We start from the raw sequence: 61869 nt of genomic DNA, 5'->3' as shown, positions 1-61869 counted from the left end.
TGATATAATAAATTAAAGCTCTTTTGTAGGATGAAGAGAAAACAAGTTGGAAAGTTTGTTTTTATAAGAGGTCTAAATCTTTCTCTTTCATAATAAGAAGGCAATAAACTATCTAAAAAGGGAAAGATAAAAAAAATCAGTATAAGTACATTCTATAGAAATGTGAAAGTAAATACTAGAAGAAACAACTAAAATTACTGAAAGTAGTTGCTTTAGTAGTACAAACTGGAAGTTTGGAGAGATGTAGGGTTCTGCTCTTTTTATTTAGAAGTCTTATTAATCTATTTAACTTTTAAACTATACATATGCATTACTTTCAAACATTAATAGGGAGCATTTGAGATCTTCCTTCCTGGCAATGACATCAATTTGGCTCAAATAAACTCATAAAAATTCTCTCCAAATTTGGATATTTCTTATATTGACATTTACTTAGCATTGCTGGTGGAATTTTGAAGAAGCCCAGTCAGGACCACCCCATGGACACAGACCCAGTGCTAGATACTAGCATGAGCCCATTGTGCTCCACTGGCTTCCGGCTTCAAATCAGATGAACTTGGAAAGGACATCAAATAAAGACACTCTCCAACCTTGTTGGAAGGGATCTTATCAGGCACCTAACCATGAATGGGAACCTACTCTTGCCTCCTCCTACAAGGGGCATCAAAAATTCCTCTAGGATGAGAAGCCACTGACATCAGAGATACACAGCTATCTCAAGACATTGACAAAGCCTCTATACCTATGTATTAAAAATATTTTGTTTAATTGTCTTTACCTGTCTGCTAACAATATTAGCCATAATAATAGTTACATTTGCTATTTGGGCTTTTCTATATAGTCCAACTGTTTATAATTACTGAACATGTATAAGATAACTGTTAATACCCTTTATGGCTTATGTAAATGTTATATAGGGTATCCCCAAAATGTAGACACACACTTTGAATAATCATAAAGGCAGTGTTTATTAAAATACATTTCATTTTCAAAATTGATCTATCAGCTCTTAAAGTGTGCATACATTTTTGGGGTCACCCTGTATTAGATGCAAAATACAGAAAAAAGTACAATAGCTAGGAGGACCATCAGGATTAAGCACCATTTTTTTTTCCAAACTAAAGGAGACCTATACATGTTTAAAAGCAGAGAGGGAAGGATTATGTAGAAAGGAGAAGCTAAAGATTTTATTTTATTTTTTAAATTCTCACTTGAGCATCTGTTTCTATTGATGAGAGAGAGAGAGAGAGAGAGAGAGAGAGAGAGAGAGAGAGAGAGAGAGAGAGAGAAACATCAATGTGAGAGAGAAACCTTGATTGGTTGCCTCCTGCTCATGCCCCAACCGGGGATTGAACCCAGGTATGTGCCCTGATGGAGAACTGAACCCACAACCTTTTTGGTGTATGGGATGATGCTCCAACCAACTGAGCCACCAAGCCATGCTGCAAGAAGCTAAATATTTTAGAAAAAGAAGATAATTGAGGAAGCTGGGTGTGAAATGAAGCAAGAGGGGATGGACTGGAGAAAATGAGGCTCAGGTTTGAGAGGGGATGAGGGAACCTTCTTCCTCTAAGACAGGAAAGAAGGTTGAGAAGAGAGAGAGGGGTTCAAATGGTGTTAGAGAAAAGATGCACAGGAGTGAGCAGTCTCTATCTTTTGAGCAGAGCTTAAATTTTTTGTGAGAAAGATCTATTGGGGAAGATGATGGATCTTTGTAAGGAATCAAAGAATTGAACTTGAAGTTCAAATCTAAAATTAACAAATTTGGGGGTATTCAACAGTCTTATATCCACCACTTTCTACTATTTAAAATAATAGCATACTGCACTATCGTCCATTCTCCTTGATCAATTAATTCATATTTATCTCTCAGGCCAACATTTAAATACTTAGGCTCAGGTAAGATGCCATCAAAATCCATTAAAAATGGTTCTCTTCCCAGCAGTGATAGTGATACAAATTCCCCTTAACTACTGTGTCTTTTATTTTTAAGTCATATAGTTCTTAGTGCCTCACTTTCTAGCATTTTTTACTTCCATCTGGCATTATTCAGCAAGTATTCAGTCTTCCCTGCTTGAAAAAGTATTTGCAATTTTGGTTTCATTTATCACCTGTCACAGGATATAACTAGAATACATAAACATGCACAAAATAGAACAAACACACGATCTTCTTGAGGCCAAAGACCATGCCTTATTTATCTTTATTCCTATTTCCCAGGGAAAAGTGTGATACACTGATGAAGCTCAAGAAATGTTTACAAAAAAATGAATGATTATCTATGTGCTCTTATGGGGAGAGCCCTAAACTAAGATCCAGGAGATGTCAGTTCTGGCTGAAATCTAGAGTTCCCTTTGGACCAATCACATACATTCTCTGGACATGGGAAATTGAGGAGATTGGATAACTTATTAAATACTTCTGAACTTTATGCCATTTTTAAGCAGATAAAATTTCAGGTTTCCATGTAACAATATATAGCTTGCTATTAGAAATTTATTCTAAGTCCCTGGCCAACCCAATGGTCACTGCCTGTGAATCAGAGTAGATCTGTATCTTAGGCCATCTGTAATCAGCACAACTGACAACCAGATATACTACTCAAAGTTCTGTCCACTGGAAATATTTCCCTTCCCCAGTGTCTTTTTTTTTAGCACCCTGTGGTGGTGGTGTAGTGCTGCAGTCATCTACTTTCAGATGGTGCCATCTTAACTATGCAAAATTATGTGTAAACTTGGCTCATGTATTTCTTTTTTATCTTAAGACATTTAGTTATTGCTAATTTACCATGAGACCACAGGTATGAATTGATGGAGGGGCAGCAGTATGGCAGGAGGAGGTGCTGGGAGTCTGGGCCACCTGCTTAATAAACTAACTTATGCCTTCAGAGTCTTATCATGCTCTGTGGAATACTTCTGGCCAGATACATTGGATGGGAAACCTATGACTTTATCTTCACTTGGCCAGGCATTCAATCTCCACCAGAAATCACCAGCATACCAGGAGTTTCTTCTTAAATGGAGAGCTCCCAGAAAAAAGCAGGCAAACAATTGAGGTGAGCAAGATAGACATCTCCTAGACCTTCTCAAATTCCCATGCCCCCTACCTTTTCCAAGCCCCTGCCTCAAGAGCCCAGGCTCTTCTGCAATCCATCCTTCTGAATAGATGAATGAGATCTGATAAACCTCTACAATCGAAGAATTGGGGAACTTTTATAAATGTTTAGATGTTTATAAAGAACCACAGGGAATGAGCAATGCTGAACCAAAGTAATGAGTTCATGGTAATGGGATTTAATATCAGTAAGTAAACTATTTGGGTGTCTAGGGAGGGTTCACTCACCTACTGCCTCTCAAATCACCTTGTAACTGCCAGCTACTCTTCCCAATAACTTATGCTTGACAATTTTAGGGAGGACCAAGTTTACTCTCTCTCCCAGTCTGCCTACCTTTAAATATTCAACATCTCTTCCTTACTTCATCCTCCTTACAACATACCACCATACCTGTGGTTTATGAAAATCATCCTAGTCAATCCTTGGTTTAACAGAGAATACCAAACAACAACAAAACAAGAAAACAAAAAAGCTAAAACCATCAAATTAACTTACACTATACATTTCATTAACATTCAGAGTAAAACTACTTCCTCTTCTTTGTATATACATACTTATATGTTGTCCAGAATCACCCAGGCAACAAGATAGAATATGGATTTTAAAGAAACAATGGTCTTGTCATTCTTCACAAGAAGTTAGTTAGCTCATCTCCTGCAAAACAGTACTAAGACTGTGATTGTCAATCTCTTCCACCACTGTTCAACTCTAAGTCATAATTAATAATTAGGCTATTTCTCTGGTATCTCTTGTACTAGTACTGTAACTACTGGACAATCTCCTAGTTAATGCTGTTTTACTTTACCATAGGGCAGGAATGTTTCCAATGATCCACAGACTTCCACAGAAGTTTTAGCCAGATTTGATCACTATGAGTCTCCAGCAAACCTACTCCCCTCCTCATCCCAACACTGTTATATAAATGAACTTAGGTTAAAGGAATAGAAAAGTCACGAAGGGTGGAGTAGAATTTATAGAAAAATTATGTAGATATTTGACAGACAACTGTTTCTTTTAAAGCATTCACTAGATCCGTGGTCGGCAAACTGAGGCTCGCGAGCCACATGCTGCTCTTTGGCCCCTTGAGTGTGGCTCTTTCACAAAATAACATGGCCTGGGCGAGTCTATTTTGAAGAATTGGCGTTAGAAGGAGTTTAGGTTTAAAAAATTTGGCTCTCAAAAGAAATTTCAATCGTTGTACTGTTTATATTTGGCTCTGTTGACTAATGAGCTTGCCGACCACTGGCCTAGATCATTTCCTTCCTTATCTCCTTTGGGCTGCCACCCTCAGTTATTTCTCACTCTACCAGATATTTGGTGTTCTGTAAAGCCCAGGACTCTTGAGCGTTGCCCTGATTCACTCACTTTAGGAATGATGCTTTCTGGGTGGTGTACTTATTTGTAATATGTTCAGAGTTCATGATATCAACAATTTGAATTTAATGGAGAGATTTGAGACCACTTGACTTTTCATCAGTCTGCAAAGTACCATATTAATATTAGTTGTTATTCATTATTATTATTTAGTAGGAAAAGTCAGTATCTTCTTTGGCTAAAACCACGGCTTCCTTGGGAATATATGGTAATTTCCTTAATCAGCTATTGTTTTTGTCTCAGATCATAAACAATATTCATGATCACAAATGTACAAAGAATTTATTTATAGCCTTGACATACTTTTCATGAATTATTAAAATGTCAGCATAATCCAAATGAAGCCTACCAGGAAAATAATTGATTCATATTAATTTCAATTGGTGACCTACTATAGAAAAAAATTAAGGATTGCATAAATATAAAGAACAGATAGGAACAGGCAAAAGTTCAGCAAAATGCTGTTAGTTGATAAAATTATGTATATTTTGAACTTTTCTGTGTACCTCCTGTTTCCATAATGGTAGTTCTACAATGACCTTTGGAACCTTTTAGAGGAAGACATATGCTTATTTAAATTTCTTCCTCAACTGCAGGAGTGGCAAATATATGGCACATATGTTGCCACTTCCCCCTATCACACTCATAGCAGACAGTGCTAATCAATCTTGGCACTCTTGTCATGAATTTGGAAGTAATCTCATAATATTTTACAATCAAATCCTCTACACAGTTATGAGAATAGATCAGAGTAGTCACTTGAAATGAAAGCCATTTGTCATTCTTGTTCTAACTTAAGAGATCATACCATGTCTTAATCAAGAATCAGTGGTGGCAAGGAGTAGAAACTCAGTCAAGCTATCTTGAGAAAGGGAAATTTATTATAAGAATACAGCAGACATTATTACAGATATTTGGGCTATGAAATACAGGCAGGCCACAGAGTGATTGAAACTATAATAGGTGATCTTGAAGAAGAACAGGTCAGGAAGACACACTCTAGGGTTGATGCTAGGATTCATGCCAGTTAATTTTACTAGAATGAGTTGGGAATGCTCTGAGTGAGCCATTGTAGAGGAAGCGTACACCCCATGCAGCAAGAGTGGCACTGCCATGCTCATTCCTGGGGAAATAAAACAGCATCCCAGCTTCAAGCCACCAGAGCACTGATCTGTGTCTCAATGTATGAGAGATCCTATTACTCCACATCCTCATCAGCATGTGATGTTCTCAGTGTTCCAGATTTTGGCCATGCTCATAGAGTTTGCTGCAACCAACAGTGTGCTGGAACTGGCTCATATCAATTTGCAAGGGTGGGTGGTTACATTTTTGGACACACAGAGAAATTAGCAGTCTGCAACGTGGAAGAGGAATCATCAGGAACATACCATACTGGCACTGTCATCCTGAATATCCAGCTTTCAGAACTCAACTGTACAACAGCTTTCACAATGTGGTCAGGGTTAAGCTCCTCAACAAGCCAGTCTGAGGGGTGATCCCACCTACAAATGGGACAACAATTAAGACCCTATTACAACAGGAGAGCCCAAATAACCCACACAAGACACATTCCCAGAGCACCCACCTCAGGAGATCAAAGAGACTGCACCACTGGCTCCCACAGGACACTTACTACATAAGGCCACTGCATGAAGACTAGGAGTCATAACAGTTCCATCTAATACATTGAAAACAACAACAACAGACAGCTAAAATAAAGAGAAAAAGAAACAACCCCCAAATGAAAGAAAAGGAGGAATCCCCAGAAAAAGCTAAATGAAATGTAGGCTAGCAATTTATCAGATGTAGAGTTCAGAGAAATGGTTATAGGGATGTTCAAATAACTTAGTGAACACTACAAGGAACTTAGTGGAAGATACATCAGCATGAGAAAGGACATGGAAACCATAAATAAGAACCAGTCAGAAATGAAGAATACCATATCTGACATCAAGGATACACCAGGAGGAATTCAAAGTAGGCTGTATGGAAGCCCCGTAAGTGTGGCTTGGTGGTTGAGCACCGACCTATGAACCAGGAGGCCATAGTTTGGTTGCCAGTCAGGGCATATGCCAAGGTTGAGGGCTCAATTTCCAGTGGGGGGCATAAGGGAGGCAGCTGATGGATGATTCCCTCTAATCATTGATGTTTCTATCTCTCTCTTCCTTTCTCTCTGTCCACCTGCTTACTGGATGAAGTATATAATGAAATCAGCAATTTGGAATACAATGTAGAGAAAAATACCCAATCAGAGCAACAAAAATAATTTTTTTAATGTTTATTTTTTAAAATATATTTTTATTGATTTCAGAGAGGAAGGGAGAGGGGAGAGAGAGATAGAAGCATCAATGATGGAGGGGAAACCAAGATGACGGCATAGGTAAACACCTAAACTGCTGCCTCGCACAACAATTTCAAAACTACAACTAAAAGACAAAACGTCTATCACCCAGAACCACGGGAAAGCTGGCTGAGTGGAAGTTCTACAACTAGAAGGAAAGAGAAAAGAGCATTGAGATGTGCACAATCGCTGAAAAGCTGAGGTACGGAGGCGCGCGAATCAGGCTGGCAGCGGGCAACTGGGTGCGCTGCTTTTTTCAACCCGAAGGGAGACAAGCTCTCGATTACTCTGAACTACAGTTTCTGGGGAGATGCTGGGGACCCAAACTCCTACGGGGAGAAGCTGGCCTGTCTGCCATCGGGTCGGAAAGTGAGAGTGGCTTTCTTGCAGAGGTGCGTGCAGCAATCATTGTTTACTACGCTGGGGCACGAGACACAGAGACGGGAAAACTCAGAGACACAGAGACGGCTGACTGGCAGCCATTGCTGTTTGCCACGCCCTAGCTTAGTGACTCCCTGAGACCCAGCCCCACACAATCTACAAACCCACCCAAGCTCCACGCAGCAGCTTTTGCATATAAATGGTCTGCCCTATCGCTGATTAACCTAACAAACCGCAGCTCTGGGCAGACAGCTCCAAAACCTCCAAACCCCAAGCAAAGAGGAGAAAACTGTAGTTCTCGCTATAGCTCCTGCTGGGTGGCCTCTGACAGTAGCTGACCAGCACCCAATTGGAGATCAAAAAGCTAGTGTATCTACTGGTCAGTGTGAGACGACACCAGATTTCAACTCCTTACATCCATAAGTGACACATTCAAGAGGCAGACTCAGTGAGCACCAAAGCCCCACTGAAACAAGTCCTGCCCCATAAGCATGTCTCCAGCACAGCAGTTCTTACATTATAAACACAGTGGGTCCTCACAGCCAATTTGCCTGGAGGTCAATTCCTCCCAGTGTACCAACAGCAATCAAGGCTTAACTACACTAAGACTTTGCACTCAGCCCACAAAGGGGTGCACCAAGAGTGTCCACCTCAGGTGATAGGGGAGGCTGAACCACTGAGCCCTATAGGTCACCTACCACAGAAAACCACTCCATCAACACAGGGAAGCAGCAAAATGCAGAGACAAAGAAACATGTCACGAATGAAAGAAATGGAGGAAAGCAAACTACTGGACATAGAGTTCAAAACCACATTTATAAGGTTACTCAAGAATCTTCTAAAAACCGCCGAGAAACTTGATGAGACCTCTGAGGAGCTTAGTGAGACCTTCAAGGACCTTAATGAGAATGCCAAAAAAATGGAAAAGGACCAGTCAGAAATTAAGCATACACTGACTGAAATAAAGAATATACAGAAATTCAACTGTAGATCAAACGACCCCAAGAATCAAACCAAAGATCTTAAATATGAGGAAACAAAAAACACCCAACCAGAAAAGCAAAAAGAAAAAAGAATCCAAAAATATGAAGATAGTGTAAGGAGCCTCTGAGACAACTTTAAGCATACCAACATCTGAATTATTGGGGTGCCAGAAGAAGAGAGAAAGCAAAATATTGAAAACCCATTAGAAGAAATAATGACGGAAAACTTTTCCTACCTGGTGAAAGAAATAGACTTACAAGTCCAGGGAGCACAGAGAACCCCAAACAAAAGGAATCCAAAGAGGACCACACCAAGACACATCATAATTAAAATGCCAAGGGCAAAAGACAAAGAGAGAATCTTAAAAGCAGCAAGAGAAAAACAGTTAGTTACCTACAAGGGAGTACCCATACGACTGTCAGCTGATTTCTCAACAGAAACTATGCAGGCCAGAAGGGAGTGGCAAGAAATATTCAAAGTGATGAATAGCAAGAACCTACAACCAAGATTACTCTACCCAGCAAAGCTATCATTCAGAATTGAAGGTCAGATAAAGAGCTTCACAGATAAGAAAAAGCTAAAGGAGTTCATCACCACCAAACCAGGATTATATGAAATGCTGAAGGGTATTCTTTAAGAAGAGGAAGAAGAAGAAAACGGTAAAGATAAAAATTATGAACAACAAATACATATCTATTAACAAGTGAATCTAAAAATCAAGTTAATAAAAAATCTGATGAACAGAATGGACTGATGAATATAATAGAATCAGGGACATAGAAAGGGAGTGGACTAACAATTCTCAGGGGGAAGAGGGTGTGAGGGGTGCGGTGTCGGAGACCTGCTCAGACAGAGAACAGGGTAATCCTGAAAGTAGGAGACGGTGACGAGGAAAAAGAAAGAGAGAGAAGCAAAAGCGGGGGTCAGGAGGACCAACAACAGGGTTGCTGTTGAAGGCAAGTTTATTCACAGAGACCAGTACATTTATATCCCAAATTTTGGCTCCCCTCCCGAACTCCCGGGCGTCGTGCTATAGGTCTGGGCAGCGAGCCACACGCACCTCCTTGTGGAGACAAAGCAATCCTTGAGTCATGGACTCTCAATCCAATCTTCCTTGAGCAAAGTTCACTCCAAGAACACTTAACCTCTATATCTGTTACTATTACAGTTTGCTTAAATAACATTCATGTGACCCCTTTCCAAGGACAGGCAATCACGCAGCTGCCTTGGAATAAGAACACCAGTTAGAGACAGACCCTTTTCAAGGCCCGTCTATCCAGTGCCCTTATAGGGAGGCCCCATGAATTTTCCCACAGTGCGGGAAGAGATTGGACAAAAATCTTACACCTATGGATGAAGACAGTGGCGGGGGGGTAAGGGCATGGGGTGGGGTGGGGAATCAGGTGGAGGGGATCTATGGGGGGGGGGAAAGGAGGAACACCTGTAATAATCTGAACAATAAAGATTTATTTGAAAAATAAAAAAAGAAGTATCAATGATGAGAATTATTGATTGGCTGCCTCTTGCATGCCCCCTTCTGGGGATCGAGCCCGCAACCTGGGCATGTGCCCTTGACCAGAATCAAACCCGGGACCCTTTAGTCTGCAGGCTGATGCTCTATCTGCTGAGCCAAACCAGCTAGGGTGAAAAAAAATATTTTAAAGTGAGAATAGCCAAGCCAGTGTTGCTCAGAGGTTAGTGTCGACCTATGAACCAGGAGGTCACAGTTTGACTCCTGGTTGGGGCACATGCCTGAGTTGCAGACTCCATCCACAGTGTGGGCCATGCAGGAGGCAGCCAATCAATGATTCTCTCTCATCATTGATGTTTCATTCTCTCTCTCTCCCTTTTCCTTCTCTAAAATCAATTAAAAAAAACCTATTTTTAATGAGAATAGTTTAAGGGAATTTTGGGACAACATGAGAAGTAACAATATCCACATCATCTGTATAGCTGAAGAAGAAAGTGAGCAAGGGATAGAAAACTTGTTTGAAGAAATAATGAGAAAACTTCCCTAACCTGGTGAAGGAAAAAGTCACATAAGTTCAGGAAGCACAGAGAGTCCCAATCAAGATGAGCCTAAAGAGACCCATACCAAGACGCATCATATTAAAATGGCAAAGGTTAAAGTCAAAGAGAGAATCTTTTAAAAATATACATTTTTTTATTGATTTTAGAGAGGAAGGGAGAGGGAGATAGAAACATCAATGATGAAAATCATTTATTTGTCATCCCTGTACGCCCCCCACTAAGGATCAATTCCGCAATCTAGCACATGCTCTGACCAGGAATTGAACTGTGATCTCCTGGTTCATAGGTCGATGCTCAACCACTGAGCCACCCTGAACAGGCCAAAGAGAAAAATAGTAAAGGCAGCAAGAGAGAAAGTTACTTACCTACAAGAGAGTTTCCATAGGCTGTCAGCTGGTTTTCCAACAGAAACACTTCAAGCCAGAAGGCATTTTCATGAAGTATTCAAAGTACTAAAAGTCAAGTACCTGAAACCTGGACTACTTTATACAGCAAGGCTATCATTTAAAAGTAAAGGTGAAATAAAGAGCTCCTAAGAAAAAAAAGTTAAAGGAGTTCACTACCACCAAACCATATAGCAAGAATGCTAAAGGGACTGCTTTAAGAAGAAGAAGAAATATATAGAGAGAAAGGAACATAAGTATAACATAAAATAGCAATAAATAAGTACCTATCAATAATAACATTAAATGTAAATGGACTAAATGCTCCAATCAAAAGACATCAGGTAGCTGAATGGATAAGAAAACATTACCCATATATATGCTGTCTATAAGAGACCCACATCAGAACAAAATATTCAAACAGACTGAAAATGAAGGGATGAAAAAATATTACATGCAAATAGAAACTGAAAAAAATTGGGGGCCCGGCCAGTGTGGTTCAGTGGTTGAGCATCTACCCATGCACCAGGAGGTCACTGGTTTGATACCCAGTCAGGGCACATGCCTGGGTTGTGGGCTCAATACCCAGTAGGGGGCTTACAAGAGGCAGCCAATTGATGTTTCTATCATCAATGTTTCTATCACTCTCTCTCTCCCTTCCTATCTCTGAAGTCAATATATACATGTTTTTAAAAGAGCTAGGGTAGCAATACTCATATCTGACAAAATAGATTTCAAAACAAAGGCCAGAATATAAGACAAAGAAGGTCACTACATAATACTAAAGGGATTTATCAAAAAAGAGGATATGACTCTTGTAAACATACATGCAACCAAAAGAGGAGCACCTAAGTGTGTGTGTGTATAAAACTCTTGGTGGACTTTAAGGGAAAGATCGATTGGCAGCAATACAGTCATATTAGGGGTCTTTAACACCCCATTATCATAACTGGATACATCTTCCAGACAAAAAATCAACAAGAAAAGAGCAACCTTAAATGACACATTGGATCAGATGGATTTAATTGATATTTACAGATCATTTCATCCCAAAGCAGCAAAATACACATTCCTCTCAAATAGTACTAGTACACATGGAACATTCTCAGAGATAGACACGTTAGGTCACAAAATGAGTCTTAACAAATTTAAGAAGATTAAAATACCAAGCATGTTCTTGGGTCAAATGGCATGAAACTAGATATCAACTACAAATTAAAAAGCTCTCAAAAAACCCTCAAACACATGGAGGCTAAATAGCATGTTATTAAACAATGAATGTGTTATCAAGGTGATCAAGGAAGAAATACAAAATTTCCTGAAAATAAAAAACCTTGTGGAGAAACCAAGATGGCGGCATAGGTTAAACACCTAACCTACAGCCTGGCACAACAATTTCAAAAACACAACTAAAAGTCAAAACGGACATCATCCAGAACCACAGGAAAGCTGGCTGACTGAAATGCCCACAACTAGAAGGAAAGAGAAAACCACAAGGAAAATCAGAGAAGCTGTAAAAGCTTGTGGTATGGAGACACGGGCGGAGACACGAGCCCGGGCACGTGCGGGGAAGACGGAGCCGGAGAGGAAGGGGCGGCTGACGGCCTGGCTGGCGTTCTCGGGCGGGAAGGAGATAAAAGCGCCAGATTGTGCTGAACCCCAGCTCCGACTGCACTGAACCCCAGTTCCGGGCGAAACCCTGGGAAGCCAGGCTCAGGCTGGGGGAGTCTGGGCTGTGGGGCGGAAGCACAGAGGAGTTGCGCCGGAGCCGAGCACGGGAATGTGCGCAGAGGAGGGACTGTTGCCTGTGCAGCTGGATTGCCCTAGCGGGAGGGAGACAAAAGCTCCTGACCGTGCTGAACCCCAGTTCCAACTGCACTGAACCCCAGTTCTGGGAGAGACCCGGGGAAGCCAGGCTCATGCTGGGGAAAGCTAGGCTGTGGGGCAGAGGTGCAGAGAGGCGGCGAAGAGCAGAGCACCGGAGGCGCGCACGGGATTGTGCACGGAGGATGGGCTGTTGACTGTGCCGCTGAGTCGCCCTGGTGGGAAGGAGACAAAAGCGCCAGACTGCGGTGAGCCCCAGTTCTGACTACACGGAAACCCAGCTCTGGGCGAGAATCTGGGAATCCAGATTCATTGGGGGAGAGACTAGACTGTTTGGCAGCGCGCGCGAAACTCCAGGGCGCTTTTCTCTCAGAGGTGTTTGCTGGGAATACAGAGGGACATTGAGACACAGGAACCTCATAGGGCGGGGCTGACGGGAAGCCCCTGTAACTCCGCCCCATCCAAGCTGAACACAGAGGCTTTTACAATTTTGCAAGGCTAGTTGAATGGGGCTGTCTCCCGGCATAGACACAGCTGATCCTCACAGCCATTTGGACTGGAGGTCACATCCTCCCAGTGTACCAACAGCAATCAAGGCTTAACAACACCAAGACTTTGCACTCAGCCCACAAAGGGGGGTATCAAGAGCGACCACCTAGGGAGATTGGGGAAGCTGAGCGATAGGGAGGCAGCCAAAAGGGGAAGACACCGAAAATGGTCAAGAATATAAGGGATGCTGTAATTCCTGCTGAGGGGCCTCAAGCAGTAGCTGACCTACACTCCATTGGAGACCCAGAAATGAGGGCATCTAGTGGTCAGTGTGAGATGACACCAGATTTCAACCACTCGCATAAGGGACACATTCAAGAGGCAGACGCAGTGAGTGCCAAAGCCTTGCTGCAACAAGACCCGGCCCATAAACGTGTCTCCTGCACAGAAACTCTTCCTTTATAGACACAGAGGGTCCGCACAGCCAAGTGGCCTGGAGGACAATTCCTCCCAGTGACACCAACAACAATCAAGACTTAACTATACAAACAAGGACCAAGATGGACCAACATAGGGCAGAAGCCTGATTGCTGCCTACCACAACAATTTTGAGACTACGACGGGAGAGCGGAGCGGACACCATCCAGAACCACCGGAGGGCTGACTGAGCAGATCCTCTACAACTAGAATAAAAGAGAGGGGTACGCGGGATGAAGCTGATGCCGATGACCCAAAGACCACACTTTAAGAACTACGGCTCAGGCGACACAATGGCGGCCTGGAACGTGCTTGACGCAGTTCCCCCAGCGGTCTCTGGCTGAGGGGAAGGCTCCACTCGCTGCCGAGCACGGACAGACGAGCCCCTGGGAGACATGGGGTGTGAGACTACGCACTTGCTGACCTCCGAGTCCTTCAAGAATCTCAACGCCCCGGAAGCGGCCAGGTGCGCACACTCGGCGACCGGCCACCGCTGCAGACCCAAGGGCCGACGCAGCCACCCCGGACCAGCCCGCCGCCGCGCACCGGGCACACCGGAGCTTCGCAGAGCCCGCCGCCCAACGAGTTCTGCGGTGGCTGCCCTGGAGCTCTGAGAAAATGGCCGAAGGAATTGCTGAGAGGGAACTGACCAACAGGAAATGGGATCAAGAAGACGAAACCCCGCTGGGTCCCGGATCCGGGTGAAGCCGCGCGCCCCTGGGTCCGGGTGAGGCTGGGAACTGGGTCAGGGTGAGGCTGGGTCCCGGGTCCGCATGAGGCCACGCGCCCCTGGGTCCTGGCGAGGCCATGCGCCCCTGGGTCCAGGTGAAGCTGAATCCTGGGTCTGGGCGAGGCCGTGTGCCCCTGGATCTGGGTGAGGCTGGGTCCCGGGTCCGGGTGAGGCCGTGGGCCCCTGGATCCGGGTTAGGCCACGCGACCCTGGGTCTGGGAGAGGCCACGTGCCCCTGGGTCCGGGGGAAGCTAGATCCCGGGTCCGGGCGAGGCCATGTGCCCCTGGATCCGGGTGAGGCTGGGTCCCAGGCCCGGGAGAGGCCACGCGCCCCTGGGTCCGGGTGAGGCCATGCGCCCCTGGGTCCAGGTAAAGCTGAATCCTGGGTCTGGGCGAGGCCGTGTGCCCCTGGATCCGGGTGAGCCTGGCCCCGGGTCTGGGTGAGGCCGTGGGCCCCTGGATCCGGGTGAGCCTGGCCCCGGGTCCGGGTGAGGCCGTGGGCCCCTGGATCCGGGTGAGCCTAGGTCCCAGGTCTGGGTGAGGCCGTGGGCCCCTGGATCCGGGTGAGGCCACGTGACCCTGGGTCTAGGAGAGGCCACGCGCCCCTGGGTCCGGGTGAGGCCACGTGCCCCTGGGTCCGGGGGAAGCTAGATCCCGGGTCCGGGCGAGGCCTTGTGCCCCTGGATCCGGGTGAGGCTGAGTCCCAGGCCCGGGAGAGGCCACGCGCCCCGGGGTCCGGGTGAGGCCATGCACCCCTGGGTCCAGGTGAAGCTGAATACTGGGTCTGGGCGAGGCCGTGTGCCCCTGGATCCGGGTGAGGCTGGGTCCCGGGTTCGGGTGAGGCCGTGGGCCCCTGGATCCGGGTGAGCCTGGGTCCCGGGTCCAGGTGAGGCCGTGGGCCCCTAGATCCGGGTGAGCCTTGGCCCCGGGTCCGTGTGAGGCCGTGGGCCCCTGGATCCGGGTGAGCCTGGGCCCCGGGTCCGGGTGAGGCTGTGGGCCCCTGAATCAGGGTAAGGCCACGCGACCCTGGGTCTGGGAGAGGCCACGCGCCCCTGGGTCCGGGTGAGGCCATGTGCCCCTGGTCCGGGGGAAGCTAGATCCCGGGTCCGGGTGAGGCCGTGTGCCCCTGGATCCGGGTGAGGCCGGATCCTGGGCCCGGGAGAGGCCACGCGCCCCTGGGTCCGGGTGAGGCCATGCACCCCTGGGTCTGGATGAAGCTGAATCCTGGGTCTGGGCGAGGCCGTGTGCCCCTGGATCCGGGTGAGGCTGGGTCCCGGGTCCGGGTGAGACCGTGGGCCCCTGGATCCGGGTGAAGCCGTGCCCCTGGGTCCGGCCGAGACCAAACCAGAGGGAGTCGGACCTGCATTACCACCATATGTCCACCATCCAGAGCTGAGGGGTCAGTGCCGACATGTACTCATAAGGAACTGGTGGACATTGATATTGGGTCTCAAAAGAACTGTTGGTCCAGAAAGAAACTCACTACAGACTGATTCATTTGCCTGTCAGCATAACTATTATTGCTCATCGCACATTCAATTCTTATAAGTATATCTCTAGTGACACATGATTTCGCTCATCTAGGGGAAATGATGAACAACATAGACTGATGAACAAGAACAGAACCAGAAACAAGGAGGCATCGATCGGACTATCGGGCCTCAGAGGGAGGATAGGGGAGGGTGGGGGGAGGGGGGAGAGATCAACCAAAGGTCTTGTGTGCATGCATATGAGCCTAACCAATGGTTAAGTTCAACAGGGGGCTGGGGCATCCATGGGGAGGGGTGTGGGATGGGAATGGGGGGATGAGGACAAATATGTGACACCTTAATCAATAAAGAAATTAAAAAAAAAAACACCTTGTGGAAATAAATGAAAATGATTACACAACAACCCCAAATCTATGGAGCACAGCAAAAGCAATCCTGAGAGGGAACTTTATAGCATTACAGGCCTATCTCAAGAAGGAAGAAAAACCTCAAATAAACAATCTAACCCTACTCCTAAAAGACATAGAAAGAACAACAAGAAAAGCCAGAGTCAGTAAAAGTAAGTAATAAAGATCTAAATAGAAATAAAATGACATAGAGTCTAAAAATCTATACTAATAAAAGGGTAATATGCTAATTAGACCAGGTCAACCAGACATTTTCCCCAATGTCAGACTTCCTTCTGGACAGTTAGGGGGCGACCAGACCAGCAGGGGGGCAGTTAGGGGGCAACCAGACCAGCAGGGGGGCAATTCGGGGGCGACCAGGCTGGCAGGGGACCAGTTAGGGGGCAATCAGGCTGGTAAGCAGAGGCAGTTAGGGGTGATCAGGCAGGCAGGTAGAGTGGTTAGGGGTGGCCAGGCTGGCAGGGGGGCAGTTAGGAGGTGAACAGGCTGGCAGGGGACCAGTTAGGGGGCAACCAGGCTGGCAAGCAGAGGCAGTTAGGGGTGATCAGGCAGGATTGTAGGGTGGCTAGGGGTGATCAGGCAGGCAGCCAGGCAAGTGGTTAGGAGCCAGTGGTCCCAGATTGTGAGAGGGATGTCCAACTGCCAGTTTAGGCCCCATCCCCCAAGGGGTCCCAGATTGGAGAGGGTGCAGGCCGGGCTGAGGGCCCCCCCACCCCGTGCACAAATTTCATGCACCGGGCCTCTAGTATATATATAAAAGATCAATGAAACCAAGAGTTGGTACTTTGAAAAGATAAACAAGATTGATGACCCTTTAACCAGACTCCCCAAGAAACAAAGAGAGACAACCCATATACATAAAATCAGAAATGAAAGAGGCAAAGTTGTTACTGACATCACAGAAATACAAAGGATTGTAAGAAAATACTATGAATAACTATATGCCAAAAATTGGGTGAACTAAACAAATTCCTAGAAACATAGAAGTTTCCAAAATGGAATCAGAAATCCTAAATAGACTTATAACAACTAATGAAATTGAAGCAATAATAAAAATTTAAAAACTCACAGCAAACAAAAGTCCTGGATGACTTCACAGGTGAATTTTACCACACATTAAAAGAAGAAATAACAGCTATCCTCCTCAAAGTATTCCAAAAAAGTCACAAGAAGGGATGACTTCCAAATTATTTTTATGAGTCCAGCATTCCCCTAATTCTAAAGCCAGATAAAGTCACTGCAAAGAAAGAAAATTATAGGCCATACTGCCCAAAGCAATCTATAGATTTAACTAAATTTCTATTAAAATACAAATGGCATATTTCACATATCTAGAACAAATATTTCAAAATTTATATGGGACCAAAAAAAAAAAAAGAGTCCAAATAGCCTTAACAATCTTGAGAAAGAAGAGCAAAGTTGAAGGGATCATAATACCAGAATGAAACTATACAACAAAGCCACTGTAATAAAAACAGCCTGGTACTGACACAAGAATGGGCAGATCAATGAAACAGGACAGAGAGCCCAGAAATCAGCCAATTCCTTTATGGATGTATTTTATTTATTCTTATTAGCTGATTGCTGTGGCTATGACTTCAGTACTGTATTGAATAAGAGTGGTGAAAGGGGACGTCCCTGACTTTTTCCTGATCTTTATTACTTACTTCTGCTGACTCTGGGATTTTCTTGTTGTTCTCTTTCTATTCCCACATTGCTAAGAGTTTTTATCATAAACAGGTTCTGGGTTTATCAAATGCTTTTTCTCCATCTATTGATATGATCATGTGATTTTTATATTTCATTTTATGTATGTGGTATATCACATTTATTGATTTGTGGATATTGTACCAGTTTTGCATTCCCAGAATAAATCCCAATTGGTTATGGTGTATGATCTTTTAAAAAAATATATATGTTTTTATTGATTTTAGAGAGAGAGGAAGGGAGAGGGAGAGAAAGAGAAACATCGATGTGAGAGAGAAACATCTATCGGTAGCCTCCCTCATGCACCCTGAGAAGGCACCAAACCCACAACCTGGTCATGTGCCCTGACCTGGAATCAAACTGGTGACCTTTCAGTGCACAGGAAAACCGTCAACTGTCTGAGCCACACCAGCCAGAGCTGATCTTTTTAATGTATCAATTTGCTAATATTTGTTGAGGATTTTAGCATCTATCTTCATCCCCTCTATGCCCTCTTCCACTTCCACCCACCACCCTCGCCACCTCTGCCAGCACCACACTGTTGTCCATGTCCATGAATTAAGAAAGTTTGTTGATTTTTTAAAGAAAGAGATGAAGGGAAAAGAGAGAAACATCAATGTAAGAGCATAACATTGATCAGCTGCCTCCTGCATGTCCCCTTGTGTGGACTGAGCCTGAAACCTAGGCATGTGCCCTAACCGGGATTCAAACCAGCAACCACTTGGTATAAGGGATGATGCCCAATCAACTAAGCTACACCAGCCAGGGCCTGTGCAGAAGCTTTTTAGTTGATGTAGTTCCATACAGTGGGTTCCCTTGTCATTTTTAAAATATGTTTGTATTGATTTCAGAGAGAGGAGAGAGGGAGAGATAGAAACATCAAGGATGAGAGAATCATTGATTCTGTTGCCTCCTGAATGCCACCTACCGGGGATCGAGCCTGCAACCGGGCATGTTCCCTAACCATGTGACTGAGCCTCTTATAGTTAATTTCCACACATGCTCATCTAAATAAATATAAAGGTATTCACAACAAAGTTAAATAGAATTTAAAATACAAAAGGACTAATGGCAGATATTATGGATTATTAGCAATAAAGGCATTCAACTTCTGAAAGTGATATTTGTTTTAAAAATAAATATATCAGCACTCTCCCTCCTGGGAGCATGCCCATGCCTTTCTCTTCCCAGCCCCAGGCACGTTAAAAATTAATATATATATATATATATATATATATATATATATATATATACTGTATATATCTATTGTGTAAACGAGTCTCATTTATAAACCTTACTTTGGTTGAAGGAACAGCAATGACAATGGGTGAAATTGTCCAAACTAAAGCTTTCTTTGCTGATTTCCTGACGCTACTGTAGGAAACAATAAGAACACACTGCATAGTCAGTTAAAAGATTAAAGTGATGGGGGTAAGCTATTTCAGGGCCCATATGCCAATTGCTAGAACAGTGGATTGTTAACAAACCAGTCTGATCCCAACTCCTGCTGAACATAGGGAAAGAAAGAGAGAGTGAGAAAGAGAAGGAAGTTGAGTAAGGTACCATAAGAGATAAGAAAAATGCTGCAACAAGAATATAGAAATTCAGGACTCTCATTTAAATCAGCACATTACCAAGAATTACTAGAGATTATCTATTAGAGTGATAGGACTTATTTTAATTATTAGCCTGGGCAAATTTTGATCAACTTCATCTGAACAAAAGAACCATAAAACAAATGAGCAGAGGGATTTGAAAACTGACTGGATAATTGATATTAAGAAATTATTGTTAATTTTTAGGTGAGATAATGGTATTGTGTGTATGTCTTTTAAAAAATATATTTTTATTTATTTCAGAGAAGAAGGGAGGAGAGAGATAGAAATATCAATGATGAGAGAGAATCATTGATCAGCTGCCTCCTGCATGCCTCCTACTGGGGATCGAGCCTGCAACCCAGGCATGTGCCCTTGACTGGAATCGAACCTGGGACCCTTCAGTCCATGGGATGACATTATCCACTGAGCCAAACTAGCTAGGGCATGTCTATGTATTTTTGAAAGTCATTGTCTTTTAGAGATATAAATGGGAAGGGAAATGGATAGGAGTGTAAATGAAACATGATTGGCCATGTAGAGATAATTGTTGAATTTGAGTAGTGCTTACTTATATGGGTGCTCTACTTGCTCTAATTTTGTATATCTTTGAACTTTTTTTTCAGAACAAACAAGTTTAAAAATTAGATCAGAACTTTTGCTTCTATTTGTAAATTTTTTTAAAAAAACAGGCTTTTCTAACCTCGAACAATTCTAACACTTTACAGTTTATCTTTTACAAAAGGATAATACCAGTGGGAAATCAAGTCTGTAATCTCCCACAATGTTACTTATATGCATACTAGAGGCCTGGTGCACAAAAATTGGTGCACTGGCGGTGGGGGGTGTCCCTCAGCCCAGCCTGCCCCCTCTCACAGTCCGGGAGCTCTCAGGGGATGTCCCATTGATGGCTTAGGCCCACTCCCTGCTCTCCTCTGCAGGAGGCAACCAGGCTGATCAGGAGAAGGTACTGACCCCATCACCCTGTTTCTGCTGCCACTGCTGGCTGCCGCAGCCACCAAGGTGTTTTCATCAACATGGAATCCAGTCCCTTCACCACAAAAAAATGACAAACTTTCTTTAGGCATTTTCAAGATGTTTCTTTCATAAGATATGACATTTCTTTCTTTTTTTTATCCTCACCTGAGGATATTTTTCCATTGATTTTTAGAGAGTGTGGAAGAGAGAGGGAGAGACAGAGAGAAACATCAATGTGAGAGGGACACTTCGCTTGGTTGCCTCCTGCATGAGCCCTGAACTGGACCCCGGCCAGGGAGGAGCCTGAAACCTAGGTACATGCCCTTGACCAGAATCGAACCCAGACCCTGTGGTCCACATGCTGAGGCTCTATCCACTGAGCCAAACCGGCTAGGGCAGGATATAACATTTCTTAGCCCCTCCAGCAGTGGACCTTTGTTTTTTCCTCCAGGAGTGAGGTGAAAAAACCCTAGATCACCTTCTTGGATTCTTATTTCCCAAGTTACCAAGAACACTGTGAGTGGCGTACTAGGAGCTTAGCCAATGAGCGGTCAGACAAGGTGTTTCCTCTGCAGCTCACACACAGAGGCTGGACTGCCAGTGTGCCACGGCTGGAAGGCTGGAAGGCCCTCTTCTCTCTGGGCCTGCACCATCTGTGGCTTGCCTCACTGCACATGCAGTCCCCTCCTGCCCACCTGCATGCGCAGCTTCTTCCTGAGTGGTCGTGAAGTTACAGTGTCCCAGACAATTTGCATATTACCCCTCTCTCTCTCTCTCTCTCTCTCTCTCTCTATATATATATATATATATATATATATATATATATATATACACCATCGCTTAAAACTTTTAAACATAAGCAGCTACTTAGTGACCTCTGTGAATTTCATGTTGACCTTATGGGTACAGACTCCACCAGAGGAACTACCAGTATAGGCAAAGGCCATGGGGAATTCAGATCTGAATGAACATAAGACATCTTTATGTGGCCCCAGAAGTCTGGGAGAATGGCCCAGACTGATTAAAAGTCAAGAAGGGATTTTGCTTACACCAATGGATTGGGCGATCTGTGAACAAGCAGGCACCCTAGAAGCTGGTAGTGAGAAGGCAGTACAGCATAATGAAAATTGGAGCATAAGCTAATCACAGATTTATATATCAATTCAATCAATTATTAGATGTGATCTTACTATATGTTAGAGAACCTCAGTGCATTTATATAATCCTCCACATAATGAGGGACTGTTGGACATTAAATAAAATATGATGTGTGAGAAAGTGTTAGCATAGCAGGCCTAGTTGTTTAGCCCTTGTACGTCTTCAAGGGAACATGGAACCATGACTGAGTATTGGCCAACCTCTGAGAATGTGGCTCTCAGAATGTCTTATGTTAATGATTAATGATTATGTTTTGTACACCTGGAGCAATGGACCATGCCATATTAGCTTGCCAGGATTGCTTTGCACGAGTATCAAAATTGATGATGTGCATCTGGTCTCATTCTTGGGATCTTGAGTTTCAGTTACCATGCAGCATAATTTACCTATGTGACCACTTCTAAATAAAAGCCTCAGTCCAAGAGACTCTAATGGGCCTTCCTGGGCAGAGACATTCTGCACATGCCCTTCTAGTTTGTTGCTAGAGTGAAAGCATATTGTGGGTGGCCCCAGATGGGGAAGTTCTCGAAAGCAAGTGCCTTACCTCTGTGGATTCCTCTTGATTCATGTATTTTCCTGTGGCTCTTGGTCTATTTTTGCTCTAATAAACCTTAGCCATGTGTATAACCTGCTATTGAGTCTTGTGAATTCTTTCAGCAAATCAGCAAACTTGATTGCAGCCTTCAGACCCACAAACATAAAGTTACTTGTACAATGCCTGACAAATAGTACACATCCAATACAAGCTAGCTAATTGTATTTAACTTATGCCTGCTAGATGTTATAGGGGACTAACTTTACTGTACTAAAAATATAGGCTTGGAATACAAAACTTCTTGCTTTTCTAAACCATGCCCATGGAAGAAGGCAAGAATAACATCTCTTCAGTGGGGGAATTAGAGGATATAACTCCAAGATTCTCCCGTCCACCCACCCCTACCCATTCAGAATGAGGAAGTACCATGTAGGAAAAATGGATAGAAATCAGATCTCTAGCTGGGACCTTTTGAAAACGTGCAGCAGGGACTTTTTGAAAACGTACTATTTTGTAGGGTAACAAAAATAATTAAAATCCTTGTTGAGAGTTATGAAGACTGGAACACTTAGACTGGTATCATGGAGCCCCACATGTGTGTGCTGGAAGCTGAAACCTCATTTTAGGTAGCAGTCACAGGAGGCAGGGGTGTTACAAATAGCTACCAAGAGTTTCCCTAACTCATTCAGAACCAAGCACACAGAGACATTTTTGCCAAGCACTGGCCACTACAGAAAGACAATATTAAACTGTGAATACTCTATTTAAACATTAGAAAATAAAGCTAATTGGGTTGGGACTTTGAGGGCAACTCCAAAGGAAGGAGGAGTCCAGGGTACCCATTTTGCAGTTCCTTTCTAGATTTGTGTATGTTTATGGTTCCCATCCAAGTGACCAGATAAAAATAAGATACATCAAAAGAGCCTTCTGCCTTTAAAATGCAGTAATAATTACAATAAAGTCATTTGTTATCTCATGCATTTAATTAATATTTTTCAAATAAATTGCCTCCAAGACGGACAGGACTAATCTCAATAATGATTGCCAAGTGGATTTTCTCTTTATATAGCATATCTTTAAGGATGGTGAGCACAAAATAGTACGTATAAATTTTCTTCTTCACAGGTGATTATTTTTATTGAGCTCTTTATTACTTGTGGTTTTATTAACAATTACTTCTTTGAGTCTCACGTTGCAAAAAATGGTTACTTCCCTCTCACTGTCATCATCACTGTTCTTCACATTGCCATGGAATGCATTGTCTCTGTAATCTACCTTATAAAAACACTTGGAAAAAGGCTTTACTTCATGTGGGAAAGGTGGGTTTTGAGCATTTGCATTCTTGACCTCAGAAATATCACTGACCAAAGACTCAGGCGTTCTGCAAACAGGTCTTTTTCCTTTATAGTGTGCACAAGACTTGACTAATGGAGATGTAGATAACATGTCTGCCTTGCCTGCAATAACTGATGTTTTTAGATTATGATGTATGGGAGACTTGGTAAAGTTCTTTAAACTGGATGACTCTGGTAGCAAGATTTGATTTGTTGGATAGGTTGGATGACATGGTTTGGTTGACTTGAGTGGAAAATGTGGACTGGTTGTTGAAGTTGGCCTGACTAACCTATTTGGATAGGATGAATGGTCATAACTGCCTAGTTTATGGGAATAAGCCAGCTCATATAACTTATCTATACTGTGTTTTCCGTATGACTTTCCCAGGTGGGATGACCTGGACACTCTTTTTGGGCCCGATGGCTTGATGAACTTTTCTTTACTAGATGGTTTTGATGACTTTTCTGAACTCGAGGGCCTGATTACATTTTCTGAACTGGATGATATGAATGACCTTTCTTGACTTGAGAGCTCTGATAACGTGTCTATACCAGATAGCATAGGTTGTTTCTCTGGAATGCATTCCTTCTTTTTCTTGTATTTACTGAATATTTTGGATGACCTGAATGACTTGGCTGCTACATGTTTCTTGACCCTGAAAATATAGAAAATTTGGAGTATGACAATTAAAATGAAAGAGTATTATTGCTCCCTGGCCAGTGGCTCAGTGATTGAGCATCAGCCCATGAACCAAGAGGTCACCAGTTTGATTTCCAGTCAGGGCACATGCCCAGGTCATGGACTTGATCTTCAGTAGGGGGCATGTAGGAGGCAGCTGATTGATGTTTCTATCTCTCTATCCCTTTCCCTTCCTCTCTCTCTAAAATAAATAAAACAATAGAACATTATTGCTATCACCAGAAAACATAGGCTACTTTGTCAGTTTAGTGTTTTGGTCTTTCTTTTGGCGCTAGTAGGGAAATTGAACCTCGTAAGAATTGGAGTGTGATGAAAGCCATGACTTAGGTTACAGATAAGAACTTGTTGAATTTGTGCTATTTCTTTTTTCAGAGATTTTACTATTTCACCACATTAGATAATGATATAGTCTACATATTGAATAATGGCAAGTTGTTTTAAATCTACTACTGAGAGAGAATTTCATTTATTCCAGAAATTAAACCTTTTATACAAAAGTCACAAGTTTATACAGAACTTATATATAAATGTCACAACTTGTTACAATAAAAAATAAACTTTTTAGACCAAAGTCTTATTTTCCTATTATATTTATAACATCAAGTTATCTATCCGTGCATATTTATATTCACAATATTCCTCTAAAACTAAAGGAAGGAAACATTAGCATATTCTAGTCACCAGTACTTGGATTGGGAAATATTTAGAGAATCAATGTATTAGGGCCAGACTGATCATCTTATATGAAAGGCAGGAACTGAGATAATAAGAACAGTGAATAGCCGAAACCGGTTTGGCTCGGTGGATAGAGCGTCGGCCTGCGGACTCAAGGGTCCCGGGTTCGATTCCGGTCAAGGGCATGTACCTTGGTTGCGGGCACATCCCCAGTGGGGGGTGTGCAAGAGGCAGCTGATCGATGTTTCTCTCTCATCGATGTTTCTAACTCTCTATCCCTCTCTCTTCCTCTCTGTAAAAAATCAATAAAATATATTTAAAAAAAAAGAACAGTGAATAACTTTTCATGTTAATACATCTTAAAATGGTAGATAATTCAAAATGTTTCATTGTTTTTGGAATGCAGGCCCAACTCCCTCTCCCTCCCTGTTTTTATTCTCCCTGTATTATTCAGATAGTTATGCCCTATTTTCCTAGACTCAATTTATCATGAAATTAATAGCCTGGGGCTCAGTTGAATCCTGAATAGGAGACAACTTTGGCTAAAGTTGATAATGTACTTGAGAATATTTAAGAGCTGATATCATTTAAGTGTAGGTATCCACCCTCAAGATCTTGGTAGCTCTTTAGAAGTCTAAAGTAATCACAATAATGAAACCTCCACTATATGTGCGCACACACACACACACACACACTACTTGCATTCTTAATTCAAAGTGTAAAACTTACGCTTTTTCTTTGGGGACATCTTTGCTCAAACAATTATAATGAAGGCAGAAAAAAGAGGTACAGATAAAAGCTGTGCTCATAATACCAACTACTATAACGAATATACGTCTTCTGTTATCGTCCGTTTGCAATGATTCAAGTTGCTTAGCTCCTGTCAAAGAAATTGTATCACCAGAAAGTGTGTTAGGTAACCAAGTTTTCTTCCATTTTGATAGTGGCGTATCACTATAGGTCAACAATCTCTTCATCAGTGATTTTTTAAAGCATAAATGTTCCATCATTTTCTCCCTCTATTACGTCCCCAACCACAGTCTAGAAGCCAAATCTGGGAGACATCTCTGGCTAATCAGTATAATTACCTGGGTTAATCCCTGCATCATGGCTTTCTCACCCCATTGCTTAAGTTTTTGAGTCTGTGTGTATGTTTTCCATATGTGTGAATGCACTTGATTTTTAGTGTGTGTGTGTCTATGGTGGGAAATAGGATGTGATAAGTAAAACCCTTGTTGAAAGCTACTATGTGTGAGATACCATGCCGGATTCATTCACATTGTATTATCTACTTTGATTGGGGGCTAGGGTTGGTGGATTAGGTAGAGAAGGGGAGAGAAAGGAGACAATATGTCTGTACTCTTTATGGTTCTATGTTGCTTGAATTTTTCACAAAGAATAAAAACTCTAACCCGGCCAGCATGACTCTGCAGTTGAGCATTGACCTATGAACCAGGAGGTCATGGTTTGTTTCCCAGTCTGGACACATGCCCGGGTTGTGAGCTCACTCCCCAGTGTGAGGCATGTAGGAGGCAGCCAATCAATGATTCTCTGTCATCATTGATGTTTCTATCTCTCTCTCTCCCTCTCTTCCTTCCTCTCTGAAATCAATTAAAAATATACATAAAAAATAAAAACTCTCAGGAAAGAACCAATATGGCAGCGGGCAAGACCAGAGTGAAGGTGAGAGTGTGAGTGGGTGAGTGTGTACAAGGGAGACTGTTCAGGGGTATGAGTATGGTTGGGCTTCTGTTAGTGCGGGAGCTTCTGGCAGAGGAGCTGCCCACTGCTGCTGCATGTAGCTCTGCTGTAGCTTCTTTCTGCTTGAATGGGAGAGTGCACCATTTTGAAGGAGCTTGAGGGTCCTCCACGGGAGGAGGCAATGCGAAGTGGCTATGCCCCAGTGCCCCTAGGCCACAGAAAGGCATTCACGGCCCCACTGCTGAAACCCAAAGCCCTGGATACATGTGCTGGTGGTAGTCACCTGGCACACCTGAACCTTGGTCCCCAAACAACCAGTCCTGCTGCCTTGATGAGCTGCTTGGGGGGGTTGTGCTGCCATATTGGTGAGCGGTGTAGCTAGCCCACCCTGCCTTCATCAGGAGCAGAACACCTACTTGCTCCCCTCCACCCGGTTCTCCACCCCAGGTCTTCACCACCCTACTGTCTGTGTCCATAGGTAATGCATATCTATACTAATAAAAGCCTTGGGGATGATCAGGCCAGCAGGGGAGGGTATTTGGGGGCAATTAGGCCTGCAGAGGAGCAGTTAGGTGTCAATGCCAGCAAGGGTGCAGTTAGGGAGCAATCAGGCAGGCAGGTGAGCGGTTAGGAGCCAGTGGTCCCGGATTGTGATAGGGATGTCCAACTGCAGGTTTAGGCCCGATTCCACAGGGATGTCCAACTGCAGGTTTAGGCCCGATCCCCCGAGGGGTCCCATATTGGAGAGGATGCAGGCTGGGCTGAGGGAAACCCTCCCCAGTGCACGAATTTTGTGCACCGGGCCTGTAGTATGCATATAAGTTCTTTGGTTAAACTCTTCCTATACCCCTCTTCCACCTTCCCTCTGAGCTAAAGGAGTTCATCACCACTAAACCAGTATTTCATGAAATGTTGAAGGGTATTGTTTAAGAAGAGGAAGAAGGCAAAGAAGAATAAAAAAAAAGATAAAAAATGTGAACAATAAAATGGCAACAAATATATCTATCAACAACTTAATCTAAAAATCAGAATAAACAAACAAGAAATCTAATGATCAAAATAAACTGGTGAATAAAATAGAATCAGAGCCATAGAAGCATGGAACAGACTGATGAATCTCAGAGGGAAGGGTTTGGGGGGCCTGGAAGAGATTAACCAAAGATCTTAATTATGGACACAGACAGTAGGGTAGTGGAGGCCTGGGGCAGGGTGGACACTAGGTGGATACTAGGGGAGGAAATAATCTCAACAATAAATATTTTTTAAAAAGAATAAAAATTGTATCAAATAAGTACCTATCAATAATAACATTAAATGTAAATGGATTAAATGCTCCAATCAAAAGACATAGGGTAGGTGAATGGATAAGAAAACATGACCCATATATATACTGCCTACAAGAGACTAACCTGAAAATAAAAGACTCACACAGGATGAAAGTGAAGGGATGGAAAATTTTTTTCAGGCCAATTGAAATGAAAAAAAAAAAAAAAAAGCTGGGAAAACAATATTCAATTCTGACAAAATAGACTTCAAAATGAAGGCCATAACAAGAGACAGTGAAGGTCACTTCATAATACTAAATGGATTGTTACAACAAGAGGATATAATCTTGATAAACTTATATGCACCCAATATAGGGGCACACAAATATATAATGAAATTCTGGAGGACTTCAAGGGAAAGATGAACAGCAATACCATCATAGTAGGGGACTTAAAAACCCCACTGACATCACTGGATAAATCTTCTAGATAAAAAAATAAACAAGAAAACAGCAACCCTAAATGATACACAAGATCAAATGGATTTAATTGATATTTACAGAACATTTCATCCCCAAGCTTCAGAATATACATTCTTCTTAAGTGAACATGGTACATTCTCAAAGATAAACCACATGTTAGGACTTAAACAAAGTCTCTACAAATTCAAGAAGATTGAAATCATACCAAGCAACTTCTCAGATAACAATGAATCTAGAGATAAATTACAATAAAAACACCACAAAACATTCAAACACATGGAGGCTAAATAGCATGTTATTAAACAACGAATGGGTTACCAATGAGATCAAGGAAGAAATAAAAAACTTCTTGGAAACAAATGAAAATGAACACACAACCACCCTAAATCTATGGAACCCAGCAAAAGCAGTCCTTAGAGGGGAAGTGCATAGCACTACAGGCCTACCTCAAGAAAAAAGAAAAATTTCTAATAAACTAACTCTACAACTTAAAGAATTGGAAAGAGAACTACAAGAAAATCCCAGAGTTAGAAGAAGGAAGGAAATAATAAGAAAGGAAATAATAATAATAAGAGTGGAAATATGTGACACAGACACTAATAAAAACAATACTCCCAGAGCAAAAATAAAAAAATCAATGAAACCAAAAGCTTGTTCATTGAAAAGCTAAACAAGACAGATGAACCTCTAGCCAGAGTCATCAAGAAACAAGGAGAGAGGACTCAAATAAATAAAACCAGACATGAAGAAGGTAAAGAAACAACTGACTCCACATAAATACAAAGGATTGTAAGGAATACTATATGACAACAAGCTGGACAACCTAGATCAAATGAGCAAATTCCTAGAAAAATACAATCCTCCAAAACTGAATCAGGAAGAATCAGAAAACGTGAATAGGCTAATAACAACTGAAGAAATTGAGCATTAATAATAATAAAAAACCTTCCAGCAAACAAAATCCCTGGCCCATATGGCTTCACAGGGGAGTATTACCAAATGTTCAAAGAAGAACTAACACCTATGTTCTGCAAACAATCCCAAAAAATCCAAGAGGAAGGCACCTCTTTTTAAGAGGTCAACATTATCCTAATTCCAAAACCAGATAAAGACATTACAAAGAAACAGAATTACAGGCCAATATCCCTGATGAACATAGATGCTAAAATCCTCAACAAAATATTAGCAAATCGGATCTAGCAATACATTAAAAAGATTATACAGCATGACCAAGTAGGATTTATTCCAGGGCAGCAGGCTGGTACAATATTTGCAAATCAATAAATGTGATACATAACTTACATAAAATGAAAAATAAAAATCACATGATTGTATCAATAGATACAGAAAAAAAAACATTTGGCAAACTCCAACACCCATCTATATAATAAAAGCCTAAGTGACTGTTATGGCAGAACAACCAGTCGCTCAATGCAGGAGCTACCCCCTGGTGGTCAGTGCGCTCCCACAGGGGGAGGGTCCGCTCAGCCAGAAGCTGGGCTCAGGGCTAATGAGTACAACAGTGGGAGCCTCTCCTGCCTCTGCGGCAGTGCTAAGGAGCAGCGAGCTGAGTGGTAAGGAGCAAGGTGTCCCGGACTGTGAGAGCATGCAGACTGGGTTGAGGGGACCCCCCCCCCGCCACCCAGTGCACGAATTTTGTGCACTGGGCCTCTAGTTTTTTATAAAAACTCTCACCAAAGTGGAGAGAGAGGGATCACATCTCAACATAACTAAGGCCATATATGACAAACCTACAGCCAACATCATACTCAATGGGAAAAACCCAAACCATTTCCCCTAAGAGCAGGAATAGGACAGTGTTGTCTGCTTTCACCATTTTTATTCAACACTAGAGGCCCAGTGCACAGAATTCATGCACAAGTAGAGTCCCTAGTGGCTGCCAGTTGGGGCCTCCCTTCCCTGGCTGCCTGCCACCACTGTCCCCTGGTGGTCAGCACACATCTAACTCTTGGTCAGTTGAACTCCTGTCCATGGGGACAATTTGCATATTAGCCTTTTTTTATATATATAGGAAAGTACTAGAAGTTGTAGCCACAGAAATCAGATAAGAAGAAAAATAAAAAGCATCCAAATTGGAAAGGAGGATGTAAAACTGTCATTATTCACAGATGACATGATATAATATAGAAAACCTTAGGGACTCCACTAAAAAACTGATTTAATAAGTGATTTCAGCAATGTAGCAGGATACAATATTAACACCCAGAAATAGATGTCATTTTTATATACCAATAATGGACTCTCAGAAAGAGAAACTAAAAAACAATCCCATTTACCATTGCAACAAAAAATTAAGATACTTAGTAATATACTTAACCAAGGAGGTAAAAACCTGTATTCAGAAAACTACAGAATGTTGATAAAGAGATAGAAGATCTAAACAAGTGGAAGAATCCTATATAATAAAAGCCCAGTGACCGAACGGTGGAACGACCAGAACAATCAGCCGACCAGTAGCTATGATGCGACCTGACCACCAGGGGAAAGACGCTCAACACAGGAACTGCCCCCTGTTGGTCATTGTGCTCCCACAGTGGGAGCACCACTCAGCAGACCGGGATGAGCGGTGCTCTCACAGTGGGCTGATCCCTGCAGGCCACACCTCCACCAGTGCACAAATCCCGTGCACCAGGCCTCTAGTATACTATATTCATGGATTGGTAGAATTAACATCATTAAAATGTCCATAGTACCCAATACAATCTATAGATCCAATGCAATCACTATTAAAATATCAACAGCAGATTTCAAACATTCCACAATTTTATTTGGAACAACATCAAAAAAAGACCCCAAATAGCTGCAGCAATCATGAGAAATAAGAACAAAGTTGGAGGTTTCACCATACTGGATATCAAGTTATACTACAAAGCCACTGTAATCAAAACAGCCTGACACTGGCACAAGAACAGGCATATAGATTAATGAAATAGAACAGAGATCCCAGAAATTGACCCAAGCCATTATGCTGAATTAATATTTGATAAAGGAGGCAAGAGCATACAATGGAGTAAAGACAGTCTCTTCAATAAATGGTGTTGGGATAATTGGACAGGTACTTCTAAAAAAATGAAACTAGACTACCAACTTACACCAAATGCAAGAATAAACTCAAAATGAATAAAATACTTAAATGTAAATCATAAAACCATAAAATTCCTAGAAGAAAACATAGGCAGAAAAATATCAGACATCTCATGTAGCACAATTTTCACTGATACAAGGCCTAGGACAAGAAAATCAAAGGAAAAAATAAATACTACTACATCAAAATAAAAGCTTCTGCACAGCAAAATAAATCATCCTCAAAATGAAAAGGGAGCCCACTGTATGGGAGAAGATATTTGTCAATGATACATCTAATAAGGGATTAATTTCCAAAATATATGAAATACTCATACAACTCAGCAAAAGGAAGAAAAGCAATCTAATTAAAAATGGGCAGAGTACCTAAATAGACACTTTTCTATAGAGGACATAACAAATGGCCAAGAGACATATGAAAAAATGGTCAAGTTCATTAATCATCAGAAAGATGCAAATTAAAACAAGAATGAGGCACCACCTCACACCTGCTAGAATGGCTACCATCAATAAATCAACCAACAACAAGTGCTGGCAAGGATGTGGAGAAAAGGTAATCCTAGTACACCGCTAGTGGGAATTCAGACTGCTACAGCCACTATGGAAAACAGTATGGAGTTTTCTCAAAAAATTAAAAAATGGAACTGCCATTGATCTAGTGATCCCACTTTTATGAATATATTAAAAGAATCCAGAAACACCATTCAGAAAGAATATATGCACCCCTAAGTTCATAGGAGCATTATTTACAATAGCTAAGATTTGGAAACAGCCCAAGTGCCCATCAGTAGATGAGTGGATAAAAAAGTGGTGGTACATTTGCACAATGGAATACTATGAAGCTCTAAAAAAGAAGGATCTCTTACCCTTTGAGACAGCATGGAGCAAACTGGAGAGTATTATGCTAAGCAAAATAAGCCAGTCAGAGAATGACAAATGTCACATGATCTCACTTATATGTGGATCTAAACAAAATAAACTGTCAAACAAAATAGAGCCAGAGACATGGAAGCATGGAACAGACTGACGAATCTCAGAGGGAAGTGGGCTGTTGAGAGATTAACCCAGGAACTTGTACGCATATATGGATAACCCATGGACACAGACAATAGTGCAGTGAAGGCCTAGGGAGGTGGTGGGAATGGCAAGGAACAATGGGGGAAGATAGGGAGGACTTCTGTAAATCTTTCAACAATAAAGATAAATTAAAAACAGAATAGCCCTGCTGGTTTAGTCAGTGGTTGAGTGTCAACCCATGAATGAAGAGGTCACTGGTTCAGTTCCCGGTCAGGGCATGTGACTGGGTTGTAGGGTAGATTCCCAGTGGGGGCATGCAGGAGGCAGCCAATCAATATTTCTCTTTCATTGATGTTTCTATCTCTCTATCCCTCTCCCTTTCTCTCTCTCTCTAAAATCAATAAAAACATATTTAAAAAATAATAATTCTCAGTTGTTGTCCTAGAAATTCTTAAAGACCTACTAATGGTAACATTCAAGAAACAGAAGGTTTTGTAAACACAGCTAGCTTGTCTAATTAGATCCTGAATGCATAATATAATAATAATTTCTAGGTGTTAAGGTTAGGTTCATACCTGTATCAGAAGATCCATCACTTTGGTTTTCATGTAAACAATTATTTGCCCAAATGGACAAAAGTAGGACAAAAATAAAAAGGTTCATGTCCAGGACTTTCTTCAACTGCTTCTTCTACCAAGGAAGCCACTGTATTTAATATGGTTCAGCCTGTCCTAGGGGTTTATGACATCATTATATTGTGTGTCATATTCTGACATCATAATCTCACCATGGAGAAGCATGAGCTTCTGTGTAGGTCAGGTTAAGTGCATTGACATTTTTTTGGTAATCTTTATTGTTGAGAGTATTACAGATTTCCTCCTTTCCCCCCATTTCCCACTCCATCCAGTTCCCACCCCACTCCAGGCCTCCACCACCCTACTGTCTGTGTCCATAAGTAAGATCTTTGGTTAATCTCTTCCAGCTCCCCCTCCCCCCACCACACACACACACCTCCTTCCCTCTGAGACTCCTCAGTCCGTTCCATGCTTCCATATTTTATTCACCAGTTTATTTTGATCATTAGATTTCTTGTTTGTTTATTTTGATTTTTAGATTAAATTATTGATAGATATATATTTGTTGCCTTTTTATTGTTCATATTTTGTATCTCTTCTAATTTTCCCCTCCTCTTCCTGCTCCTCCTCCTCCTCCTCCTCCTCCTTCTTCTTCTTCTTAAAGAATACCCTTCAGCATTTCATGTAATGCTGGTTTGGTCATGATGAACTCCTTTAGCTTTTTTGTTTGTGAAGCTCTTTATCTGACCCTTACTTCCAAATGAGATCTTTGCTGGGTAGAGTAATCTTGGTTGTAGGTCCTTACTTTTCATTACTTTGAATATTTCTTGCCACTCCCTCTGGCCTGCAAAATTTCTGTTGAGAAATCAGCTGACAGTCCTATGGGAGTTTCCTTGTAGGTAACTGACTGCTTTTCTCTTGCTGCTTTGTCTTTTGCCCTTGGCATTTTAATTATGATGTGTCTTGGTGTGGACCTCTTTGGGTTCCTCTTCTTTGGGACTCTCTACGCTTCCTGGACTTGTAAGTGTATTTCTTTCACCAAGTAGTGGAAGTTTTCTGTCATTATTTCTTCAAATGGGTTTTCAATATCTTGCTCTCTCATCTCCTTCTGGCACCCCCATAATGTGAATGTTGGTAAGCTTAAAGTTGTCCCAGAGGCTCCTTACACTATCTTTATATTTTGGGGTTCTTCTTTTCTTTTTACTCCTTTGTTTGGGTGTTTTTTGCTTCCTCATATTCCAAATCGTTGATTTGATTCTCAGAATCTTCTACTCAACTATTGAATCCCTGTAAATTATTCTTTATTTCAGTTAGTATATGCTTAATTTCTGACTTGTCCTTTTTTCATGTCTTTGACATTCTAATTAAGATCCTTAAAAGTTTCACTAAATCCCTTGAAGCTTTTATGAAGATCCTTGAGCAACCTTATAACCATAGTTTTGAACTCTGTATCCAATAGTTTGCTTGCTTCCATTTCTTTCATTTATGACATGTTTCTTTGTCTCTGCATTTTGGGTGCTGTTTTTGTTTCTATGTATTAGGTAGAGCTGCTATGTCTCCTGGAATTGGTAGAGTGGCCTTGTATAGTAGATGTTCTGTATGGCCCTGTGGCTCAGCCTCCCCAGTCACCCGAGCTGGGCACTCTAGGCACACCCCTGTGTGGGCTGTGTGCACAGTCTTGTAGTTGAGCCTTGATTGCTATTGGTGTCACTGGGAGGAATTGACCTCCAGACCAACTGGCTCTGAGCACCAGCTGTGACTTCAGTGGAAGAGCTGCTGTGCAAGAGACACCCCTATGGAGCATAACTTGCTTCAGTGGGGCTTTGGTGCTTACTGAGTCTGCCTCTTGAGTAGGCCGCTTGAGGATGTGTAGCATTTTAATCTGCTATGGTCTGAAGCTGTCTATTGGGTGCACTAGCTCTAGGGCCCCAGGGAGGTGCAACGTTAGCCACTGCCTGCCCAGCAGAAGCTACAGAGGGATCTTCAGACAGCTGCTATTTACTTTTTGTATTGGGCTTGGAAGTGCCCAGACAAGGCCCAGCTGTGAATCAAGGCAGGCTGGTGCTAGTGCCAGGTCTTGGGCCTTTTATTGATAGGTTTGGGGCATGCTGTCACCAGCTGCAGCTTGTTTGAGAAATTTTAGGAAAGTCTGAAGCCTGAGCCAGGACAGGACATTTGTCTGGAAAAGCTGCTGCAAACAGCTTGCATGGGGCTGCAAATTGGGGGGTTGGGTCTCAGGGAATCCCCAGGGCAGAGCAAACAGTGTGCTACAGGATGATGGAAACTCAGATATGGCTGCCCGTCAACCCTGCGACAGAGGTGGTGACAGAGGTGGTCCCAACACAGGAACAATGACCCCTTTGAGCACCCCGGTATGAGAGAAAGCCACCCCTGGGTTATTGCCCCAATGTCAGACAATCCAATTCCTCCCATTATGTGTCTGGGTCCCCCAAAGCTGCCTGGTGCTGGGAGTCCAAGGAAGTTTGTGCGCTAACCCTTTAAATGGAACAGATAGGTCACCAGCAGCATCCGTGTCACTCAGCCACAGACCCCGCTGGTTTTTACAGCCCAAAGTTGTGGGCACTTCTCTTCCCAGCACTGGAATCCTGGACTGGGGGTCTGTTGTGGGGTTGGGACCCCTTGTTCCTCATGGGCAGCCTCTACAGAAATGATCTCCCTTCCAATAAAAAAAAATAGCACATGTGGTTGTCAGATCAGCCCATTTTGTGCCTCCCCCTCCGCCCCCCCCCCCCCCCGCACCAGTCTCAACGTGATTTCTTCTTTACTTCTTTAGTTGTAGGGCTTCCATTCAACTAGCTTTCAGGCAGTTCTGGATGATGGTTGTTCTTTATTTTAGTTGTAATTTTGATGTGGTTGTAGAAGGCTGCAAGTACTGGCATTTACCTACACTGCCATCTTGGTTCCCCTCTCTTAGAAATGATCCTAAGTAGCCAAGATTTCCAATTGACTTTTATTCTAGCAATAATGTGGCACCGCTAAAGAGTTTCTGGCAAGAGAGTGACATGATAAGACCTGAATTTTAGAAAAGCCACTCTGGCTGTTGTATAGGGAATAGATTGAAGGGGCACAGGTGGAAGAAGCAGTAAGACAATGAGGAGCTTGTTACAGTGGTCCAGATGATAGAAGATAGTTGCTTGAAGCAGAGTGGTGGTGGTGAAGATGGAGAAAAATTAAAAAATTTGAGAAATATTTTGATAGTGGGTGGAACTAGATGGTGGATAGGCCATGGGGCATGAGGGAAAGAGAGGTAGCAAGGATGATTCATTCATTCAACAAAAGAAAAAGTGTTCAGTGCCTATTGTGTTACCTGAAGCTTTGCACTAGGCACTGAGCATTGAAATAGACATAGTTTCTGCCTTCAAGGAGTTTGAAATCTAGTGGGAGACATGTAAATAAACAATCACTAGGGAGTGTGGGTGTATAGTATCACGCAGGCTGTGATGTCTCAAGGTACAGTGCCATATGAGCACACAAAAGGTGTACATATTCAGAGTTGGGATTCCTGTAGGAGATGAACCTTGAACTGAGGTGGAATTTTAAGTTTGCTGTTTAATGAGAGTAGGAATTCTTTGAATCCAAAAACCAAGGAAAGAACATTGCATTTCAGGCTGATAAATCAATATTTATAAAACATGGTTGAGGGAACTTCATTTCTATATGGCCAAAATAAATAATATGGGGAAGGGATAGCTGTAAATAAGCTGGAGTGGGTAAGCAGGGTATCTCTTATAAAAGGTTTGTATGCTAAAGGCATAAAAAAGAGTTTATTCCTCATCTTTAAAATGAATAGAGAAGAGAGGAAAGAACATGGCCTACAAGGTTATCAGTCTTTGAAATCATCCTTTGGGGCCACTGAAACAGAACAAAATTAAATAGTTTTTGGAAAATAAAGCTCATTTTACACTGAAACTCGAAATAATGCTGCTCCCCAAGTACCTTTTAACAGTATAAAAATCAGAAAATGTTCTTTTTACACAATGTTATATATCAATTATATCTCAATAAAGCTAGGGAAAAAACCTAAAATAGGAAAATGCTTTTTATTCCTTTTATGAGTAAAATGATCTTAATTTGAGGATGCTTATAAAGTAAAAGAATGTACCTGTCAACTCTTTTTAAAATAAGGTTTTTTTTTTCTAGTGATGGACAGTTGATAATATCTTAAAGCCAATATTTCAGAAATAGCTTTCAAATTAATTTGAATATTAACTTCATATTCACAACAGATACAGAAACATTGCTCCTCTTTTTGCTTTAACATAGACATCTGATTTTTAGGCTCACATGAATGGCACGTTAGAATTCATTTCACTCAAATTCTGTGGTAGAATTTTGATTAAAATTATACATAATATATGTACTTTAAAATCCCATTTCTTGCTTCAGACATTATTGATTTATTGTTGCCAGACTAGGGTGAGGCCCAATGAGGCATTTGCCTCTGGCACATAATATAAGTGGTGCCCAAACACCCAGTAATCAGATAAATAATATTTTCTGCAATATATAAATATCAAAATTAATGAAGAAATATCCATGATGTACAAAATGTCAAACATTTTAAATAAAGACAGACTCTGACCCTGCACTTACACTCGCCCCCAAGTTTGCATCTTTGGCCTTCAGGCACATCTGTATCCTTGCCCACTTTAAAAAACAGAAGATCAGTGGCCAAGGATTCATCTCATGCTCCTAAACAGGGCTATGTTTTCCCCAAGACTCCTAGAAATCTGTTTAGGTCATCTGCCCCAGAACTCAGCTCCTGGGATACTGTTTGATGATTCCCACCTTTTATCTGATTACCTTTCTCCCAAAGTTTGGCCAGCATGGTGGCCAGTGGTATCAGAAATACCCAAGCTCTCACATAGAAGGTTGGAATCCTTGGCCCTTTACCAAGTGAGACTGAGGTACCTCTCTGGGGTTTTCTCCTCATGGCTTTCTACTGCCCTCCTCTGGGCCTCAATTGCCAGTGCAATTCTACAGCAGACCTTCAATTCCTTTTACCAATAGATTTTTTTAATTAAAAAAAATAATGTATGCACCTTATAAAAATTTCAAATTGTGCATAAAATTTCAAATTGTATCTAAGCTTTCCTTTATGCCTTCGATCTTATTATCCCTTGAAAATTGCTCTAAATTTTTCTTGCCCATGGCCTGCCATGATGCCTGAAATTTTCATCTTTATTTTTAATTGCATTTTAAAACTGCATAAGGGATATATTAATCTATTCTCATTATGCAGAATAAAAAATACAGCCTGACTGGCATGGCTCAGTGGTTGAACATCGACCTATGAACCAGAAGGTCATGGTTTGATTCTCGGTCAGGGCACATGCCTGGATTGCTGGCTTGATCCCCAGTGGGGGCTTGCAGGAGGCAGCCAATCAATAATTCTCTCTCATAATTAATGTTTTTTATCTCTCCCTCACTCTCCCTTCCTCTCTTAAATCAATATAAATATATTAAAAAATAAAAATACAAAAATATACAGAATAAAAAGTTATAAAGTCCTTTTTTTTACTACATCACTCTTTTCCCATTCTAGAAATGACTCAAAAGTTTCATGTGCATCTTTCAGATCTTTTCCTACATATTTACTGACATTTCATACACATGATTCACACACTTAATATAAATGGGATCATTCTATAAGTGTTTTATCAGGGTTTTCAAAATTATGCAACTATGTGTACACTCATGTTCCTAGCAGCATTATTTACAATAGCCAAATGGTGGAAACAATCCAAATGTTATCAAAAGATTAATAAAAAAACAAAATGTGGTATAGTCATACAATGAAATATTATTCACCCTTAAAAAATGGATTAAATTCTGAGACATGCTCCAGCATGTTATGCTGAGAAATAAGCCAGTCACAGGTCACATACTGTATATTCTACTTCTATGAGCTATCTAGAGTAGTTAAATTCATAGACTCAGAAAGTGAAATGGTGGATACCAGGGGCTGGGCAGAGGGTAGAATGCAAAGTTATTGTTTAACGGGTACAGAGTGTCAGTTTAGGATGATAAAAACGTTCCATAGATGGCTGATGGTGATAGTTGCACAAGATTGTGAATTTATTTAATGCCACTGAATTGTATATTCAAAAAGAGTTAAAATGGTACATTTTAATGTATATTTTACCACAATAAAAATAAAAAAATACAACATCATTAATACCTAAATGATTTCCTTTTAAAAAAAGTCAAAGCCCAGATAAAAAAAAGAAACTGAAAAAATGTCTAAAGTAAACATTTACATTGCAAAGCATGCCTGACCCCACTGACCACTTTCTCTCCTCAGCCCCATTCTGTTCTCCCAATGTAATGGATTTAAAATAGTCCGGTGTGTGTTCTTTGAGTCTTTTCTGTGCATTTACATACATTACAAAGCATAGGTCTGGAGCTAGACTGGGTTAAAAGCTTGGTTCCACCATTTACCAGCTTGGTGACCCTTGGTCAAGTTGTTTCTGTACTTTAGGTTTCTCATATGTAAAAGGGGAATAACAATAGAAACTTCTGAATGGGGGCTACAATGAGGATTAAATTAAATAATGCATGTCTGCTGCAACCTTTTGCAGCAAGGATTCAGAATCTGGAGAAGGGGCCACACACAAATGGATATACTAGACAAGAAATATAAATTTAGAAGGCTTGGGGGAAAGTCAGGCGGAGGCCTCACCCTCTAGTGGAGTGGCTCCCCGAATCTCTGGACCCATAGCTTTATATTTACTGGAATGCACATTTGCCCTTTAGCAAAGCAAACAAACATATCAAAGGTAAAGTTTGGTAAACAGTAAAAGATTATCAGGTTAGGAGATTGCCTTCAGCCACCATTGTCTCCACAGAACAATCGGTGCATAGCTTTTAGCCCTTGCTAAAGCCCCAAGGTCCATCAGCCTTCTGACAGACCTCTTGCATTTATTTTGCTAACTCAGTGATGGCGAACCTATGACACGCGTGTCAGCACTGACATGCGTAGCCATTTCTGATGACACGCGGCCACTGAGGCAGCCACATGCCGAGGATGAAACATTTGCTGCTCCTGAGGATGAAACATTTGGGAAATAATGTTTTTTCCTCAAAGTGACACACTACCCGAGTTATGCTCAGTTTTTTGGTGAAGTTTGACACACCAAGCTCAAAAGGTTGCCCATTACTGTGCTAACTACTTGTTGGTCTTTGCCTCCAGCACATGTCACAGTACCTAGCACATAATAAGTGGTCAAGAAATGTTAGCTATTACTATTAGATGTAGTGTCCATCTTTAGAGTCAGCAAACTAGGCCAGGAGACATTAAATACCTGTAACATTAAAAACAGAAACCAGGGACTGGAAGGAATTTGAGGATAGGGGCCAGAAAGGGCAGCAGAAGAGCTCAAGAAAGGAAAGTGAGCAGCTCCAATCAAATCTAGTATCCATCTTTATAGAAGAAAAAGTAGAGGTGATTCAAGGAAACATAGATCAATACATAGTAATAAAGGAGACTTTAACACACTACTCTCAGTACGAGTGATAGAAGACAACAAAATCAACAGAGTTTATTATATATATAACTTTGTGCTCCTTTTTTTCCTCATGAGCATAAGTTGTTCTATATGCTTGGAATAGGAAATCCATTATTTTAGAAAACCACTTCTCCTTACCTCAAACTGGTCTCAATAAGGGCTAGCAATCATAGACTCTCTGCCTCTTGGCACAAGGGTGGGCATGGGGCTCAGGCTAGACCAGTAATAATTTTCTATCTGTGGCCATAGTGATTGGTTTATAGCTAGCCATATGACTCAGTGTAGGCCAATTGTAGGTCTTCACCAAGTTTTTTTCAAATAATTTGGGTCAAGACGTTCCTTTACCAGAGTTGCCATGGCACCTGTTGGCAGGAGTAAGCTAATTTGAAAGAATAAAACCAACATAAAGAGAAACATGATGAGGAAAGATGGAGAGCATTTTCCAAGGAGAGTCACAATTTCAGTTGTTCTTGAGGCCATCTGCATTTGTGCATTTTGGTGGTTTGATTATATGTATACATATTCTTCCTTTTTTGATTTACTGATTGAAATTGGTCTTATGTCATTTGCAACCACAAGAGTTCTAACTAATATATATTGGTGTGGTGTGTGTGTGTAAACAGTAGGATGATATCACAGGGGTTTCTGAGTCATTAATTCAGATCAGTGGGTCAAAGGCAGGATCAACATATTTGGTTTCAGAACAGCAGCCCCAACCGCACATCTGTGGCACAGGACATGCTGCTGAGGTTGAATGAGGCTGAGGTCAATGTTCACTGGAATTTCAAATTTCCCCCTGTCAGCAGTTACCACCACACTTCCTCTTTGCAGGCCTGAGTATTTCTGGTGAGAAGGCTATTATTAGTTTTCTCTCCTTATTCCCCTATGCTTACTTATAAGACTTCCTTGACAGTGCAAATATGTGTTCTCACCTGTACACACTTAAAACATGTGTCCACATGTGTGTCCTCAAGTGCCTTCACAAACTGGTAAATAAATATGTATGAAACCTCAGGTGAGAATTTGTAGGAAGCATCCGTAGGATTATAAATTATGTTTTGTTTATTTTTAAATTTCAAATGCCTGTTAATGTGCTCTAGTTATTATCACATCAAGGGTGAAAAACAGTTTCAATCTCAACTGCCAGTTCAGTCTCAATTTATATAGTGACCGTCATTAATGAAATTGCAATAAGTTGCTTTCTAGAAGGTCTTGAATGTTCTCAAAAGATCTTGACAGTTCAGTATCACAGTTCTTTGACTGTTCTGCCACCGTGTGGGCAAGGAATACAAATGCTATGGAGATAACCCAACTTTCATTTGAAAAGAGCTCTAAAGATCAGAAATATTGTTCCCTCAGGGGTAGAGGAGGAGTGGGAAGGACATCAAAAGATATTAATCTCAAATCAATGAAGACTGACTGTTTTCATAAAACTTTACAATCAGTTCAAGCTGCAGGGTTTGCTCAAAATACAGTGTCCCTCAGAGGAACTAGCCTTTGCTAGCGCTACTAAGTGACAGGCAATTCCTAGAGTAGTCCTTCCAGTGGCCAGATGGGTAGGCATTATTATCACATTATTATCTTTTTTTTCTTTTTCTTTTTTGTTTCATTATTATCTTCATTTTACAGATGAGCCTATTGAGGTTCAGAATTGTTAAGTAGCATCCCAAAGTTCCTAAGCTAGTAATTGGCAAGAGCCAGGATGTTCTGAAAATAAACTGGGACTATAAACAGGAAATACAAAATAAAAACTTCCAGTAGGAAATTATGTACAAAGAAGTATAGTTGATGTATATATAAATTATGAAGCTAAATAATAAAATGAATACTCATGAATCTATCATTAACCAAAAAACACCACCAATGTGATTGAGTTTCCCTTTGTGTCTCTATACTCCTGCCTTGATTTTCACTAATATTGTAATCCAGAAGTATGTGTACCTGATTTTGCTTAATCTGAAATATATAAAAATGGAAAGATATTTTACATCTCTTTTGTGAATTGCTTTATTTATTTGTTTTAAAATTTAAGGCATTTTATTATACATATTAATTTTATTTTTAATTTAATTTTTCAATTATAGTTGATATACAATATTATATTAGTTTCAGGTGTACATCATAGTGATTAGACACTTGTATAACTTACAAACTGATCACCCTAATAAGTCTAGTACCCACCTGGCAAAGTACATACTTATTACAATATTATTGACTATATTGCCTATGCTGCACTTTACATCCCATGACTATTTTATAACTGCCAATTTGTACTTCTTAATCCCATCACTTTTTACCCAACTCTCCTACCCATTTGGCAATCATCAATTTGTTCTCTGTATCTATGTGTTTATTTCTGTTTTGCTTGTTCATTTTGTTTTTTAGATTTCACATATAAGCGAAATCATATATTATTTGTCTTTCTCTATTTGACTTCTGTTGACTTGCTTTATTCACTCAGAATTGTTTGTGACTTCCATCCATGTTGCTGTGTGTACTTGGAGCTCCCCCTCTCCCCACTGATGTATAGGTCTCTATTATATGAATGTACCAGAATGTACTCATCCATCTCCTGCTAATGGACACTTGGCTTGTTTTCAGCTTTTCTCTATTTCATCCAATGCTACTATAAATGTTCATGTACCTGACATTTGGTGCATGTGTATAAAGGTTTCTTTAGGGAGCATACCTAGAGAATGGCTGCATTGTAGGGAAAGAAAATGTTTAACTTTTACATGATAGTCTCATATTCTTCCCCAATGTGGTTGTATCAATTTATATTTCCACTAGAGTGTATGAGAGTTTCCATTGGTTCAAATTATTCCTATCATTTGAGTATGATAGAACATGAATTTTGGCCAAATTTCGGAGTGCAAAATGGTATGTCACTGTGGTTTCTAGGAGTCTGTCAAATTTTTGTTTTAAAATTCAGAGGCATTAAACTAGATCACTGGATAGGACAAAGGGACAGCATTTGAGCAGAGGGAAACACTTGGGAAGCGTCTTTGTCCGTTTGGGATGCTATAACAAAATACCACAGACTGAATGGCTTATAAACAAAATAAATGTATTTCTTTTTTTTTGAAACTATGTTTTTATGTCAATTGAAGAGAAATAATAAGTTTACATATTTTTCTTTTGTAGGCCTTATAATTTTTCTTTTTATCATTTACATTTTTTCAATTACAGTTTACATTTAATATTGTTTTATATTAGTTTCAGGTGTACAGAATAGTGATTAGACAATAATATATTTTATAAAGTGTTCCCCCTGATATTTCCAGTACCCACCTGGCACCATACATAGACATTACAACATTATTGACTATATCTCACATGCTGGACTTCACATCCCTGTGAATATTCTGTAACTACCAATCTGCACTCCTCAATTTCTTCACTTTCTCCACCAAGTCCCCCCCAACCCCCAGGCAAACATCAGCCTATTCTCTGTATCTATGAGTATGTTTCTGATTTGTTTGTTCATTTATATTGTTCTTTAGATTCCACATATAAGTGAAATCATATAGTATTTGTGTTTCTCTGACTGACTTATTTTACTTAGTATAATACCCTCTAGGTCCATCCTTGCTGTCGCAAATGATAAAATTTTGCTCATTTTTATGGCCAAATAACATTCCATTGTATATATGTTCCACCACTTTTCTATCCACTCATCTATTGATGGCCACTTAGGTTGCTTCCATAGCTTGGTTATCCTATATAATAAAAGGCTAATATGCAAATCGACTGAATGGCGGAACCACCGGTTGCTATGACGTGCACTGACCACCAGGGGGGGCAGATGTCGAACACAGGAACTGTCCCCTGGTGGTCAGTGCGCTCCCACAGGGAGAGTGCCACTCAGCCAGAAGCCCTGAGCCAGGCTCACCGCTGGCCAGCGCAGCAGCAGTGGTGGGAGCCTCTTCTGCCTCCTTGGCAGCACTAAGGATGTCCTCTGTCAGTCAGACATCCCCGGAGGTCTCCCAGACTGCAAGAGGGTGCAGGCCAGGCTGAGGGACACCGCCCCCCCCCCCCCCGCCCAGAGTGCATGAATTTCATGCACTTGGCCTGTAGTTGTAAATGAAATTGGATGTAATGAGCATAGGAGTGCATATATTCTTTCAAATTAGTGTTTTGGGTTTCTTGGGATCCACAGTCAGCTATTGTAGGAGCTGGTTGATTTGCTAAACCACTCTCTTTGGGCTCTGATCTTGTTCAATTTTTTTTCCCCTCCACCCTGTTCCCACCCCACTCCAGGCCCTCGCCCCCTCCCCCCTGCACTGTCCTCATCCATAGGTGTAAGATCTTGGTCCAATCTCTTCCCGCACTCCCCACAACCCCTTCTCCCTGAGAATTGTCAGTCCACTACCTTTCCATGTCCCTGATTCTATTACATTCACCAGTTTATTTTGTTCATCATATTTTTTATTCATTTGACTTTTAGATTCACTTGTTGATAGATATGTATTTGTTGTCACTTTGTTGTTCATAATTTTTATCTTTACCTTTTTCTTCTTCTTCCTCTTCTTAGAGAATACTTCAGCATTTCATATAATACTGGTTTGGTGGTGATGAACTCCTTTAGCTTTTTCTTGTCTATGAAGCTCTTTATCTGACTTTCAATTCTGAATAAGGGCTTTGTTGGGTAGAGTGATCTTGATTGTAGGTTCTTGCTATTCATCACTTTGAATATTTCTTGCCACTCCCTTCTGGCCTGCATAGTTTCTTTTGAGAAATAAGCTGACAGTCCTATGGATACTCCCTTGTAAGTAACTGTTTTTCTCTTGCTGCTTTTAAGATTCTCTCTTTGTCTTTTGCCCTTAGCATTTTAATTATGATGTGTGTTGGTGTGGACCTCTTTGGATTCCTTTTTTTGGGGGTTCTCTGTGCTTCCTGGACTTGTAAGTCTATTTCTTTCACCAGGTAGGACAAGTTTTCTGTCATTATTTCTTCAAATAGGTTTTCAGTATCTTGCTCTCTCTCTTCTTCTGGCACCCCCATAATTTGGATGCTGGTACGTTTGAAGTTGTCCCAGAGGCTCCTTACACTATCTTCATATTTTTTATTCTTTTTTCTTTTTTTCTTTTCCAGTTGGGTGTTTTTTGCTTTCTTGTATTTCAAATCTTTGACTTGATTCTTGGGATCCTCTGGTCTACTGTTGAATTTCTGTATATTATTCTTTATTTCAGTCAGTGTATGCTCAGTTTCTGACTGGTCCTTTTCTATTTTTTGGCATTCTCAATAAGATCATTGAAGGTCTCTCTAAGTTCCTTGGAGGTTTCTAGGAGATTCTTGAGTAACCTTATAACTGTGGTTTTGAACTCTATATCCAGTATTTTGCTTTCTTGTATTTCTTTCATTTGTGACATGTTTCTTTGTCTCCACAATTTGGCTGCTTCCCTGTATTTGTTTTTATGTATTGGGTGGCTGTGAAGTCTCAAGTTGATAGAGTGGCCTTGTGTGGTAGGTGTCCTATAGGGCCCAGTGGCTCAGCCTCCCCAATCACCTGAGGTGGACACTCTTGTTGCACCCCTCTGTGGGCTGTGTGCACAGTCTTGTAGTTAAGCCTTGATTGCTGTTGGTATCACTGGGAGGAATTTACCTCCAGGCCAATTGACTGTGAGGACCAGCTGTGGCTACAATGGAAGAACTGCTGTGCAGGAGACACCCTTATGGGGCAGGACTTGCTTCAGTGGGGCTTTGGTGCTCACTGAGTCTGCCCCTAGAGTGTGTCACTTATGTATGTGAAGAGTTGTAATCTGGTATAGTCTCACAGTGACCACTGGGTACACTGGCTCTTGGATCTCTAAGGAGGTGCAAAGTCAGCCACTGCCTGGGGCAACCTGGCAGGAGCTACAGAGAGATCTGCAGAGTCCTCCTCTTTGTATTGGGTTTGGAAGTGCCCAGACAAGGCCCAGCTGTGAAGCAAGACAGGCTGCTGCTGCTGGCCTTGTACATTCTTTGGATAGCTTTGGGGCTCCCTGACCCAGCTGTAGCTTGTTTGACAGATTTTAAGCTGAGAAAGGACAGGCCATTCATATGAAAAAGCCATTGCACACAGCTTGGGTGGGGTTGTAAATTGGTGGGGTGGAGTCTCAGGGAATCTCCTGGGTGGAGCAAATAGCAATGGCTGCCAATCAGCCCTGCATCAGACAGGTCCCAGCATAGGAACAATGACTGCTGCGAGCACCTCTGTCTGAAAGAAAGCCGCCCTTGCGTTCCTGCCCCGATGCCAGACAGTCCAGTCTCTCCCCGTATGTGTCTGGGTGCCCCAGAATCTCGCCTGGAACTGGAGTTCAGGGCTTGTATCTCCCTCCCAATTAAAACAGCAGCTCACCCAGGTGCCAGCCCGTTCCATGCCTCTGCACCTCCTACCAGTCTCAATGCGCTTTCTTTTTACCTCTCTGGTTGTAGTACTTCCACTCAGCCAGCTTTCCCACGGTTCTGGATGATAGCTGTTCTGTCTTTTAGTTGTAATTTTGATGTGGTTGTAAGAGGCAGCAAGTACAGGTGTTTAACTATGCCACCCTCTTGGTTCCTCCTGATCTTGTTCAATCTTATCTTTTTATTTTAATAATTCTCCTGCTCACTAGAGAGTACTTACTAGTGTCTTGTGCACTAAAAGCCTGACTAATCACTAGCAATAAATTGTGCTGATAAAAAAGTTTGTAATTTAAATAACTGGAAATTTCAGTAATTCAGAGCACCCAGGGGAAAATAATTTTTAAAACGTTCTGTGTACATTACTGGAACTTAGCACAGTAATTAGAATTCATTGAAAACATTTTGCTGACTCAAAGTATAATTTAAGACACTAAAAATCAAATGATCAATTGTGTGGGTTTGTTTGCCTGCTGTGTATTCTTTTCAAGCTGGGTTTCCTAGCTGATGCATTGAACATAGAAAATATTCTGGTGAGCATTTCCTCAATTTCTCCCAAGGAGAAATGACTAGTACCACTCCAGATGCATAGGAGAATAGTTAATTCATTACATAGGATGGATATCGTAGGGCATCAAGGCTTAATTTCCTAGAAGAACCCCAGCTGAAAATGATGATTTATAGAAATAAGACACCATTCACCTACCTCACAGGGATGCTCTGGGGATTACTAAGATAAAATATGTTAAACTCATGAGAAGCAAACAATACTGTACTCTAAGGTAATGCTGAGTTTTTGACTCATTGGGATTAGGTGGAACCTTTTAAAAATGTTTATTTTAAAAAAAGAATGTATTTTTACTATTTAAAAAATTGGAAATATAAACAAAAATATCACTCAGAAACACATCACCTAAAGATAGTCAACTTAACATTTAAGATGCATATCCATATGGTTTTTACAAAATTTTACATATATATATATATATATATATATATATATATATATATATATACTTTTAATACAAGTGATATTCTAGAAGTTTGAAACTTAAAGACTAGCTTTCCCTTTAACATCAGTCATCACATAGACTTTTGAAGTTGAAAGGGATTTGGAAGATAAAATAGTTTTAGAGATTGTGAATAATTTGATCAAGGCAGGGTAGAACCAAGGCTAAGACTGCAGACTTCTGCTGCCCATTATTGTAGGTCTGATAACTTCATTAAATATATTTTCATTCAATATGTTTTTTAATTAAAATATTATTCCTTTTTTTTTTTGCCCTAACTGGTTTGGCTCAGTGGATAGAGCCTGCAGACTGGGGGGTCCTGGGTTCGATTCCGGTCAAGGGCACATGCCTGGGTTGGGGGCTTGATCCCCATTGGGGGAGGCGCAGGAGGTAGCCAATCAATGATTCTCTCTCATCATTGATGTTTCTGTCTCCCTTTCCCTCTCCCTTCCTCTCTGAAATCAATATTGATATTTTTTAAAAAAATATTTATTTTTCCTGACAAGTATGCTTAAGATAAATCAGCTGGAATATAGGGGGAGAGGGAATTTGATTAACATATTTTTTAATTAAGCCCTAACATCATTTATTCATTCAAAAGAGTTTTTGAGAACCTGATTAGATTTTTTTCTGGCTCAACTGTTTTTTTCTTTTGTGTGTGTGTGTGTTGTTTTTTTCATTAGAAGAGTGAATTGGCAGGTTAGATACAGTGCTAGTGAGTGAAATAAGCCCAATTTCTTTATAACATGTTTTTAATTTCGTGTTCAACGAAGGTCAGTTACCCTATACTCAAATCAATAAACAAACAACCAAAGCTCATTGTCAGGCAACAAAAAACACCACAAGTTGATTGCTGCCTGCCTGGTTTCCTAAGCATGGTCTAATCCAATTTGAAATAACCTTGAAACTTTACACAAGCCTTACTGAAATAGCTATTTTGAAATAGGTTAGAGTGGCCTGTAAATGATTTCAGGTAGCCTGTAAATCATGTCAAACATCTCAAAGTGCCTTTCCAAATTCTGACCAGGTTTAGCAAGAGTTGAAGATCAGGCTCAGAGATACATCTTAGGATAATAACAAGGAAAGCAAGTTGGACTAGAACCTCTTGGCTTAAGGGGTATCTGGAAGGCTTTCTTGTACAAAAAGCTCTTTCTCATCAAATGGCAAGTGCCTGAAATTCTTTCATTGCAGACTGGAGTCATATGACTAAACAACTGTCTTAGTGGGGATTAGTATTGGGAACCTAGGTGAGGGGACTTAGAGTGGAGCAATTGCTATGAAGGGCAGGTGGCTTCACTAGGTGGTCTTTTCAAGTCCTGTCCAGCTCCTTGGAGACAAAGTTATAGAGGTTTTTGTCTAAAGTTTATTGTCCTTCTAAATGCAATTCACTTCTAAAACAAGTCACTTCCCCCACCCCTCCGCAAAAGAGGTTTACTTTGTTTAACACAATTCTCATGACCTATGTAAAAATGTTATGCTTTGCAACTCAAATTGTTCAAATGTACTGTTGTGCAAGTTCAAAAAAATTTTTTTAATACTCACCTGAGGATTTTTTCCCATTGAATTTTAAAGAGAGTGTAAGGAAGGAAGTGAAAGGGAGAGAGAGAGAGAGAGAGAGAGAGAGAGAGAGAGAAGTATCTTGTCCATGTGAGACACACGCCCTGACCAGGGCTGGGGCTTGAGCCTGCAACCTCGGTATATACCCTTTTTTTATTTTGTTTTATTTTATTTTTTGCATTTTAATTTCTTTATTGGTTAAGGTATTACATATTTATCCTCATCCCCCCATTACCTTCCCCAACCCCCCCCCACTCATGCCCTCACCCCCCTGTTGTCTGTGTCCACTGGTTAGGTTTATATGTATGCATACAAGTCCTTTGGTTGATCTTTCCCCATTACCCCCACCCTCCCCTACCTTCCCTCTGAGGTTTGACAGTCTGATCAATGCTTCCCTGTCTCTGGATCTGTTTTTGATTCTTAGTTTATGTTGTTCATTATTTCCCATAGATGAGTGAGATCATGTGATATTTATCTTTCTCTGACTGGCTCATTTCAGTTAGCATAAGGCTCTCCAGTTCCATCCATGTTGTTGCAAATGGTAGGAATTCCTTCTTTTTTAGCGCAGCGTAGTATTCCATTGAGTAGATGTACCACAGTTTTTTAATCCACTCATCTGCTGATGGGCACTTAGGCTGTTTCCAAATCTTAGCTATGGTAAATTGTGCTGCTATGAATATAGGGGTGCATATATCCTTTCTGATTGATGTTTCTAGCTTCTTGGGATATATTCCTAGAAGTGGGATTACTGGGTCAAATGGGAGTTCCATTTTTAGTTTTTTAAGGAAACTCCATACTGTTCTCCACAGTGGCTGCACCAATCTGCATTCCCACCAGCAGTGCATGATGGTTCCTTTTTCTCCACATCCTCGCCAACACTTGTCGTTTGTTGATTTGTTGATGATAGCCATTCTGACAGGTGTGAGATGGTACCGCATTGTCGTTTTGATTTGCATCTCTCGGATAATAAGTGACTTTGAGCATGTTTTCATGTGTCTCTTGGCCTTCCTTCTGTCTTCTTTCAAAAAGTTTCAATTTAGGTCCGTTGCCCATTTCTTGATTGGATTGTTTATCTTCCTTTTGTTGAGTAGTATGAGTTCCCTGTAGATGTTGGAGATTAAACCCTTATCAGTGATAACATTGGCAAATATGTTCTCCCATGTAGTGATCTTTCTTGTTGTTTTGTTGATGGTTTCTTTTGCTGTGAAAAAGCTTTTTATTTTGATGTAGTCCCATTTGTTAATTTTCTCTTTATTTTCCATTGCCCTAGGAACAGTATCAGTGAAGAAGTTCCTTTGGCATATGTCTGAGATTTTGCTGTCTGTGGATTCCTCTAATATTTTTATGGTTTCCCGTCTTATGTTTAAGTCCTGTATCCATTTTGAGTTTATTTTTGTGTATGGAGTAAGTTGGTGGTCTAGTTTCATTTTTTTTGCATGTATCTGTCCAATTTTCCCAACACTATTTATTGAAGAGACTGTCTTGATTCCATTGTATGTTCATGCCTCCTTTGTCAAATATTAATTGAGCATAGTGGTTTGGGTCAATATCTGGGTTCTCTATTCTATTCCGTTGATCTATATGTCTGTTCTTGTGCCAGTACCAGGCTGTTTTGAGAACAGTGGCTTTGTAATACAGCTTGATATCTGGTATTGAGATCCCACCTACTTTGTTCTTCTTTCTCAGGATTGCTGTGGCTATTTGGGGTCTTTTTTTTTCATTCCAGATGAATATTTGGAGAGTTCGTTCTAGGTCTTTTTTAATGGGGATTGCATTGAATCTATAGATTGCTTTGGGTAGTATGGACATTTTGATGATGTTGATTCTACCAATCCATAAACATGGTATGTTCTTCTATCTGTTTATATCTTCCTCTATCTCTTTTTTCAGTGTCCTGTAGTTTTTTGCATATAGGTCTTTTACCTCTTTAGTTAAGTTTACTCCTAAGTATCTTAATTTTTTTGATACAATGGTAAATGGGATTGCTTTTTAAATCTCTCTTTCTGTAAGTTCACTATTGGTGTATAGAAATGCAATAGATTTCTTGGCATTAATTTTTATCCTGCTACATTGCCAAATTCATTTATTAAGTCTAATAATTTTTGATGGAGTCTTTTTAAAATATTTTATTGATTTTTTACAGAGAGGAAGGGAGAGAGATAGTTAGAAACATCGATGAGAGAGAAACATCGATCAGCTGCCTCCTGCACACCCCCCACTGGGGATGTGCCCACAACCAAGGTACATGCCCCTGACCAGAATCGAACCTGGGACCCTTCAATCCACAGGCTGATGCTCTATCCACTGAGCCAAACCAGTTTCAGCTTGATGGAGTCTTTAGGGTTTTCTATGTACAGTATCATGTCGTCTGCGAATAAGGACAGTTTTACTTCTTCTTTTCCAATTTGGATGCCTTTTATTTCTTCTTCTTGTCTGATCGCAATGGCTAGTACTTCTAGTACTATGTTGAACAGGAGTGGTGAGAGAGGGCATCCCTTTCTTGTTCCTATTCTTAGGGGAAATGGCTTTAGTTTTTGTCCATTGAGTGTGATGCTGGCTGTTTGTTTGTCATATATGGCTTTTATGATGTTGAGGTATGACCCTTCTATTCCCACCTTGCTAAGAGTTTTTATGAAGAAAGGGTATTGGATTTTGTCAAATGCTTTTTCTGCATCAATTGATATGACTATGTGATCTTTCTCGCTCAATTTGTTTATGTGATGTATCACGTTTATTGATTTGCAGATATTGTACCATCCTTGAATCCCTGGGATAAATCCTGCTTGGTCATGGTGTATGATCTTTCTGATGTACTGCTGGATCCTATTTGCTAGAATTTTGTTGAGGATTTTGGCATCTATGTTCATGAGGGACATTGGCCTGTAATTCTCTTGCGTTGTGTTGTCTTTATCTGGTTTTGCTATCGGGGTTATACTGGCTTCATAGAAGGAGCTTGGAAGTGTTCCTTCCTCTTGAATTTTTTGAAATAGTCTAAGGAGGATAGGTTTTAGTTCTTCCTTGAATGTTTGGTATAACTCTCCTGTGAAGCTGTCTGGCCCTGGGCTTTTGTTTGCTGGAAGCTTTTTGATGACTGCTTCAATTTCTTCCATAGTTATTGGCCTATTAAGATTTTTAGAATATTCCTGATTGAGTTTTGGAAGGTTGGATTTTTCTAGGAATATGTTAATTTCCTCCAGGTTGTCTAGTTTGTTGGGATAGAGTTGTCCAAAATATTTTTTAACAATCCTTTGTATTTCTGTGGGATCTGTTGTTATTTCGCCTCTATCATTTTTGATTTTGTTTATCTGGGTCCTCTCTCTTTGCTTCTTGGTGAGCCTGGCTAGAGGTTCATCTATCTTGTTTATCCTTTCAAAGAACCAGCTCTTGGTTTCATTGATCTTTTGTATTGTTTTTTTGGTCTCTATGTCATTTATTTCTGCTCTAATATTTATTATCTCCTTCCTTCTGCTCACTCTGGGCTTTTCTTGTTGCTCTCTTTCTAATTTTTTGAGTTGTAGCATTAGATGATTTACTACTATTTTTTCTTGATTTTTGAGGTAGGCCTGTAGAGCTATGAACTTCCCTCTCTGGACTGCTTTCATTGTGTCCCATAGGCTTTGGATTGTTGTGTTTTTATTGTCATTGTTTCCAGAATGTTTTTAATTTCTTCTTTGATCTCATTGGTAACACAATCAATATTTAATAGCATGGTATTCAGCTTCCAAGTGTTTGAATGTTTTGGATTGTTTTTATTGTAGTTTATTTCTAATATTATGCCATTGTGTTCTGAAAAGATGCTTGGTATTATTTCAATCTTCTTGAATTTGGGGTGACTTTGCTCATGATCCAGTATGTGGTCTATTTTTGAAAATGTCCCATGTGCACTTGAGAAGAAAGTGTATTCCGCAGCTTTGGGGTGAAATGTTCTGAAGATGTCAATTAAGTCCATCTGATCTAGTGGATCATTTAGGATTGCTGTTTCTTTTCTGATTTTTTGTCTAGAGGGTTTATCCAGTGATGTCAGTGGTGTATTAAAGTCCCCTCCTATGATTGTATTGTTGTCGATCTCTCTCTTGATATCTTCCAGGAGATTTTTTATCTATTTGGGTGCTCCTGCATTGGGAGCATATATGTTTATCAGGGTTATATCCTCTTGTTGTATTGATCCCTTTAGTATTATGAAGTGACCTTCCTTATTTCTTGTTATGGCCTTCACTTTGAGTTCTATTTTGTCAGATATAAGTATTGCTACCCCAGCTTTTATTTTTCATTTCCATTTGCCTGAAGGAAATTTTTCCATCCCTTCACTTTCAGTCTGTGTGAGTTTCTTGTTCTGAGGTGGGTCTCTTGTAGACAGCATATATATGGGTCATGTTTTTTTATCCATTCAGCCACTCGATGTCTTTTGATTGCAGCATTTAGTCCGTTTACATTTAGAGTTATTATTGAAAGGTACTTTTTTGTAGCCATTTTTATTTTTTGAGGCTGTGTTCCTTCTTACCTTTTTGTTTCTTCTTTTTACAGCATTCCATTTAGCATTTCTTGCATTGCTGGCTTGGTAGTGATAAACTCCTTTAGCCTTTTTTTTGTCTGCGAAGCTCATGATTTCCCCTTCAATTTTGATTGATAGTCTTGCTGGATGGAGTATTCTTGGATTCATTCCCTTGCTTTGCATTGCTTTGTATATCTCCTTCCATTTCCTTCTAGCTTGATGTGTGTCTGTTGAGAAATCATTTGATAATCTGATGAGGGATCCTTTGTAGGTAACTTTCTGTCTCTCTTTTGCAGCCTTTAAGAGTCTCTCTTTGTCGATAACATTTGCCATTGTAATTATGGTGTGTCTTGGGGTGGGTCTTTTGGGATTCATCTTGCTTGGGACTCTCTGTACTTGAGTAACTTTTTTCTTCCCCATATCAGGGAAGTTTTCTGTCATTATTTCTTCAAATAAATTTTCTAATCCTTGCTGCTCTTCTTGTCCTTCTGGCAGCCCTATTATACATATGTTATTTCATTTTGCATTGTTCCAAAGCTCCCTTAGGCTCTCCTCCTGTTTTTTAATTTTTTTCTCTAGTTGTTGTTCAGATTGGGATTGTTTCTGTACCTGATCTTCTAACTCACTGATTCAGTCCTCTGCTTCTTCTAGTCTACTGTTGAAGCCTTCCATGCTGTTTTTGATGGTAGCTATATAATTTTTCATTTCTTCCTGATTTTTGAATAGGTTGTTGATTTTCTCCTCCATCTGGTTTATGAACTGTATGACCATTACTCTGAATTATTTTTCTGTCATGTTGCATGCTTCTGTTTCACTTATTTCCTTTCTTGGCGATTCCTCCTTTTCTTTCCTCTGGGAACTGCTTCATTTCTCCCCATTCTGACTGTCACCAGAAGGTTCAATATCGAGTTGCGGGGGCCTGGGCCATGTGCAGTGGGAGTTTTGCACCCCCCAAGTGTTACTGAAAAGCTCTGACACCAAAACGTGCGGTTGCTGTGGGTTGGTGGGAGCCACGCTCACCCTGAGTCAGAGTCACAGTCGCTTAGTGTGGCCTCTTGTGTGCACCTAGAATCAGGGACTTAGTGTGTCCTGTACCACGTTGAAACAGAGAACCCACTGGCGTGTGCCAAAAATCAAAGTCCCCTATTGTGTGTCAGGAGTCAGAGGCTCCCTGTGTCCATGCCGAGAATTGAGTATCAGAGTCTCTGTTAATTGGTGCTACCTCGCACTGAGAATCAGGGTCCCTGTGTGCACGTGCACCAAGAATTGGAGTCACTGGCTCTTTGTGTGAATGTACTGGGAATCAGGGATCCCAGGTGCATTCAATGGGGAACAGAGTCTAGTCACTGGTGCTCATTGCTGCCTCTTGCGTGGAGATTCAGGGTCCCCACTCTACTTGGGAGACCGGGTTGCTCAGTCGCACTGTGTTGGCAGAAGGTCCACTTCTGCCCTGCGGTAAACAGCCTTCTGTGTGCACTTGCCCTGATTCAAAGTCAGGTGGCACTGCCACTTAGTGTGGGTGTGGTGTCTGATCATGCAGGTGTGCACTGTGGAAAACAAACTCCCCGTGTTCATGCACCCAGGCTCAAATTCAGCGTTGCCTCCCTGTGTGGGCACAGGGTCTGGTCGTGGGGAATAAACTCCCTGAGTCCGCACATCTGGGTTCAAATTCAGCACAGCCTCTCTGCTAAGGTTCAGGGTCTGGTCATGGGAAACAAACTCCCCTGGTTTACCCCCCCCCCCCAGGCTCAAATTCAGCGCTGTCTCCCTGTGTGGGTGCAGGATCTGGTCGCAGAAAACAATCTCCCCAAGGTCATGTGCCTATGCTCAAATTCAGGATTGCCTCCCTGCCTGGGTGTGGAGACTAGTCGCAGGAAACACATTCCCCAAGTTTGCAAGTCCAGGCTCTTGTTCAGCGCTGTCTCCCTGCCCTGTGTGGGCACGGGATCTGGTCGCAGAAAACTACCTTCCTAAAGATGAGCAGCTAGGCTCAAATTCAGCTCAGTCTCCCTGCCTAGGCGCGGAGATGAGTCACGGGAAACAAATTTCCCGTGTCCGACACCAAGGCTCAAAGTCAGGCAGAATCGCCACTGCTTTGTGTGTGCAGAAAGCCCTATTGTGCGGCTGGGGTCTGGTAGTTTCTATGTCGCTGCTGCGGGGCCGGCGGGGAGGGGGATTGGCTTTGTGACTCACAGAAATCTGCGGCTGTGGTGCCTAGAGTCTTGGTCTCCCTGGGTCTGCAGCTGTGGTTGCAGGTCTTTTACCAGAGTGGCTGTAGGGTCCTGGTTTGCTTCTGATACCAGACTGGGTGGTTGGCGAGGCTAGGATTCTAGTCTCAATCAGTACTGTTCTTCAAGATGGCGTGGTCTCTGTGCCACCGGTGTCCTCCCCGGAGTGTTTGTGGCAGCAGCGGGGTTTTGCCATCTAAGACTGCCTGGATTGGCAGCCCCCTGAAAGAACTGCAGGGTCTAACTGTCCCTATTTCACTCACATACACACCCACACACATCCACACACACCTCTATCGCTCCCTCACTCTCTCACACACTCGCCCTCCCTACCTTCCTGCTGGTCGCCATCTTTCCTCAGCCTAGGTATATACCCTTGATTGGGAATCAAACCTGTGACCCTTTGGTCCAAGGGCCTACACTCTAACCACTGAGAACACCAGCCAGGGCTGCAACTTCAATTTTTTATTTGTGTTTACTTAAAGTGAGAATTATCTTAATCTTTCAAAAGGAATGTACTTTAGCAAAATAAAATATTTTCATCCTTGTCCAAATGACATATCTCAAAACGTCTTAAATTATCCTCATAAATCCTTAAAGCATCAGAATAAAATCTATCCTTATGGCAATGATAATCACTGTGTCCTAAGCCTCACCTAGAACAGGGAGAAAGTAGATCAACATCACTGTCTAAAGGGTTAGGATGTGACTTGTGGTCCTTTATAACAGTTTTTTAAAATAATATATATCTTTTGTTTATCTATCTTCACCCAGCTTTGATGTTTTCTTAAAATGTGAAGGTATGTCTTTTAAATGACATATTAAAAATATAATGATTTACAATCTAGATATGTTAAAAAAATACCTGACAGTACATACTTAACCTAGTGATGAAGACAGGCAGAACGAACCACTTTAAGAGAAAGAGAGTACTATAAAAACAATAAATGTGCCAGTGAGGCTCCTGAAGTAGTTGAAATTATGCTACTTATAAATCATTATTACCAAAATGCTGTATTAGGAGAGTGGCATTATGATTTGTGTTTTCCCCTCTGCTTTCTGAACTTTCTTTTAATGCAGGAATAACATTTTTGTCAGTAGCTATGTTTATATGTATGTATGTACATTCTAATTTGATTCATGAGAATACGATTATACTGTTTTTGTAAGTTACAGTTTTAAAAGTTGTCAGCAGGGAGACATGATACAGTTGAATGAAGACTAGTTTGAGAAGTCCGAGAACCTGGATTTTAACCCCAGCTCTGCCGCCATGTTCAAGTAATGCCTGACTCTTTTCCTTGTTTTTTCCATTGGTAAAATGAAGAGGGTGGGCAAGATGTCCTCCAACGTTCCTTTTCTGTCCTCTGTCCTATAACTTTTTTTTTTTACCATGTGTTTAATGATTACTCCATTTAATCTCAAAGTACAGCATGGATGGACCTGGAGAGCAGTATGCTAAGTGAAATAAGACAGGAAGAGAAAGACAAGTAACATATGATTTCACTCATATGTGGAATCTAATGAACAAAATAAACTAACAAACAAAATAGGGACTTATAGGTAGAGACCAGGCTGACAACTATTGGTGGGGGGACTGGGTGAGAGTGGGGTGGAGAGATTGAACAAAAAGGAAAAAAAGAAAGAACACCTTGTGGACAGAGACAACAGTGTGGTGACTGACGGGGGGAGGGGGAAGAGGGGAGGTCAAGGAGGGTGTAGGGGAAATAAATGATGGTCAAGGAGACTGGACTTGGGGTGGTAAACACACAATACAGTGTACAGATGATGTGCTATAGAATTGTGCACCTAAAGCTTGTGTAATTTTGTTAACCAGTGTCGCCCCAATTAATTCAATAAAAAGGAAAAAAAAAAGAAGAAGAAAGAGGGTGTGGGCTTTAAGCCCCCAGCACTGATATTAAGAAACTGTTTTATCTGGGTTTAACTGAAGGGAGAAGGGAAAGAGAAATGTTTTCATGTGAGGATAGTAGTATTAAGGTTGGTAGGCTGAAGTCAAATTCTAAAATTCAGGTAGATAAAATGAGAAAATGTGATTCTATGATCGTAGTAGTGTAGTCATATTTGAACTCTTCTCATCTATGGACAAAGAAAGGGTCCATATTTGATTGAAATTTTTATTATAATTACCTTTAAACACATGGAGTCAGTTATTTTTAACTTTTATTTTGATATAATTTCAAACTTAAAGAAGGGTTGCAATAATAGTAAGATAACTCCAATGTACCCTTCTCTAAGATTCTCCAGTTGTCCACATTTTCCCACTACGTTAGTCCAGATCCTCTGAAAAGCAGATGCCAATGAGGAATTAAATTTGTAAGAATTTTATTAGAGGAAATGCCTGTATGAAAGGAAATCAGGAGGGAGCTTGGAGAATCTGAGAGTGCTGTCAGACTGCAATGCAATTATGATTTTGGATACAGGAGAAAAGGAGAAAAGCTTGGGTGGAAGAATCCTGGATTGCCATGTCATCTTAGGCATTCATTGCCTTCAGAAGGTCTGTGAGCCAAGGTCAGTAACAAAGGAGTTCTACATCTTTCACACAGTCATTGTTGGGGAATGGCCAGTTAGAGGTGTGGCCTTGGCACAATAACCTTCTATAGATTTCACAGTGTAGCAGCTGAGGCCCTTGGACAGTTATGCTCCCTATAGTAGGAGGTACATGAGGTGCATTTAAAATTTTTTTTATTGATTAAGGTATTATATATGTGTCCTTATCCCCCCATTGTCCCCTACCCCACTCCCATTCATGCCCTCACCCCCCTGGTGTCTATGTCCATTGGTTATGCTTATATGCATGCATACAAGTCCTTTGGTTGACCTCTACTCCTTACCCCCACCCTACCCTACCTTCCCTCTGAGGTTTGAGCATCTGATCGATGCTTCTCTGTCTCTGGATCTGTTTTTACTCATCAGTTTATGGCTGCCACCATCCACTCTTTGAGATCATAGATCTATTTCTCCACACAGGTTTGTGGAGAAGCTTCTTTGTAGCTCCCAGTGACATTTCTTTCTCAGGGAAAGCTTAGAAGAAGGTGGTTAGTTTGATGGACTACAACCCCAGGCATTGCAGTTGGTCTTGGGTACACAACTGGCACTCATACTCTCTCTCCTCCACTATCCATTCTAAATTCACCTTGCCCCCAGTTGTCTCTTCAGCAGGTCTTATTCCTTAACTGGTGATGGGACCCAAACCTTTATTTTTGAGCAGTGTGAGACCCTCTTTGTCTGGGATTGCTGTACTTCTCCATTCACAGTTACAATGGGGCAAGGAAGTACCAGGAGGTACCCATGCGGGTCACCTGGGATCCACCCATAATTCCTCCCTGCTGCCATTTTTTAAAATCCTCACCCAATGATATTATTTCCATTGATTTTTTTTTAGAGCGAGTGGAGGTGAGGGAAGAGGGGGAGAGAGAGAGAAAAACATTAATGTGAGAGAGACACATTGATTGGTTGCCTCCTGTACATGCCCCTGACTGGGCCAGGAATCGAGTCTGCAAGTGCCCTTGACCAGAGTAGAATTTGTGACCCTTCGGTCTGTGGGCTAACACTCTAACCACTGACCAAAACTGGCCAGGGCCCTGCTGCTATTTTGTAAAAGCCACTGTGCTTCCTCCAGAACACCAGGAGCCATTATCCTTGCCAGAATGGTGACTCCTCTCATCTTTTCATCTCTGGGCACAAGGAATCCAAAATGCTCTGGAATCAGCTCTGACTTGTAGTTCATTTTGACCCTTGCTGTGTTCCCTGGAAAGCACATGCCCCCTTTGAGAAACAAGAACTCCAGCCTTGAAGGACCCAGAGATGAGGGTATAGAAAGCATAAGTCACCCAGTGAGTAAAGGTATTTGGGGTCACTCCTGCTTTTATCCCTTGGTTCCTGGATTCATGTATCCTTAATATTAGAATACAACACCATAAAGAGGTCTTTGATTTAACAAAAACACTATTTTCAGATACACTGCTTGGTCAGACATGCTCCCTGTTGTATTCAGTCTGTGAGGAACAGTTATTTTATCATTCTGCCTCTCTCCCATAACCATTTGAAAGTAATGAAAATATCCTGTCCATTTACTCTTAAATACTTTGGGCTGTGTTACCTAGCAATAAGGACATTCTGTATTTAATCACAGTATGATTATAAAAACCAGAAAATGTAGCATTGAAATAATACTATTACTTAAACCATAATTCATATTCAAATTTGAACAATTGTCCCAATAGTGTTTTTTTAGAGCTTCTTTTTTCTGGATCTTGGATCCAATCTAGGATATGCATTGCATTTAGTTATTATGTCTTCTTAATCTCCTTTAACCTGGAACAGTTCCTCATTTTCTCATTGTTTTTTTTTTTTTTTACCTTAGTATACAGAGTGAGGCAAAAGTAGGTTTACAGTTATGAGTATGTGAAATACAGAGTTTATTCTTGTATAATTATTTATTAATTACTAGAGGCCCAATGCAAGAATTTGTGCACAGGTGGGGTCCCTAGGTATGGCCTGCGGGGATTGGGCTGAAACTGGCAGTCCAACACTGCCTGCCACTCCTGTCTGCCGCTCCTGCTCATCCTGGCCCTGCTGTGCCTGGCCCGGGCTCGTGCCCAGTCAGTTCTGATCCGGAGAGGCTCACGCTGCTCAGGTGCGTCTGGTGCCCATCCCCGAGGGGGAGGGGCTGGGTCATGATTGGCCCTCTAGGGGGTGGGGGACAGTGGGATGCCCTTGCCAGCTAGGGATTTGGATATGTCCTGCTGACATTCGTACAGGTTGTTGGGAGCCACTTGGTGGCCACTTTTACTAGTATATCCTTTCTTCCCTGTGGAGCATCTAGGGAGGGGAAGTGGCCTGTTGGTGCCTGTCCGGTTCTCCGGAGATTGGACCTGCAGGACTACTGAGGGAGTGAGTGGCTGCTGCCAGGCTGGTGGGCTGCCAGGATGGGTTGGTCAGCTAAGCAGCACTCCTGCTGTGGGAGCGCACTGACCACCAGGGGGCAGCTCCTGCATTGAGTGTCTGCTCCCTGGTGGTCAGTGTGCGTCATAGCGACTGGTCAACCGGTTGTTCGGTTGTTCAGTCGCTTAGGCTTTTATACATATAGTTTGTATTATTTTTCCATATGAACAACTGTAAACCTACTTTTGCCCCACCTTGTATTTGAAGATTATAGGCCAGTCATTTGTACCTTGTCTCTAAACTTGTATTTTTCTGCTATTTCCAAATGGTTAGATCAGCAAAAATAGCAAAAGTGTGTCCTCAGTTTGTCATATCAGGATGTTCATGAAGTCAGTGGTGTTTATTTAGTCACAAGTGATAATAAAAAATAAAATGGTCCCAACCTGGAAATTTTCACCAAATGCTGGAAGTAGCAATGGAGAAAATCAAGCAAACACCAATACAATTTCCCATCCTTAAAGTGTGGCTCAGCTATATCCTCCTCTGTGAACCACTCTTTAACCACCCTCCACCTCTGTCAGAACCTGCTTTCCCAGTGTTCTTACAGCATTTCATCACATGCTGTGTTCTCATTAGCTTTTTTGTCTGTTTGTCTCCCTGCTGGACTGTGAGACTGAGAGCAAAGAATATTTCTATTTCACCTCTTGTACTCCCTGCTGAGAATAGCCTTCCTTGACCCTACTTTAAGCCTCAGGTCAGGTATCATTTGTCCAGGAAGCCTGTCCTGACTCACCTAATTTGAATTAATCCTCCTCCTCTGTGTTACCTTTTACCCTATGCCAACTTCTACCTCAGTGTGCATCATGCCATATTATTATCCCCTGTTTATCTTTTTCTCCATAGAGATGCTGAGC

General features: G+C 41.4%; 1 protein-coding gene across 1 annotated transcript; it reads right to left on the bottom strand.

Moving 5' to 3' along the window:
- Positions 1 to 23118: 23118 nt before the first annotated feature.
- LOC307095395 (uncharacterized protein CXorf66 homolog) lies at positions 23119 to 32941 on the bottom strand (the record flags this gene model as incomplete). Its single annotated transcript, XM_079764604.1, has 2 exons — positions 23119 to 23399; positions 32854 to 32941. 2 exons carry the CDS (start codon positions 32939 to 32941, stop codon positions 23119 to 23121), a joined length of 369 nt encoding a protein of 122 aa, XP_079620730.1.
- Positions 32942 to 61869: the final 28928 nt, after the last annotated feature.

The sequence above is a fragment of the Cnephaeus nilssonii genome (assembly GCF_951640355.1).
Source record: "Cnephaeus nilssonii genome assembly, chromosome: X".
In the NCBI taxonomy this organism is placed as follows: Eukaryota; Metazoa; Chordata; class Mammalia; order Chiroptera; family Vespertilionidae; genus Cnephaeus; species Cnephaeus nilssonii.
The sequence above is the reverse complement of the archived record's forward strand: the minus strand, read 5'-3'. Positions and strand labels throughout refer to the sequence as shown.